Consider the following 72,089-nt stretch of genomic DNA (forward strand, 5'->3'; position numbering starts at 1 on the left):
CATTTGTCTAGGTAAAAAAAGATATTTTAGAGTAAAAAAAGATATATAATAGGCAAAAAAGAGATATAATAGGTAAAAAAAGAGTTTTAATAAAAATAAAAAGTGAAAAAGAAAGTTTTAAGGTAAAACTTTAAAAATCAGAAACGGTTACTCGGTAGCCGTGTAAAATGCTACGGCTACTCAGTACGTGTAAAGCGTAAATTTCCCTTCCCTACAGGCGTGATCAGAAGTGATCGGCCGAGTAGGGAAATGTGTTGATATCCCTACACGAGTAGGGATATGGGAAATCATAACACTTGCGATTTTTGAATTTTGAGGGATACATAGGGATAGGGAAAGGATAACTAGCACCATGGTGCTAGCTCTAAGATGGGTTGTTAGTTGTTGTTACGGCCTACGGGATGGCATAATAATTATACAATAGAGACTCATCAGGCTACTAGCTAACTGGAGTCCTAGTGTCAGATGACTTGATTTTTGTAGTTGTTTCAAGAAAATGGATAAAATTTCTTGCGCACTCTTTCAGTATAAATGAGCATTTGAATGCGATGAAAACAACGTTTGGGATGAAGTGGGTAACCCCTATGCATGAGAGTAGTGCCCAAAATTGAATACGAAACTTGTACACTTGTATAATGTGTGTTTGCATTGAATATGGGATCGCAAGTCAATATATGTTGCTCATTGGAGCAAGTCTTTCGGTGGAATCCATCCTATTTCAAGTCTAGTTGCTTCCAAATTGGTATTTTTCATGAAAAATCCAAGTAATGTTTCATGATTTCGTGAAATGGTCCGTGAAATTCATGGTAGTGCTAATCAGATTACAGTAAAACCCTATTCAGAATAGTGCACTAGAAGACGAAAAACGATTATCAGAATAGCACACTAGAAGACGAAAAGCGTTAATCAGAATGACGCTCAACGCTATTCAGAATAACGCTTTTTTTTTATCCGTAAATTTAAAATGAGCCATCGAAAATCAAACGGCTGAGAAAAAGGCGCTAATCTTAATAGCATTGTTTTAGCGCTATTCTGATTAGCGCTCAACGCTATTAAGATTAGCGTTTTTGTTGTTCCACCATTACACTTGCGCTTCCATTCACAATTCTAAATGCTGAGGTGGCGTGGAAGATGGAACCCTTCCAACATAAGACTTGCTCTTAAAATACTTTTTTGGCTGCAGTTTATTTTCAAACTTTTGGCTAAGACAATAGTTTTAACCGTTAATTCTTGAAAAAAGAAATTTATTCGCGCAGTTGCGAATTATTTCGGATTCATTGTCATCGCAATCAACCATCCTAAACCAAGAAAATATGATAATCAAAGTTTTGCAATCAACTGATAAGATGAAAAAACTGTCTGCGAGTCTGTTTCAATGAGCTTCCTAGGAGTATTTCTCATTCCTTCATCACAACATTGGTAATCAATCTTGATTATTGGCATTTCGTATGATATTTCAAATATTGAGTAAATTTTGGTATAACGGGGGGCAAATGCCCGACCATCGCATCGCAGTACATACTACATAGACAATATAGAAGTTATCAATCAATTTATTGATTAGATGGAACCAATAATTATGTTTTTCTAATACGATATTCTGGTAGTATATGCATTGACAGACAGATTTTGTCAAACACAAATCCTAATAGGGAGAGGTAGATGGATGGATCTATGTTCCAACATGCATATTCAATTCAATTAATGAAATCACATGTACAGCCATATCATATTGTACATTGGATGGAAAATAAAGCTCCAATTTAAGGCTCTCTAGTACTGAGATTTGTGGTTCATCTTCTTCTTTAAAAGTAAAAGAAAAGATGTTTAATCATGTGACCCTCTATGCTATGCCCCTTTTGTTTTTAGCTTTATTATTATTTATAAATAATCTTTTCTCCTTTCTATAATCAACTTTTTATTATTTTATTTTTCAGTCAAATGAATCTCTCTACATGCATTATCGTTTTTATATTCATATCAAGGTTTTGTCGGGTTACAACTTACAGAATATAAAGGTTATCTGTTTTTCAAGGAAAGAGCATAGTCACAGGGCTTGAGCATGAGCTTACAAAGTGGCTCGTCACACCTTTTAAGTCCAAAAAAGGATATTGGTTCTTTCCCTATCTAAGTAAATTCAGAAGAAGCAGGAAAAATACTCTGATGGTGCATCAGAGCACTGGGCACGGTTTTTGTGTGTTCTAAGAATTTTAACTCAGATCTCTATGAAGGGATTTAAACAAGAATGATTTTTTAGGTACCATGCTTTTTTGAGGGACCATGATTTTATTAGGCCACCTTCCCTATAGTGACGAGGGATGTCCTAAAACGTTAAAATGACTAACCTACCCTTAACCTAATTTAATTTAAAACCAACCTAATAACCACCTATATATATAACCACCACCTCCTCCCACCACCACCGCCCACCACCGCCGATTAACACCACCACCAACAACCACCGATTACCACCACCATCACCACCGCCCACCACCGCCGATTACCACCACCACCTCCGATTATCACCACCACCAACCACAGATTACCACCACCACCTCCTCCTCCTCCCACCACCACCACCGCCTATTTAAGAAATGTAACAACATCAATGCAATCACAATTAAGTTCGGTTACATAATAATTTTATCGAGTATAAAAGACGCCAGCCGCAACATGATTCTGCCATGGGACCACTCCGGAGGTATTTTCCAACAAACCCTTCGCTTTAATTTGATTTTGATTGCTTCAATCGAATAGAAATCATCAAAATAGGGGTTTAATAGGAGTTACAGAGCTATCTTCGGTTAGGTCGATTTTCCAAAAAACCCTAGTTTACTAACCGAACTTCTCGAAAATGAAGAACACGAAGAACAATTCGGTTTTATTGGATTTAAAACTAAGTCACCGAACTCTCTGTTCGGTTGTTTCGCAAAAAAATTTAAAATTACAAAGTAACCGAACTCCACCCTTAGAACCGAAAAAAAACAAATCCAGTCTAACCGAACTGTGTTGTTGTGGCCACTATGTTGAGTTCCAAAATAACCGAACTTAGCCAATAGAGTTCGGTTTGTTCGCAAAAAATTTTAAAACTACAAAGTAACCGAACTTAGCCAATAGACGCTGGAACTTCACATTTTTTTTTGTTTGTTAAGTTCGGTAACTTCACAATTTTATCGCAGAAACCGAACTCAGAGTTCGGTTGGTTAGCTGTTAGGTTCAAGTTTGCGAAAGAACCGAACTTTGTAAACTTATATACTCTTATATTACGTAAAGCTCGGTTGGATCAAAAGTGCATGCAGTTTGCGGACTAACCGAACTTTGTACACCAAAGTTCGGTTAGTTGAAAACCAACCGAACATAACGCTGTAACTCCTAGATATTCTATTATTTGAGAATTCGGTAACCTGCGTGTTTGGAACAAGTAACCGAACTACACTTTCAGATGAGTTCGGTTACTTGTTCATCTCACGGGGCAACCGAACTACAGCTTCAGATGAGTTCGGTTACTTGTTCTTCATATAAGTAACCGAACTACAGGTTCAGATGAGTTCGGTTACTTGTTCTTCATATAAAGTAACCGAACTGTTCAAAATCTAGTTCAAATCCGGATCATTTTGAAGATTAATAAATATTCTAGGAGAGGATGGAGATGAAGAATCAGATGAGTTTTCATCATTTGAATACTCAAACTTAGTGAATTGGAAAAAAAAATATTTTCCATGTTTTTCTCCTTCATCTTCTCTAACTCTACTCTCTCAATAATTCTACTCAACTAATAATAAACCCATCTTTTAATTTAATCTCACTAATTATTTTTAACTAAATTATTCATTAATCATAACCTAAAATTAATTAAGAGGGTAGATTAGGTAGCAAATAAATAACTAGATATGGGGTGACCTAGAATTACTTCTTATGCCTTTACCCAAAATAAAATCATGGTCCTCCCAAAAAAACCATGGTCCCCAAAAAATCGTTCTTAAGCAAAACAAACCCAACTTTGTTTTGCATGACTATCTGAATCAGATCTCGCTCTGATATAAGTTTACTGTCCAGTACAATGGACTTCAATATCTTTATCTTTCTCCTTGTGAATAAGAGGGGAGAGTTCCATACATCCATTTCCACTAGGAGGATTACAGAAAATTTTAAATTCAGTCAGATTTATGCTCAACGAATTAAATAGAAAATTGCACATAAATTAAATATTCTGGATCAGAGGTTTGAGTCGAGTCAGTATTCGAGACGGACATCGTAAAAACGAAAAAGAAAAAAAAATCAGGTACATTGTATTGGTTAGTAGACTAGAGAGAAACAAATTTCATTAAGCAAAAGGATTGTAGAGATCGTCTTTATAAACAGACTCATGACAAGAAGAAAGAAAAGACAACACATGACAGGTTGTAAAACAATTGACAGATGACGTCTATAACAGACAACCGACACTCTCACGAGTTGTTCGCACGTACACTTTATGTGAAGGGAATCTTCACTATACTTTACTAGCTTCCCTTAAACTGAATGGGAGAAATCACCTCCAGTTTGTTTTTTAGAAATGCAAACCTAGGACTTACAAGTCCTTTTGTGAAGATATCGGTCAACTGTTGAATTATTGAGATGTAAGAAATCTTCAAAGAATTTGACTGCACTAATCCAGATAAAGTTGTAAGTCCTTTTTGAATAGAATGCCATCCCAAGAGTACCTTTGATATACCTAAAAATTCATTTAGATGCAGACAAATGTTCTATAGTAAGAGAATGCATAAACTGACATACCTGGTTTACTGCATACGTAATTTCAGGTCTTGACCATGTTAAATATTGTAGAGCTCCTACTGGAGATTTATATTCTGTTGGATTTGTTTGTAAATCACCATCTTTGGCACTTGGATTAGAACCAGGTGGACATGGAGAGTCGCAAGGCTTAGCATCAACCATATTTTTGAACCCAGTTTTTGAACAATAAAGATGTATCAGCTAAGGGATTGAAATCCAATTGAACTAGAACATCTAGTAACTTTTCATACTAGGCTCTAGGTGCTTGTTTAAGACCATATACATACGTATGTAATTTACATACATAGTCATGATGTTTTCTGTCTTAAAACTCAAGTGGCTGCATCATATATACTTCTTCTTGTAAATATCCATGCAAAAAGGCATATAACATCAATTTGTTTGATATCCCAATTAAAATTTACTGCTAAAGAGAACATAATTCCAATAGTTGTAGGCTTGACAACTGGACAAAATTTCTCAGTATAATCCAATCCCTGAATTTGATGAAATCCTTTAGCCACAAGTCTAGTTGTGTACTTGTCAATAGCACCATCTGGTTTGTACTTTAGTCTGAGAATCCATTTGCAGCCAACAACATTCTGAGATGGATGAGGAGCTACTTTTGTCCAAGTATTAGCATCTTTTACTGCCTTGTGTTTAACAACCATAAATTGCTTCCATTTGGGATATTTATTAGCTTGAGTAAAACAACTGGGTACTGATGGCGAAACTGCAGCAAGAAAAATAGTAGGAATGTGTGAAAGGATAATAGTCCCACATCGCTAGTTTCTGCATAATTAAATTAAATATAATATGGAAGGGTCGCTCCACTCATCGCCAATTGTTTTTGAGTTGGATGCCCGCAGACTTTAACATGGTATCATAGCTAGGTCCCTACGCGGGGTGTAGGCCCGATTTTGGCCACCGTGATCGAATGCCACTTATACGTCCATGACCGAATGACTGGTCACTCGTATGACCTGTACGTGGGGTGTACCGTGACCGAATGTCACCTGCACACCCGTGACCCACACGTACGTAGGTACACGTGTAAGGCAAGTCACCTGCACACCCGTGACCCACACGTACGTAGGTCCACGTGTTAGGACGATTGATTGTCCTTGCATGTGAGGGGGCGTGTGAAAGGATAATAGTCCCACATCGCTAGTTTCTGCATAATTAACTAAATATAATATTGAAGGGCCGCTCTACTCATCGCCAATTGGTTTTGAGTTGGATGCCCACAGACTTAACAGAATGACATATTTTGTCGCAAAAGAAGTCTTTGGCTTTAAATTCCATCTCTACCTTTTGTTGTCATAGAGCGAGTAAAAGTATTTGTAGTTGTTGTAGGAGCATCTGAGGAAGTAATATTAGATGAAGGAGGTATAAATGAAATAATTGATGAAGTACCAATACACTTATCAGTAGAAGATACACTTGTAAAATCTTCACTGAATATAGACTTTGAAGTCTGTGGAGACTCTCTTCACATCTAGTTTCTGTGGAGATGTTCTTCACAGTTGATGATGTTGAAGCACCCGTATAAGTATTAGAAGTAGTTGGCTTGTCTGATGAAGTAACTAAAATATCTGGAAAAGCTGGCAAGCAAGACTTGTATGGTGAATTCTCTGCTAAAGTATAACATTGTTCATTGAACAACACATGTATAAATACATAAACTCTTATAATACTGTAATTTAAGCATCTATAACCATTGTGATTGACACTATAACCCAGAAAGATGCAAGATATTCTTCTAAGTTGCAGTTTATTTGTAGCATGAGGTTTTAACCAAGGAAAACATAAGCAACCAAAACATTTTAAGAAGTGATAATCTGGTGACTTCTGAAATAAAACTTGATAGGAGAAGAAGATTGAAGTGATTTTGTTGGTAATCTATTGACTACATAATTTGTAGTTTGTAGTGCATCAACCCAATAATGATCAGACAAACCAGATTGAAGAAGAAAAGCTCTAGTAATATCTAGTAAATGTTTATGCTTAGATTCAGCAACTCCATTTTGTTCAGGAGTATGGGGACAAGTTAGCTCATAACTAATACCAGCAGTAGTAAGGAAAACACCTAACTCATTGTTAACAAATTCACCTTCACCATCTGTTAGAGCATTGCTCGGTCGAACTCACAAATGTTGTTATCTCAAGCTTGTTATCAAAATTATTTCTTGGTTTCAAGTCTACAATTAGTTAAGTTTCAGATTAGGATAGAAGTGTAGTTGGGAAACAGACATCACGACAATCATCATTGTGTTCTACCATTTGAAGGCGAAGATCAACCGAAGCTTTTGAAGAACTTCTTCAACAAAAGGTAAGTGAAGACTGAACCACCTATTTCTCAAGTTATATTCATCTTTTTATCTATGAGACGATGTCGCATAATAATTAGAGTATCTTAAGCATATCAAGAATTTCGAGTGAAGATTCGTCTTGTAATTAGTCCTGGAAATATGACTAAGCTTAATGAACATTTGTTCATACTTGATAAATTTTGGTTAAGGACAATTTATTGTTCGTAATCAAAATCATGATTCAAGAATTATCATTCGAAAATAGCCTGGAACAATGATTTGTGTCATTGATGTTATTCGGGAATGTTCCGAATCGATTTAGAGATAAATATAAAGCTATTATAAATTCAGATACAAGATAGTGTAAATACCAGTCTTACAAACTGGGAAAACTGTTATAATTATGAAGTCGTAATACATGTACTCAGTATACGTAACAAAGTAGCTATACGTCGACAAACATATTTTTGGTACGCATATTAGTATGCACACCTTTGAAAGTCTGTGAACTCGTAAATCAGGATCGGTACGCAAACCAGTACATGTACTAGAAAATAACGGTTGGTTACGAGACCGGTTTGGTATCCATACCGATACACATACCGTAAAAGTTATGTGGACTCCGGAACTCGTTATGTTTAAATGGTATCCATACCAGTACGCATACCTAAAAAGTTTTGTGAACTCTAGAACTCAGTTATGTCTTAAGGTTTACATACTAGTACACGTACCATGACATAACTATTCACGAACAGGTTAAGTATTTGTACCTTTTACGCCTACTTACCATGTCGACTAAATTCATATACACATAAAATTATTTCTCCGAGATAATTAGCATTTGAATAATCACTAAAAACACCATAGACACATTTGATCACATGGTTGTGTTTCAAGTTAAGTCTTAAGAGTTATATGAAAATGCTCAAGTTTATAGTTCAGTTGGGTAGCTTCGGCTAACCATTCATGAGCGTGGTCTATATACACAGATCGATTACGGTTCATCCTAACCATAGTGTATATGTTGATTATGTTAATCAAATTCAAAGATTCATCTAACAATGGGTATTGTTTGCTTGGTTCCAAAGCTATCTTAGCTTAAACCTAAAGCAACCTACGCTTTGAATGTCTATATAAGGAGAACCTCAAACAACCGGGATCTTTGAATCCGACACTATTTTTCTTGGTGTATCTTAGTTGTAAACTAGAGTTGTTCTCTTCCTAAAACCCTTTTAGGGTTTAGCGACTACAAAGACTTCATAGAGATTCGTGAAGCCAGGTCCATCTATTGTTTATCTGATAGCTCAAGTATCCTGATCTTGTTCGATTGTTGAGATGCTCATTTTAACAAGATAGATAGAAAACATCAAAGTTCTCTTCGTCTCAGACTTTGTTGATTCCACAAGTTTAACACTTGTGTGGTGAATAATAATCTAGGATGCTCTTCGGGAAGCATAAGTCCGAATTTTGATGTTAGCTAAACTTTTTCCATTGCTATCGATTTCCAGTCTCACCTTGATCTACAATCAAAAAGGAAATCACACATATATGCTTATCTGTAAGAGGCAGATTGGTTTAAAGTATTCAATTGAGTTGAAGCAACTCTTAGGATGTAAAGGACGCCATCTAAGGGAATCAATTGCGTGGAGTCATGTGGGGATTCAAGAGGCCTAAGGAGCGCGACTGTAACTGAATTGCTATGAGGGTTTAATTCTGTCTCAACTACATTCCAGTCAGAAGTTAATTGGTAGTAGGCTAGTATCTGTAGCGGCTTAATACTGTCCGGAGTTCAATCTGAACTAGGTCCCGGGGTTTTTCTGCATTTGCGGTTTCCTCATTAACAAAATTTCTCGTGTTTGTGTTATTTCTTTTTCCGGATTATATTGTTTATCTTCATAATTGAAATATCACAGGTTGTGCGCTAATCAATCAAAGTAGATACCCCCATCCTTGTTTATTGGATACTAATTGATTGATACTTGAAAATTGATCTGTGGAATCACCAATTACTCTCACGCGCAAATCAGGTTCACATACTTGTCTCTGTAAACTTCCTGATTGTGAGAGATAGAGATATAACTTTAAATATTATTCCTTGATTGAGATTCATTAAGTTGAACACTCAAAATTGTATTTAAGTTTGTCTATACAAGTTGCCTAAGAAAAAGTTGGTGGTGTATTTTGGTACCCCCCACGTTTTCAATTGGTATCATAAAAGGAAAAGATGTTTAAGACCTAACAAGTCTGTGCTTGAAGCAATGCGACCATATGGACAAGATTGCAATCTCGATAAATGTATCTCCAGCATTCGATGACACAAATTACTTTTGACGGAAAATCGCTATGGTTCTGAAAAAACGGGGGTCTAACAACCACACCCAATATTTCGATTAGCAATCTGTATGGATTAACTTCAATATACTTTCTAGAGAATCAACTAGACAGTCAGACTCAATTTAGAGAAAAGTATATTGAGGAGTTAATATCTCTCTCACTTGATTTGATCTTTACTCAAGAAAATAAGAATTTGCGAGTCTTTGTCAAATACAAGGATAATAAACTTGGATGGTACCAAAGACCAATATCCAAGGATCAATCAATTTCCAATCAACAACCAAAGGTTGGATTTCACAATTGATCGATACGATGCACAACCTGTGATATTTCAATTATATAAAAAAATATAATGCGGAACAGAAATAACACAGACACCAGAAATTTTGTTAACGAGGAAACCGCAAATGCAGAAAAACCCCGGGACCTAGTCCAGATTGAACACCACACTGTATTAAGCCGCTACAGACACTAGCCTACTACAAACTAACTTCGGTCTGGACTGTAGTTGAACCCTAATCAATGTCACACTGATTTAAGGTACAGTTGCGCTCCTTACGTCTCTGATCCCAGCAAGATACTACGCACTTGATTCCCTTAGCTGATCTCACCCACAACCAAGAGTTGCTACGACCCAAAGTCGAAGACTTTAATAAACAAATATGTATCACACAGAAAAGTCTATGATGATAGATAAATCTGTCTCCCACAGATAAACCTATGAGTTTTGTTCCGTCTTTTTATAAATCAAGGTGAACATGAACCAATTGATAAACCGGACTTATATTCCCGAAGAACAGCCTAGTATTATCAATCACCTCACAATAATCTAAATCGTATGGTAGCGAAACTAGATATTGTGGAATCACAAACGATGAGACGAAGATGTTTGTGATTTCTTTTTATCCTGCCCTATCGGAGATATAATCTCAAGTCAATTATTTCAATTTAACTCGTACGATAGAAAATGGCAAGATCAGATCGCTCAACTACAAGAGAAGTAGTTTCGTCTGGCTTCACAATCCCAATGAAGTCTTTAAGTCGTTAACCGACAGGGTCTCGAGAAGAAACCTACGGTTAAAGGAGAATCGACTCTAGTAAACCAACTAGTATCACACAGGAGGTGCGGGGATTAGTTTTTCCAGTTGTTAGACGTCTCCCTTACATAGTTTTCAAATCAGGGTTTGCAATCTTAGTTACCTTGGTAACAAAGCATTCAATATTCATCGTTAGATGAAAAACCTGACTTATCCAAGCTAATATCTTTCAACCTTTAGATCGAAACTTAGCTTGTCTCACACACAAATGAAATGTATTCATATAGGTTTGACTAACCGTACCTAAACGTGTACATTGGATTGGTTCACAAATAGTTAACCAATGGTTAGCCATATGAGCACTTTCATATTATCCGTATTCATCTTTCTCATAACTAGTTAAAATGATTCATAAGAACTAGTTCAAGAGTAGTTCAATTACTTAGGTCTTTATTCATAGACACAATTGAAACAAAATCGGTTTGATTCACTTGAATCAATTCATGAAAAATATAGCCACGGTTTGCAAAGATTTCATTCCTTATTGATTTATTGTTTAAGTTCATGAAACTACCGATTTGAGAATTAACCAGCTTGGGTACGCGTACGGGTATGCGTACCTTAGCTACCGGATTTGAGTTTACAAACTCAACAGAAATTTTCGGTTCGAAAACTTCCATGGGTACGCGTACGGGTATGCATACCTAAGGTGACTGGTTTTCAGTTTGCAAACTTCACAAACTACAGTAGAAATTTTAGGTATGAAAACTTCCGCCAGTACGCGCACGGGTACGCGTACCTAACCTGTCTCCTTCACCAATACCGCATGCACACATATGCACACACTTGGTTTCCGGCACATGGATTTATACACTAATGTGTGAACACACTATATATGCTTATATCCATAGTTGGTAATCTCAACTCTACATTTCAATCATTAAAACATTCTTCTATAATGTTATAATAGTCGTTAGACAAAAAGAATCGACTATCGTCATCAAAGCTATTTTCAAGATTGAAACGTCATCATGACTTTCGTCACGGGTAAAGATGAAAGTGGTTAAAGCAAAATCTTACCAACACATATTTCGAGAAAAAGATAGGCGAGTAAACTCGGCTTGAAATAACAAATGTGTATGTATGAAAACTATTATACTTATACGACTTTTGTCTCAAGAGGAGGAGATAGATTAGATAGACTTTTAAGTGACAAATGAGCTCAAGTCTCCACATATCTTTTGATAGGATGAAGTTCCACTGGTTCCTTGAGTAATTCTTCGTCTTCGTAAGATAATCGCCATGGAGTCTGGAGCTCAACTATACCTAACTATCCTAGACCGAGACTTAGTCATAAGTAAACTAGAAATCAAGACATATAGTTTTGATCACTAACATTGACAAACATGCTTGAGATAGCAACGCATGCGAGTTCGACCGAGCAATGCTCTAACACGTTCCTTTTTACATGCCCGTGTCTTTGAGATATGGAAACTTGTAGTTATTGGGTATGATGCGCCGACAGTTGTTGCAGACGGAACCACTATTGCGAAGCCATTATGAAAATATAGTGAAACCGAGATAAGTGTTGCAAAGCATAATTCTGACGGGTTAAACGCTATTATCCACGCCATAAGCCCAGATCTTTAACATCATTTGACTTCATGCACTAAGTCTAAATATGCTTGGGATATCTTAGAAATCATATTCGAAGGAGATAGCTCAGAGAAAGAAGCTAGGCTACAAAACCTAACTTTTGACTGGGAAAGATTTTGTATGGATGATGAATATTCGTTTGATGAGTTGAACCAAAAGGTGTTTGGAATTGTTAATGCATCTTACGCGTTAGGGAATACTATTCCCCAAAAGGACATTATGATGAAAATTCTCTGATCTTTACCAGCAAGATACAAGTCTAAGAAACATGTCATCATGGAGGGAAATAACCTTGTTATACTTTCCAGAAACACGTTAATTGGAAAGTTAAAGATCTTTGATCATGAACTGCAATCCAAAACCGGAAAGGATATTGCGTTCAAGGCACTGAAAAACACTAAAACTCTTAAAAGTGAAAGTGTTGACAACTTTATGGACAATCTTGTTGATCCTGATTTTTCAGATGAAGATCTTAATAACTCAGTTTCATTGATCATAAGACAGTTTAGAGAACTTCTTAGAAAGAGAAATAAGTGATTCACTAGAGATTACATCGAATTAAAAATAAAATAAATTTATTCCATCGTTCTTCATTAGTTTTTCATCCTTACAAATCAGGATAAATGACCTTTGCATAATAAGTTTGAGAGACCTTCACTCATTGAATGACTAGATTTAGTAGAAGTGCTAGGTTGTGGTGGTTGCACGCGATAAACTCAAGTATTGTGGGATAGATTGATTATGTTGTGGTGTTTGAGAGAAAATTTCTTACGGTTGTGTTGTTTGACACACTTGCACAATTCTTGGGTATATTGATATTAACTTCCACCAGCAGAGTCTATAGCTGGACTCATTTGGAACAACATGGAATCATCCTTCAATTTATTTGTGGTTTTCATGTGGATAACCTGCAGTCGTTGATTTAGATTGTTGCGACGGGCATGCCATTGGTTTTCAGTAGCATGCATTTTCCAATATGGATTAGTCTTATTGAGACCTTGAGAAATGATTGAGAAATGATTGAATTTAAAGCATGATCTTCTTATGAAGTTATACTTTGCAACTTGGGATACATTACGATGAATAACCATCATATATGGGGCACGTAAATAGTAAAGCTTGGATGTTTTCGAGGATGGGTAGGAATAAAACCTGTAGCAAGACTGATCCTACCAAATGTTGGTTGATTAATCGGAAAGTGGTTGTAGATCCATAGTTATTATCGACTTCGCAGTTTAATCTAACAAAGTCATATATTCATTTTCCGAAGCAACAATTAAGCCATTAACTTCATAGTACTCCCACCCTTCATGATCCCCTAACTATTGTAAGTTACTACTTTTCAAAATTTGACTTTGGACTAGCGGATTTATGGCTTCCATTCATCTCTTCATTATCTATAGTAGGAGTCTTTCACTTATCCAAATACCTTTTCCTAACACATGACTGAATAACACTACTCGACATAAGCTTTGGTTTAAAATTTTCTGGGCCTTATAAGTTGACGATAGATTATTTACCGCTCAATACAGTTTCCGTCGTTCGGCTAACTCTCTACCGCTGAGTGTATGTTTCTACCATGGAAAAGCCTATTTACCAATCCGTGTAGCTTCTCGAACTGACTACCTAAAGCTAGATCATGATCTAGCTATAATGCTATATATATAACCAATAATTCTACATAAACAACAGATTTTACCGGATTAATCCCTTGTGAGAATCCAAGGGCAGTCCTTCAAAGACTGTAATGTACAAAAAGCTTCAAAGTGAATTATTTATTTATTTATTTAAATAATCCGAAAAACTCTTTATTCCTCTCTTCACCTCCTTCATCGATAACAAACCCTAACGTCGCCTGAAATCTTTTCTTCCCAGATCGGCTCGTATGGAGCAAATGTGAGAAGACCAACAACTAATCATTTCTACTTTAACTTCTCTTACCTAAAATCTTTTTTAGATGTTTGGTCTTGCTTTTTTGAAGCGTTTCTTCCCTGCTTTTTAGGTCTTCATTCTCTTTTTCAGATTAGGTATCGTTCTTGGTTTTACTCAAGTTCTCTGGATTGTTTTAAGATGATAATCAATAGGTGGAAGTTGGGTTTCTCCAAAAATACCTCCTCATCAAGAACAACAAATCCAGCAACGTATCTTACTTCAACAGTACCTGCAACTCCAAAAGATTCTACAACATACACTACAACAACAACAACACGCAATACAAAGACTTCGTTCAAAATTCCGACCGATTCATGCCGACTCAGACCTTTTCAGAAATCATACTTTGTTTAGATAAGAAGTTACTTTAGTTTAAATATTTTAATCGTCCTCCAAAACCTTGATGAATGGTTAGATCACCTGATAATCCTAACATCTGATGTATGTTATATTATTACTTTGTTTGGTTTTGTTTAGAACGAAACAAACATGGCCATTTAAACTTATTTTGCAACTCTATTCTTGGCTTATCGTAAAAGTTGGTGTGAATACGGTTGATTTCGTAGAATTAGATAGTCCTTTTGAATAGCAAAATTATAGTAATGTTGCAATTATCTTTATCTATGTTGTTTATGTAACAGAAAATCCTTGTAATGACCCTGATTATAAATCAGAGCTATTAATGTAACCAAAATTGTTCCCTAATTATATTACAAAATTCCTACGCACATAATGTATGCCCAAGTAAAACAGTTAAAAATAAAAATAAATTTACACATCTTTCTCAAATTCAACAAGAAGAATAAAATCATAAGGACACTTTTGAGATCCCCAACAAGGATATCCCTTTGGCCATGCCATGCCTATGTCTGACATTGTCCCCTTCTTCTTCCATTTTCCATCAACAGTGAATACTACTTTTTATAACCCTTTTTGATAACTACCACATGATTGTTGTGAATTCCCATTTCCATGATTAATAAAAACCCTCATTTCTTACTCCTGAAAGACTCTTTTGTCCACTTCCGTAGAACAGTCACTACAAAGAGTTGCAATAAAGAGAGAAATTTAAAAAACAGAGAGAAATTGCTCTGTTTTCAAATAAAAAGATCCAAACTTTTTATTATGTCTCCATAGATTTTTCTCACTTGTGACTGTTTTCAAGTACAGTGAGATGAAGAAATTGATGGTTCTTCTTCTCTTATCCATTGGGTTGCTTTCTTTTTCTTTGTTCTGTGATGCCAGACCTGTATCTTCCTCTGCTTCTAGACCTGTTTTGGCACCTCAAATTCACCCAGTTGTTGTTTCTTCTCCTGTTTTGCCCCCTCAAAATCAACCAGCGGTTACATCTCCTCCTGTTTTTTCATCAACAATGGCAGCAGCAGCAGCAGTCTCTCCAGGTAAAATCACTCAGACCTATTCACTGACTCTATCCTTTTCAACATTTTCCTGATTTCCCAAATTCTACAGGGAGTGGAGTTACAAAAACAGTACATGACCATCCATTGAACAAGAAAATGCTAATAGCACTGATTATTGTGTCCACTGCACTTTGTGCAATTGTCTCATTCTTATTCTGTTTGTGGATTTACCGGCAGAAGAAATCTCATTGCTCTGATCCTAAAAAACCCAGAAGGGGGTCTACAGGTATTCTCATTTTTTCATTCTGACCTTGAAAAGAAGACATTTTTACTAATGATTCTGATTACATTTTTGCATTTTGCTAATTTTTATGTGAAGATGGTGTAAAAGGGTTGTCATTAGGTCCACTTTTGGGTAAGTTTGGTTCAATGAAGATGGGTAACAAAAAGGGATCTGTTACCATGATTGAGTATCAGTTATTAGAAGCAGCAACTGACAAGTTTAATGAGAGTAATATTTTGGGTGAGGGTGGATTTGGATGTGTTTATAGAGCTCATTTTGATGATGACAATCTCATTGCTGCTGTTAAGAGATTGAATTGCGAAAGACAGGATGCAGAAACTGAATTTGAGGTATAATTTCATCTTCATTTATAGAGATCATTACAAGTTTTTCTTTTTCCTTTTTTTGGTTATTCTGATGTGAGACTGTATTCGAATTGCAGAATGAAGTGGATTTGTTGAGTAAGATTCGACATTCAAATATAATTTCCCTTCTGGGTTATTGTATTTATGGTGAGACGAGGTTCATAGTTTACGAATTGATGCATAATGGATCTCTAGAAACGCAATTGCACGGTATAACTAGTATCTTTTCTACGTCTTACGTCATGGCATTACAGGACCTTGTAGATACTAAGGTTGGCTGTATTTCGGTTGACATTGCAGGACCTTCTCATGGATCGGCTCTCACGTGGCACCTGCGAATGAAAATTGCGCTTGATACTGCAAGGTTAGTCCAGGACGCCTCAATTTATATTTCGTTTCCTATTCTTTGTTTGCCCGGAAATGTTGAATCTTTAACTAGTAACTTCACCTCAGAAATCAGTGGTTTGAACATTATACACTTGGTGTTAATCATGCTTATGTTTTTGCCTTTATTGATTTGGTCAGGGGATTGGAATATCTTCATGAGAATTGCAACCCTCCTGTGATCCACAGGGATCTGAAGTCGTCCAATATTCTTTTAGATTCTAATTTTAACGCCAAGGTAATACATGATAAAAGAAATTTTCCCCTTCTTTGGAAATTTGATATATTTCAGTATCAAATGTTTATTGGCCAGAGGTCTGTTGACCTATTCACGATTGAGCTCTCTGAAATTTTTGTCTCCCAAATGATTACAGCTTTCAGACTTTGGACTGGCTGTTGCTTCTGGACTCCAAAAGAGCAATATTAAGCTGTCGGGCACTTTGGGTTATGTTGCTCCGGAGTACATTTTAGATGGTATGCTTTCTGTTTGCTTAGCACATCTTATACGTTTCCTCTACTCAGAGTTTCAAACTAAAGTACTAAACTGAGTTCAGAACTTGTCGGCACCGTGATACTTACTGACTGGCCATAAAAAATAGAAGTTTTTTCCTTCTTTGGTCTTCAGACTGCCAGTTGGGTTAAAGAATAGTATGTCAACATGTTACAGACTGAGCCTCACCTGTAACTCCCCTCCCCACAAATGTAATATAAAAAGGGCCAAAAAGAATATTGGGTGCATCTTACAAGTTACAATCCATTCTATCCGTTCCAAACGCCAATAGGTTGTTCTCACATATGAAGCAAATTTTGTTATGAGAATCGTTTATTGTAACAGAAATTTGTGCTGACAATAACAATAATCTGCTTTTTTTTTCAGGTAAGCTGACAGAGAAAAGTGACGTCTACGCTTTTGGGGTTGTTTTGTTGGAGCTTCTGATGGGAAGAAGGCCGGTGGAGAAAATGACTCCAGCACAATGTCAATCTATTGTTACATGGGTATAAGATCTTAAGTCCCAGCGACCACAAATGGGTCTACAGTATCTAGAATTTTCTCACTTTAAAAGTTTGTAAAATCTGGCAATTTCATGTGCAGGCCATGCCTCAACTCACTGACAGAACGAAGCTTCCCAACATTGTTGACCCCGTGATCAGGGACACAATGGATCTTAAACACTTATATCAAGTCTGTCATTGATCTCTATCATCCAAATTTGTTCTTCTTTCAAGCAATTTATGTGGTTTGTTTTTCCTAACTTGTTTAGAACATGATTCGTCTGTAGGTAGCTGCAGTAGCCGTTCTATGTGTACAGCCAGAACCAAGTTATCGACCATTGATCACAGATGTTCTTCACTCTCTAGTCCCTCTTGTACCTGCAGAACTTGGAGGAACACTAAGAGTTTCTGACCCAGCTTCTACAAGAAATATTAAGTCTTCGGCTTGATGAGACCTGCGTTATTGGCAGACATACTTTTGCACGCCTACATTGAATATGACATGTATGTACAAGGATCTTCATTAAGCAATGCAGGTCAGTAGTTAAAATCCCGGTAGTTCATCCATGTTCTTCATGGTAACAAATCTTATATGGTAATTAGTTTTCCTCGATATTAAGCAATGAAGGAAAATTAATCATCTTACATGGTAACAATCTTGTGTTCCTCGACGCGCAGTTGTAAATAAAAGCAAAATAGATGTGAATGTATACTCTTTCTTCTTTGGACTATGAAATTACTTTTGTTCAGATCCCTTCTGAGTTACTGAGATATATTTTTGAGCTCATTCGTGTATGTTTTAATTGCATTTTCTTCGGATGCGTCTTGTTATTTTTGATGTTTCTGTAATGAATTCTGGAGATTGTGGTTATGGACCACATGGATGTTTTACTTACTGTGAGGTAGGGCATTCGTTTCACATTGTTGTGTGTGAGAACTGCAGCATTTGAAATGTGCCAAAGCATTCCAACTAAAGACTGCATTGCCATAAACCGAAGATCTTGCTCGCAAAAACTAGGCGCAGCATGTAAATGTTTTGTGGCGACAAACTTCCATCATGGGTGCTAAATTTCGAGAAATTAAAAGATTTTGAAACCTTTTCTTTTACTCAAACCTATGCGGAGATGCAGTATGTTGACCAAAAATTTCTAAGAAAATGATAGTATTATGGTGGGAGACTGGCCATAACTATTTCAAGGACACACACATGATGTAGCTAGTCATAAACGTGAAGAGACGTGGGCTTGCACACAAGGAATTTCTAGACAACGAAGTTAATGTATGGTTGGAACTAACATTTAGTTGCGGAAAAGGCCCCATATTATGCATTATGAGCCACCTTTTTTTTCATGATCCTAGAGACATTGAAAGACGACATTCAATGCAGATGACTGGAGATTAAGATTGACGCAGACCGAGAGAACTTCATTGCAGGTGACTTGAAAATAGTTATAAATTTCTGTTTACTACAGGGTGCTAGCAGTGGTTCAAAAACTAAAATTAGCTGGGAATGGGATGAATTTAAGATAGAGCTTGGTATCAAGATTCCATGAGCTGGGGATTCATATAATAATAATATACATCATGATCCATTTAATACGAGACTGAACACCGAATGACGCTTTGGCCGAGTGGTTAAGGCGTGTGCCTGCTAAGTACATGGGGTCTCCCCGCGAGAGTTCGAATCTCTCAGGCGTCGTTTTCTTTTTTGTGTTTTTTTCCTTGTTTTTGTTTCTCTCTTTCTCCAGGCTGGACAGCTACTAGTCAGTGGATCCTCTTGGTTTAAATACAAGTATAATAGACAAAGATATGATATACGGCACTGCCCTCCCCCATACGGCACATACCATATAGTGCCACTTTTTACTTTTGAGCTATATTCCAGATTCTACTGATGTTGTCGGTTTTGGATTTTCTTTGATCAACTTGTTCAGTTGTTCTTACCTGGGGGAGCATGGGAGGCTCACTAATCTTTCTCAAAGATTTGCAGAAAAGACTAAAAGAGTCAGGATAAGAACATTGCTTTTAACATGTTGATATAATGAGCCTATATAACTTCTGTTGGTCTAAACCTAGTTCATTTGAATGATAAAATGGGAAAAAAAACTATACCGAAAGAAATCCATAATTTTCTGACCCAATTCACACCTGAATTTCCAGAAACTTGTTAGTGGAGTTGCAAAAGATGAACAGATCCTGGGCATGCCAGAAATATTGATTTTCCTTGCTGCTTGGCGACTAGAACAAAGGGGCACATGGACCGACAACATGTAGAGGATTATAAGAGCACTACCTTTGAGAGGCAGCAGGATGATGTCTAGCAAGAAGACCATGGAGATTAATCTTGATAAACGACAAGACAGAGAAAGACTTGGTATTTGGTTCAGTTCATGGCTGTTGACATGTGAGTCTAGTTTATGCTTAATCAAGTCTACTAGTTAGTACTAAGAAAAAGAGAAAACTGTATTATTTCAGTGCTCATAGGATGACATTATTTCAAAACTTCACAAAAATATAACAAAATATATATGAATGACAAAATAATTTAACCAGAACTTTTATGTAGGGATTCGAGTTATGCAATTTTCAAACTAAAAAACCAATAGGTTCTCAAACAAGAATAGAACACAAGAAATGAAAAGCGTGAATTATGTTTTACCGTAAGGACACATTCTCATGTTTTTCTTTTTATGCTTCTTTTGCTTCAATTGATTCCTCTATTTCTCCTTTCCTCGCATAAGTACCAGAGTTAACTGAAACCAAGCTTTCAAAATAATTCTCTTCTGAACTAAAACGCAAAACACTGCCCATTTCTCGTCCAATAGCAGTTCCATGTTTTGGGTCATACAAAACCAGCTTACCCTGCCCCGCTAATAGAATCTGACCATTCTTAGAAGAGAATATAAACTTCAAAAGGGACAACGCTTGGCGATATTTCTAGTAACAATTTCATGGGTAATGACATAGCGTTTAGTCCAAGATTCTGGAACACCATAGTTTTGCATTACCCATACTTCAATATGAGCAGGATCATTGTCAGCACGATGTTCATTAACTGTGAATACACGGAGTACACATAGGCACTCTTCCAAGACTGCTTCAGTAATAAAAAAAGTGGATTATTCTTGGGTTCTTTGAGTTTCGTTGACAGTTGTATTTCTTTGAATCTCTCCTCGCTAATATCGAACGAAACTATGAGACTGGCTTTCTACGCTAACCAATGAAAACTTTCATTCACGAGTACCCCAGATTTCCTATAAGAAAAAAAAGAATAAGGGACAGAAACAACGCCTTTCCAGGAGTTGCATCATAATGTATATATTTGCACTTCAGAACTACTGCCTGTAGATTTTGCAGCACCGAACACCAATTTGTAATCATTGGTCTTGCGATCATAGCCGAAAGCATACATCATCGTCTCGTTGAAATCAACTTTTTTGGTTGGCTGCAATATCTTCTTATATTCGTGGGTGGCTGGATTCCAAAGACAAAAAAAGTATTTTTCACGGCCAACACTAGCACAGTCTTGGTTATCTTTAGGGTCAAGAATGTCGAAGAACATAAGGCAAACCAGGCCATTAGAACAACCTACAAATTGAACTGCATAACCTGACCTACCTAAGGATAAATAAGGGTAACACATTTCAGATACAGTGAATTCATTCTTCTCCCACACAGATGGTTCTAACGAATCGCAACTTATAGAATAGATAGAGTGTCTGCTGCGGTTATCATAACCTCCAAGGATGAGATTGTTAGAGATGTTTCTATGAGGAGTAAAATCAAGATGCAGTTTAACAAAAACAGGATCAGAAATTAGTGAAAGCCAAGTCTTGCAAACACATTTACAAACACAAGTTGATTTCACCGGTAATCTTAACAAGATTTGGATGTAAATATCTTCTGGAACGCTTGACATCGTTCTTTCTCTATATCGCTTTCTCAATTGACACCCGATTTTCAGATGAGTAGGACAGAAGCATACGAGGGTTTGAGGAAAGAACGATTTTTCGGGGACCATAGTTTTTTTGGGGGAAAGATATTAGAAGTAATTTTAGGTCACTCCATATCTAGTTATTTATTTAATACCTAATTTACCCTCTTAATTAATTTTAGGTTATGATTAGTGAATGATTTAGTTAAAAATAATTAGTGAGATTAAATTAAAAGATGGGTTTATTATTAGTTGAGTAGAATTATTGAGAGAGTAGAGTTAGAGAAGATGAAGGAGAAAAACATGAAAAATAATTTTTTTTTCCAATTCACTAAGTTTGAGTATTCAAATGATGAAAACTCATCTGATTTTTCATCTCCATCCTCTCCTAGAATATTTGTTAATCTTCAAAATGATCCGGATCTGAACTGGATTTTGAACAGTTCGGTTACTTTATATGAAGAACAAGTAACCGAACTCATCTGAAGCTGTAGTTCGGTTGCCCCGTGAGATGAACAAGTAACCGAACTCATCTGAAAGTGTAGTTCGGTTACTTGTTCCAAACACGCAACACACGCAGGTTACCGAACTCTCAAATAATAGAATTTCTAGGAGTTACAGCGTTATGTTCGGTTGGTTTTCAACGAACCGAACTTTGGTGTACAAAGTTCGGTTGGTTCGCAAACTGCATGCACTTTTGATCTAACCGAACTTTACGTAATATAAGAGTATATAAGTTTACAAAGTTCGGTTCTTTCGCAAACTTGAACCTAACAGCTAACCAACCGAACTCTGAGTTCGGTTTCTGCGATAAAATTGTGAAGTTACCGAACTTAATAAAAAAAAAATGTGAAGTTCCAGCGTCTATTGGCTAAGTTCGGTTACTTCGTAGTTTTAAAAGTTTTTGCGAACAAACCGAACTCTATTGGCTAAATTCGGTTATTTTGGAACTCAACATAGTGGCCACAACAACACAGTTCAGTTAAATTGGATTTGTTTTTTTCGGTTCTAAGGGTGGAGTTCGGTCACTTTGTAGTTTTAAATTTTTTTGCGAAACAACCGAACAGAGAGTTCGGTGACTTAGTTTTAAATCCAATAGAACCGAACTGTTCTTCGTATTCTTCATTTTCAAGAAGTTCGGTTTGTAAATTAGGGTTTTTTGGAAAATCGGCCTAACCGAATATGACTCTGTAACTCCTATTAAAACCCTATTTTGATGATTTTCTATTGGATTGAAGTAATCAAAATCAAATTAAAGTGAATGATTTGTTGGAAAAATACCTCCGGAGTGGTCCCATGACAGAATCAGGTTGCGACTGGCGTCTTTTATACTCGATAAAATTATTATGTTACACTTCTTAAATAGGCGGTGGCGGTGGGAGGAGGGGGTGGTAATCGGTGGTGGTGGTGGGCGACAGTGGTGGGAGGAGGTGGTTATATATACACGGGTATTAGGTTGGTTTTAAATTAAACTAGGTTAAGAGTAGGTTAGTCATTTCAACGTTTTAGGACACCCCTTATCACTATAGGAAGGTGACCTAATAAAATCATAGTCCTCTCAAAAAAATCATGGTCCCTATAAAATCATTTTGTAGGTACGGGAGAAGATGAATTGATCGGATACGCATGAATACGCATGAATAGGTCTTTTTGTAAGAGACCCTAAATCCACCGAGAATTGGGCCGACCGACCAGAAGGCCCGTAGAGAATCCCTTTTATGACCATTTTTTTTTTTTTTGTCAAAATGAAGAGTAACGGAAATCTTCAATTTCACAAAAAGATTTGAAAATTTGAAAATTTGAAAATTCCGTAGCTTTTTTGGTGGACGAACATAACCCTGCTTCTTTTCACTATTTCCTCTTCACTTTAGAGATAATCCATCGTCACCATCAATTCAAACCACCTAAAGCTCCGCCACCATCTTTACCGACAGCTCCTCCACCTCCTCCGATTTCAATTCTACTAACAGCTCCACCACCCCTTCTTCTCCTCCTCTGCTAGCACCACAATCAACAGAAAATTGCAATTGGAATTTCAATTATCAAATCTTATTTGAAGCCGCCACCGCCACCCTCCTCCACCTCCTCCAATTTCACTTCCACTGAAAGATCCACCACCCTTCTTCTCCTTCTCCGCCAGCAACGCCAGCAACACCAGCACCACAATCGACCGAAAATTGCAATTTCAATTATCAAATTTTATTTCTCCTTCTCCGCCAGCAACACCACAATCACATTTCTTCACCTACAGCCACCACCTCCGACAAAATCAACATCACATCAACAACCCACAGATCCGCCACCATCCCTCCCGACAGCTCCTCCACCACCAGCAGCGCCTCCACCTCCACCAGAAGCTCCGCCATTAAATTCCAGAAAAACACCATCACCACTGCCAAAATCATTACCACTGCTGCTACTACAATCAGCAGCACCTCCTCCGATACTACCAGCACCACAGAAGCGCCTCCGCCACTCCTACCGCTATTACTTTAACAACACCACCACCATAGTTCTGAATCTGGGAATTCGTTTTCTGCATCTGCGGGCGATTTAAAATTAAACATTTGATGAGCTTAATCAACTAAAAATAAAATCAAAATTTGATAAACAAAATCCACATATCATTACAGGAAAAAATGGGGAAAGTAATGAAGATATACTTCTCAATCTTATAACAAATCAACACCCAAATTCAAAAAGGAGTTTATATGTAAACTAAGAACTTAGGAATCTAAGTAAACATGATTTTGTGTAACACCCCCAAAATCTAATTTCACTGAGACTAACAATTTGGACAGTAATCTATAAAATTCAGCAAAAATACGACTATGATTTCAAGTTTCAACAAGAAAGAATCAAAGAACAAGGGGGTAAAAATGATTATACGCACCTTTGTTATCCTAGTAAAAAGAATCAAGAAGTGAATACTCATGCATAACCCACCTTTCTGATGCTGAAGAATCAGTCTTTCTCCTTTTCGCATTAGTAACCGGTGCCGGGAGAGAAAATGTTAGCAGGAGATTCCAACTAGGGTTTTACCAAATAACAAAAAATGCCGGGTCTTTTTACTGGGTTCTCAACACGTGGTAAACTATACCACTAATCAATCCGGGGTTAACGCGTCAACACACTATCCTTGACTAAATTTTTGAAAAATCTGCCACCTGGTTTCAAGAAAACAAAAAATTGCCACCAACCATTTCACATTTTGAAGCATTTTGAATGTTCGTTATTTCTACTATTTGCCAGGGTCTTCTTCCGACCGAGTGAAACATAACTCATACATGTAACATGCTCCAAACATTTAAAAAATGGATAACGTAAAAATTTGTTCCGGGCCATTATGGCACTGATTATCTGCTGCAACTTATTTCTACAGAGAAAAAAACAATTTTATTTTGATTTTTGGGATCACAAACATCTTTTTACGGTCCCATTGCAGTGATGTTTCGTTTTTGTTCAGTGGGTGGCCGACTTAACAAACGGATGGTTTGTTTTTATTGAATAAGGCATTTCGTTTTTGTTTGGTCGGCCCACCCTATCGTGGCAATGGTATTCTAGTATACGGTTATTCGGAGGTTTTTGCATACCAAGGCCTAAGCGTTATGGTAGTGCATTTTGCTTGGCTATTCCTATAACAGGGAAGGCCAACCACTACGGGTCATCGTTTAGCTATAAGTGAAAACTACTACCACACCCATTTTCCAGTTTTTTTCTACTCTCAAACCCACGGACGTGAAAACTCACGTGCGCACCCATTATTGTCGCCTAAATTATTCACAAACCCATATTTTCTAATATTCTATTTTTTTCTCTTCTTTCTCTCATTTTCTACTGTTCTTCTTCTTGTCTCTTTATCGACCTCAGTTCAAGGGAATCGAGCTTGATTTGGTGTGAATAATCTCTAGGAAGTTTAGTAGCTTGATGAATCGAGAGAAGGTGATGGTGTTCAAGTCGATTGAGCACTGAAAGAAGAAGAAAAATGTAAGCTAATTTAGGGTTTCGTAATTGATTGATATTTTGTGTGAAATCGATTTTAATCGATCAATTGTCAATGGGTTTGTTGTTAATTGAAGTAGAAATGGTTGTGAGAGGTTTAATTTGTGGTGTGAATTTGAAATGAATTTGAGTCTGTTATGATGCTCGATGTGATGAATTGAAGACTTTTAGAAGCTCAGATTACAGTGGAAGAACAAGGAATAATAGGTTGTTGTTGAGATTGATTGATTGATTGGTTTCGAGATATCAAAGCAAGGGTGTTAGGTTGGGAAACCTACAATAAAATACTGCAAGTGCACAACGTCTAACTAGTAGACAATGACAAGTACAGGTCGTTCCCACGAGGAGTGTGAAATACTCTGCTAACTAATACCAAAACTAAATAATCAAATAAGTAATGTTTTAACGATTTTCAAAAGGTCGGAACAAAATGAAATAATAATAATTTTAACAATAAACAAAATGAAAACGGGTTATCAGGGTTTTCGGTTTCCACCAATTAAATCGTGTGAACTCTACTAATTTTTATATATTACTCAAGACAAATATTGAAATTAATTTCATGTCTCGGAAGATAGTATGTTAAATTCCAAAATATTGTTTCTCCGCTGTAAATTCCTTCGCTTCATCGGTAGTGATTTTATAAAGCATTATTTATCAATCCTAAAGCATATCACGTCAAAGAATTTAACCCAAGCACGCCATATCAATTGAAAAGCATAAATAATCAAAATAATCACATGAACAATTATACACCAAGCTATATGAAATGAAAATACTAATCAATCAAATCATTATTAAAAATATCATCGTAGAAAGTACACAATTGAATTGGTTTCTACCTAAACGCTAATATGGATCTAGTTAGCCATGGCTTTCTCAAAAGCCATAAACAAATATCAAATAAAATCAATAGCTAATCGAAAAACAGAATTGAAACAAAACTTCAAACCGTAAACGGCTGTGAAGCCGCAAAATCAGCAGCCTCCCTTCCTTCCTTCTTCTCTGTCTACGGCTCTCGCCTCCTCCCCCTGTTCGCATTTTTTTTTCTTTTTTTATAGTGCTGCGAAAGAATACAACATAAGACCTAGCAACATTTTCCAAGGCCCAGTCCATTCGGGTCCATTACCAGCTTCCAAATTCAGACCCATTACCAAGATCCGACCACGACTTCCTATACCTGACCACCTGACATCACCACAAAACCACCGGATATACGAGTACTCTTTGCTGTTTTCTCGGCTTAAAATTCCAGCTGAATCTTCGCCGAAATCTTCACAGATTCACATTCATGCTCAACCTCCTTGGTAAACTCTATCTCTTTGCTTTCCTGACACTTTACACGAGCCTATAACACTCGAGCCAACACCACTTCTCCATGTTGCCGGGTGTTCTCAATTAACTCCAGTTTCAGACTACATAAAACACCAATCTTCAGGCCATTACCAGATACTGATTTCGAAACCAGTTCTTTCCCGAGCATGGCCACAACTCTATTTTCACGCTGTCTCGAACGATAGCCATCATCACCGATATCATAGACTTCCTGTTTTGTCACGAAAACTCAACTGCCAAACTTGCTCAACTGTCACACAGACTCGAGCTCTTTATTTCTCCTTTATTATCGATTACTACAGCCAACTCCGGTCTCGTGCACCGAGGTATATTCTGCTTCAACAGTTCTCGACCACATCTCCTTCTTGTTAACCGGCAGGCGGCAGCAACATCTCTTTCCATTCCCTGATCTTCTACATCTTGTCAGTTGCAACTTGCAACCAGTTCCACCATTGGTTCATCGACTTCCCATAGCTCAGCCATCAACAACAGCTCCATCAGCACTAACAACAATCCGTTCAATCCGAAAAGAGCAACACCAAGTTGAGGTGTTTGACAGAAGGTCATTAAATGCCATGCAATCGTTATCTGCATCCCCACCTTGGACACGGGATCCTCCATGTCGAACTCAAATCAGTTGGCAGACAGTCCATCTCCAGTACGTCTGCAGACTTGTTTAACCACCACTGCCACCAGTTGTTTCTATTCTCTGAGCTGCATCTCGTTCCTGACTGGTTGCACAAGCTCATATCAAAATGACCCACTGAGAACTCCGCATTAGCTGCCAACATCAACGGCAGTGAACTCTTCATCTCCTTACTGCTTTCACCCATGAAAACTATTAAAGCCAACAGCTTTCTCCATCACTTCATTATCGAACACAACTGATCATAGCAGCTTAATCTCAGCCAACCCATCTTCTCAGCGTAAATACCTTATTCATTCACTGCCTTCAACAGCTGAATCACAGTTTCATCGTTGTTGCTGTATTTCAGTTCACAACCATGAGCATGGCAACACCACCAACTCGACTCCATCTCCATGGCAGCTGACATGATGAGAAAGATTTGGGTGCGAGTGAATAATGGCAGCTGCTTCGAATTCTTTCCAAGAAAATGCTCGAAACTCCTTTCTTTTAGAGAACCACCAGCTCGAACGTTGATGAGTAATAAGAATTTCTTTCTCCTTCACAGATGACGAAATGTTGCTTGTATGTTCTGGTATATGGTGGGGAGTTAGCCACATCCACCTTTCTCTTAATGATGAAACACCACCTGCTTGCTTAAGAAATGAAGCTCTTGACGTCTTTGTTCACCTTTTGACCGTGCCAACCAGTGTCAGTGAAATTTAGCCTTTTCAGTTCACGACAACATTTCGACTCCTTTATATTGTCATGGTAACTAGACTGGTTGCTGATACATGGAAGTACCAGGCCAACCCATTTCATCATTCTCGTTGCAAATACTTATTTCTCCAAAAACACCTACAAGACATAAAATATCAAAATAAACAAAATCGAGTACTAATATTACAGAGAATTGAGACTAATATAGACACATAAATGCGTCTATCAAATACCCCCAAACTTATTATTTGCTAGTCCCGAGCAAATCAAAACTACAAAAAAAATCCTAACTCACTTTCGCAGGCATCGTCGATTGCATTTAGCGTATGCAATAAGCCTTTAAACCCCTAGGTGACCCTAGTGGCCGAGTTATAGTCTCGGGAGGGCTTACCAGAGATATACCCACAAAATCTTTACTCCAGACCCTAGCTATCTACGCAGAACCTTGGAAAGCACTAAAGAACCTCCTTGGTTGGCATACTTATTGATTATGGGAGGAAGTACCCTGACGCGAAATTCCAATTGATGTACACGAGTTTGCACTCAAGCATACTAAAATTCATATAAGTGACAGAGCTCTACTAAGATAGTTTCACTATGGACATCATATTCGGAGTCAACAAATCACATGGATAGATTAAGAGATGGATATAGAAAACATAGATGGTTTTGATGTTGACTAAGTGAACAATGTTTCTCATATCTGTCTGAAGGCCACTTCCAAGATGAACCTATCCTAAATGACTGAGTTACCGGTCTGACTAATATCAACACACTGGCATATACAAGGGAACCAGTGGTCAATAGTCCTAATTCTAGGTCAACACAACTGGCATATACAAGGGTACCAGTGGTCGACTTTATTGAATTTTATTCCGTTTGGTCTAATGGTCTGGTCTCAATTTTTTTTTTCATAACATTTTTTTTTCTTTTTTTTTTTTCTCTTTTTTTTCTTTTTTTTTCATAACTTTTTTTTTTCATAACTTTTTTTCATAACTTTTTTTCATGGGTATCTCAATCACTCTATTTCACCCTAGCAATGGTAACAACTTGAATCGTGAGCCCCACCTAATCACTTAGAGAAACATAGTTTAAAATGAAAAAAAAATAAAAACAGAAGTGAAAAGGACTCAACGAAATATGGTGAAACTATCATGTTATTTCTAACACCTGAGCTCTGTGCTTTAATGAATAGACTCTTTAGATGTTTCCATCTAGTCAGATTGGTTCCTCAACTCCTAAAACCAACATGCTTCCATCCACTTAGATTGGTTAGTGCAAACCTTAATAGGCATAAATTTCTAGGTTCTGGAGTTTATTTATAATGCAACTAAAAAGTTTCTCCCATACCCCCAAACTTAAATCTAACATTTTCCTCAATGTTCTAAAGATAAAATTAAAAGCATGAACAAGGAGAAACTGTTACCATTCGAAGCAAAAGAGTTAAGGAAAGATATTACCCTGTTGCATGAGCATGGGATACCTCCCAAGAAGTAAAATGTATTTTTTTTTTCGCTGTCAGTAGAATGTCCTCAAACAAGGTGGGGATGGTACCCAAAAGTAGACATCCAATCATATATATAGAGTCTGAAAAGTTGAGGATCATCCCAACTAGTCCGGTCGGCTGAAAATATGAACCTGCAAACACTATAAAGCTCCAAATGGATGCGTAAGTTCATTCCCAATAGAAATCTGTAAGTAATATTCAAGTCATGCATGGACAGGATAAGTAAATCACTCCCGTAAGAAATAAGTTCAGATTGTTTGACAGTTTCTATTCGCGGGGCACGCTCTAAATCAGGTTCCAAATCAGCGGAAATAACTTCCACGGCTGAAAGTTCAGTCGTGGAACAAGGGCTCAATAGAGCAATAATATCATGACTCATAGACCCACTATCATCTACAACGGTTTCATTATGAATATTATCAAGATGAGAAAAACCATAACTTGATAGGTCAGACAATGGTTTAAAGGTCAAGGTCGGACGTTTCTCGGCTGATGAAACTAGTCGAGACTCGGCCAATACTAGAGATTCTATTATGGGCTTCCATTTATTAGTGTCTAGCAGTGGTGTGGAGTCTAATAAGGCATTGACTTCACAAATAACACTATCATCATCAAAATCATACCCAAAATGAGTTAAGCAAACCTCTAGTGGATCTTCCAATTGGTCCTTGAAAAAGCTTTGTGAATCCATACTTTCTTTTCACCCGCAACACTTTTTAAGGTACCTAAAAAAATCAAATAAACTGCGTAAAAAGGAACTAAAAAAAAAATCTAAAAAAAAAAAAAAATTAGATACAAAAATAAAAATAAAATAAAATAATTATGTACAAGAAAATTGATATCAATCAGAGAGTACTATACAGCCACTCCCCGGCAGGCGCCAAAAACTTGTTAGGTTGGGAAACCTACAATAAAATACTGCAAGTGCACAACGTCTAACTAGTAGACAATGACAAGTACAGGTCGTTCCCACGAGGAGTGTGAAATACTCTGTTAACTAATACCAAAACTAAATAATCAAATAAGTAATGTTTTAACGATTTTCAAAAGGTCGGAACAAAATGAAATAATAATAATTTTAACAATAAACAAAATGAAAACGGGTTATCAGGGTTTTCGGTTTCCACCAATTAAATCGTGTGAACTCTACTAATTTTTATATATTACTCAAGACAAATATTGAAATTAATTTCATGTCTCGGAAGATAGTATGTTAAATTCCAAAATATTGTTTCTCCGCTGTAAATTCCTTCGCTTCATCGGTAGTGATTCTATAAAGCATTATTTATCAATCCTAAAGCATATCACGTCAAAGAATTTAACCCAAGCACGCCATATCAATTGAAAAACATAAATAATCAAAATAATCACATGAACAATTATACACCAAGCTATATGAAGTGAAAATACTAATCAATCAAATCATTATTAAAAATATCATCGTAGAAAGTACACAATTGAATTGGTTTCTACCTAAACGCTAATATGGATCTAGTTAGCCATGGCTTTCTCAAAAGCCATAAACAAATATCAAATAAAATCAATAGCTAATCGAAAAACAGAATTGAAACAAAACTTCAAACCGTAAACGGCTGTGAAGCCGCAAAATCAGCAGCCTCCCTTCCTTCCTTCTTCTCTGTCTACGGCTCTCGCCTCCTCCCCCTGTTCGCATTTTTTTTTCTTTTTTTTTATAGTGCTGCGAAAGAATACAACATAAGACCTAGCAACATTTTCCAAGGCCCAGTCCATTCGGGTCCATTACCAGCTTCCAAATTCAGACCCATTACCAAGATCCGACCACGACTTCCTATACCTGACCACCTGACATCACCACAAAACCACCGGATATACGAGTACTCTTTGCTGTTTTCTCGGCTTAAAATTCCAGCTGAATCTTCGCCGAAATCTTCACAGATTCACATTCATGCTCAACCTCCTTGGTAAACTCTATCTCTTTGCTTTCCTGACACTTTACACGAGCCTATAACACTCGAGCCAACACCACTTCTCCATGTTGCCGGGTGTTCTCAATTAACTCCAGTTTCAGACTACATAAAACACCAATCTTCAGGCCATTACCAGATACTGATTTCGAAACCAGTTCTTTCCCGAGCATGGCCGCAACTCTATTTTCACGCTGTCTCGAACGATAGCCATCATCACCGATATCATAGACTTCCTGTTTTGTCACGAAAACTCAACTGCCAAACTTGCTCAACTGTCACACAGACTCGAGCTCTTTATTTCTCCTTTATTATCGATTACTACAGCCAACTCCGGTCTCGTGCACCGAGGTATATTCTGCTTCAACAGTTCTCGACCACATCTCCTTCTTGTTAACCGGCAGGCGGCAGCAACATCTCTTTCCATTCCCTGATCTTCTACATCTTGTCAGTTGCAACTTGCAACCAGTTCCACCATTGGTTCATCGACTTCCCATAGCTCAGCCATCAACAACAGCTCCATCAGCACTAACAACAATCCGTTCAATCCGAAAAGAGCAACACCAAGTTGAGGTGTTTGACAGAAGGCCATTAAATGCCATGCAATCGTTATCTGCATCCCCACCTTGGACACGGGATCCTCCATGTCGAACTCAAATCAGTTGGCAGACAGTCCATCTCCAGTACGTCTGCAGACTTGTTTAACCACCACTGCCACCAGTTGTTTCTATTCTCTGAGCTGCATCTCGTTCCTGACTGGTTGCACAAGCTCATATCAAAATGACCCACTGAGAACTCCGCATTAGCTGCCAACATCAACGGCAGTGAACTCTTCATCTCCTTACTGCTTTCACCCATGAAAACTATTAAAGCCAACAGCTTTCTCCATCGCTTCATTATCGAACACAACTGATCATAGCAGCTTAATCTCAGCCAACCCATCTTCTCAGCGTAAATACCTTATTCATTCACTGCCTTCAACAGCTGAATCACAGTTTCATCGTTGTTGCTGTATTTCAGTTCACAACCATGAGCATGGCAACACCACCAACTCGACTCCATCTCCATGGCAGCTGACATGATGAGAAAGATTTGGGTGCGAGTGAATAATGGCAGCTGCTTCGAATTCTTTCCAGGAAAATGCTCGAAACTCCTTTCTTTTAGAGAACCACCAGCTCGAACGTTGATGAGTAATAAGAATTTCTTTCTCCTTCACAGATGACGAAATGTGGCTTGTATGTTCTGGCATATGGTGGGGAGTTAGCCACATCCACCTTTCTCTTAATGATGAAACACCACCTGCTTGCTTAAGAAATGAAGCTCTTGACGTATTTGTTCACCTTTTGACCGTGCCAACCAGTGTCAGTGAAATTTAGCCTTTTCAGTTCACGACAACATTTCGACTCCTTTATATTGTCATGGTAACTAGACTGGTTGCTGATACATGGAAGTACCAGGCCAACCCCATTTCATCATTCTCGTCGTAAATACTTATTTCTCCAAAAAACACCTACAAGACATAAAATATCAAAATAAACAAAATCGAGTACTAATATTACAGAAAATTGAGACTAATATAGACACATAAATGCGTCTATCAAAGGGTCTCTGAGCTCGAGTTCTGGTGGATGTAAAGTTGAGTTTGAAAGAACTAGATGCTAAGAAGGATGGGTTTGCTGATTCCGAGAGGAACAAGAAGTTGTTGTTGCTGGTTGCTGTGATTACAGAGATGCAAGCTGCAAGAAATGAGCTTTGTTGGTGAATGAATGTCATGTGGTGTTGATGCTTTTCAATGGCTCAGGTAATGTGCGTTGTGTGGGTATGAATTGAACTCAGTTGCAGGGAAGTGACTGGTGGAGCACCAACAACATGTAATGAATGTATGTGATTGAGAGGTTATGAATGCTAAGTTGCAGACTTTTCTCTTATGGTTTGAATTTGTTTTCTCTGTATTCTTTTTATCGAAAAGTTACTGACAGATTATGTTGTGGAATGCAAAACTTCATTTGCTGAAAAAATGGTAAGCTGTGTGGGTTAACATGTAGTTGTAAAGACGGTGCCTGCACCAACAACAAACAACAGAGGAATTGAGGATAATTTGTTTTCTTTTATGAGTTGATTAGATGTATGTTTAGGACAGGTGAAGCTCTAGAATATGATGATGTTGATGCTGCAATGGCAGTGTCTGATGAGTTGCAGCTGATTGCAGTGATGGGTCGGGTGTTGTTCGAGAAGAATTGAAGCTAAAATGAAATTGCAGGCACGAATTATATTGTTTGTGCAACTGAAATGGCTTCGTTGGTTGATGATACTCGGTGCTGAGCTGTTGACTCTTGAGAAATGCAGCTGAATTGAAGGAAGTGTTGCTGGTGAGTTAACTGTGGTTGAGAGAAAATAGTGGTGTTGTATGGCTGGTGTGTGCGCTTCAGCAATGATGTTGTGATATCACAGAAGAAGAGAAATTGGTGATGAATTGGTTACAGGGTGGCAGTAAAGATGCAAGTAATGCAGTTGCAAGTGAAGGAATGTGCCAATGCTATTACAGGGAATGTGAGCTGTGGTTGTGTGGTTGAACCAAAGAAGCGGAGACGGGAAAGAAAAGAAGTGGAAGAAGGTTTTGCTGGTATTGAGATTCAATTGCAATTTAGGATTTTTCAGTCACGCTTTTGATCAAATTGCAATTTACTTGGATAGAACTTGAACTCAATTGCAAATAGTGGAATTTGTTTTACATTAGGAAAGTATTTTGTATTCGTATAGTTGAATAATTTGTTATGCAGCTATGGAATTGGTTGCATAACCTGTTATGCATGTACAAAATTCGTTGCATAACACGTTATGCATCAACTTTTTCGTCACTATTGAAACCAACAAAAACAAAGACTGCATAACTTGTCATGCACCTAGAATAATATCTGCATAACATGGTATGCAGTCGTGAAAATTGATGCATAACCTGTTAAGCATCCGAAAATATGGCTGCATAATGCATTATGCATCGAGAAAATTGTTGCACAATCTTTTATGCATCCGAAAATATGGTTGCATAATGCATTATGCATCCATTTTTTATGTACGCACTAAAATCAACCAAAACAATGGCTACATAACTTGTTATAGATGCATAATTCGTTATGCAGTCGAGAAAATGGTTGCATAATTCGTTATGCGTCTGCAGAATGTGTTATGCATCTTTTTTGGTGGCTGCATAATGGTTATGTATCAAGTTTTCGAAAATTTTGCCTAAAATGATGATCACCTCCGATTTTTTCGTGAAAAATAAAAATTTGATATTCTTGTTTGTACTCGTTGCGTAGCTCTCTTAAAAAGATTTCCAACGATATAAAATTTGTAAAATTCCAAGGCGTGGATTTTTAGATATGTTATATCCAAGTTGCATTGCCAAATATACCCCTGATACATAACCCGTCATGCGGATGCATAATCTGTCATGCAGACATTTTTAATAATTTCATATAATTATGGGTGTCACGGAAATAATTATGGGCTTCACGGTACCCAAAATTAATTGTGGGCCTGACAATGAGAATATTATTTATTTTGGGTCTCCCCCTAATTTCCCCTAGCTATAATCGGGCGAAATCTCTTAGTGAAAACTACAGGGAGACCCATTTTTCAGTTTTTCTCCACTGTGAAACCCACGCCCAAAAAACCTCAGGCTCCCACCCATTTTTTGTGAGAAAATTTCTCACGAACCCAAAATTTATAAAATTATGTTCCCGTCTGTTTTTTTCTTCTACTACTCCCGACAAACTATCTTTCTTCTTCTCCGATTCCTTTTCTTCTTCCTCCCAACAGTAATACCGATCTAGACGGTATAGGAAAATAGATAGATTGTCTAAGAATTTGTTTTTCTAAAGTTTCTGCCAGATTTACGAGGATGGACAAGGTTTTTGGGTTTAGTTAGAACCCGAGAATACACAGAAGACAACCGGCATGTTTCCATTGATATGAAATGGATGATAAACCGAGAGATAGAAGAGATTCTAGTCTGTTACTGGGTTAGCATGAATGGGTTCTACTAATTTCGAACTCTCAATCGAATCCTGAGTTGGTGTTGTACAGGTTCATTCTGTGAAATCAGTTGGACAATGGCTTGTTGGTTTTGTGATGAATGTCTCAGAGTTTGTGAACCTGTATCTGCCATGGTTCAGGGGTTATGTTTGAATTGCAGGGAAGGAGATAATTGGCAGGAGACCACATACAGTCAACAACTAACCATCATCAGATTGCCAGACACACACCAGTTGTTCGATAAAATGACTTCTTCAGAAATTAGTCAGGCTAATGGAACATTAAAAGGTTGCACCACGTCTTCAAATAATTTGGAATTGGATGTGACATCAAGACATAACGTAGGCAATCTACCCGCAAAGCATGACGAAGAGAAGTTGGTAGGAGAGATTGATTTTCAGAGTGGTGGTGTCAGTTTGTGTGGTGATGATTGTGAATTTATAGCTGAGACACAATCGGTCGATAAACTCTTAGGAAAAGTTTTTGGCCAAGTGAGCTCGGGTACTACTAAACGCAGGAATATCGTTACCCAAAAATAACTCTTTGAACATTATCCACAAGCAGGTGAAGTATGGGCAGTTTATGAAGAGTGGAAACCATTTGGTTGGTGCTCGAATCCTAAAACCAGAAGAGAATGCAAGTTCCTCACTGATTACTGCTTGTTGGTTTTGTGATGAATGTCTCAGAGTTTGTGAACCTGTATCTGCCATGGTTCAGGGGTTATGTTTGAATTGCAGGGAAGGAGATAATTGGCAGGAGACCACATACAATCAACGTCTAACCATCATCATATTTCCAGACACACACCAGTTGTTCGATAAAATGACTTCTTCAGAAATTAGTCAATGGTGGTGTTGATGTTGGTTTCAATGGGTTACGCACTTAAAAGAAAATGGAGCTAAAAGGATGCTGCAGTGGCAAGGCAAAGGAGATGGAAGTGCAAATGGGTTTGGTGTGCGTGTGACGTGCATTTAAAAGAAAATGAAGGTGTGAATAGTGATGCATAACTTTTTATGCATTCTCGAAATTGGTTGCATAACACGTTCTTCAGCTTTTTTTTTTTGCATAACTTGTTATGCAGTCCAGAAAACGATTGCATAACAGGTTACGCAACTACTTTTTTCTTAGTATTGAAACCAACAAAAAATAAGGCTGCATAACTTGTCATGCACCTACAATAATATCTACATAACATGCTATGAAGTCGTGAAAATGGATGCATAACCTGTTGTGCATCCGAAAATATGACTGTATAATGCATTATGCATCGAGAAAATTGTTGCACAATCTTTTACGCATCGAGAAAATAGACGCATAACCTGATATGCATCCGTAAATATGGATGCATACAACATTATGCATCAATTTTTTTATGTACACACTAAACTCAACCAAAACAATGGTTACATAACTTGTTATAGATGCACAACTTTGTTATCCAAATGCATAATTTGTTATGCAGTGGAGAAAATGGTTGCATAATTCGTTATGCGTCTGCAGAATGTGTTATGCATCTTTTTTGGTGGATGCATAATGGTTATGTATCAAGTTTTCGAAAATTTTGCCTAAAATGATGACCACCTCTGATTGTTTCGTGAAAAACAAAAATTTGATATTCTTGTTTGTACTCGCTGCGCAGCTGGATATGGAGTCCTAGTCTGGACATAAGTTGGAGAGGTCTTAAAAAGATTTCCAACGATATAAAATTTGTAAAATTCCAAGGCGCGGATTTTTGGATATGTTATATCCAAGTTGTGTTACCAATTATACCCCTGATGCATAACCCGTCATGCGGATCCATGATCCGTCATGCAGACATTTTTAATAATTTCATATAATTATGGGTGTCACGGAACTAAAAATTAATTGTGGTCCTGACAATGAGAATATTATTTTTTTTGGACCGGCGCCTAATCTTCCCAATCTCTTACTCTACTTAAGCCTCGTTTGGGATTGTTTTTTTCCTACAAAAGCACTTTGTAACCAACTTGTAATGAACTTTTTAGGGAAATAACGTTTGGTAAACTTTTTTCAAAGCGCTTTTCTCCAAAAGCACTTGTGTTTTAGGACAACTTTTAAAAGCTACCCAGGAATAGCTTTTAAAAGCAGTAAAAGCAGTAAAAGCAGAAGTTGTGAACCCACCCAATTTTAATTAATTGATTCTCTATTTTAACCTTGTTATTATATTATAAAGATGAAATCTACCATTAAATATTTATTTATGTACAATTATTTCACTAATCAAATTTTGTTAAATTTTTGTTATAAAATAATAATTACAACAACAATAATAATAATAGAATTTAAAGGTAAAAATTTAAAATTAGAATAAAAATAAAATATTAAATAATTAAAATTATATGAATAAGATTTTTTTTTTATCTTTATTTAAATATAATTCAAAAAAAAATCTATTATTAATAATGTAATTTAAAAAGAATTTTTAAACCATGTCTATTTTCGTCATTAGCCACATCATAAGCACTTCAACATGATAATTTACCAAACAGAATTTAAAGTTTGTTGGTTCCACAACACTTTACATATTATAGTTTACCAAACGTCTGACTACTTTATTTTTAAAGCACATCACAACAGAAAAGCACTTTTGTTAAACTCACAACAATACCAAACTAGGCTTTAAGAGGGGAATACATTTGTTCCTTTCACTAGTTAAGAAATGCCTTATGGAACCTGAGTAAAGTAAATTTTGGGGCCACATTATATCTAAGGCCGACCAGTTGGCAATAACCAAACAGGAGGCACAAACCAATACATAGAGGCACTGTTTATTTTTTTCCCACTGAGCTACAGAATTACAAACACGCGGTTGGAAATTAAAAATACAAGCCACTAATTTAGAAGAAAAGAACTATGAATGTCTTTGAAAATTGCATCTGCACGCGAGTCTCCATCAAACATGCTAGCTGAAAATTGATCAATGAGAGTCTTCGCATCACTTTCGAAAATGATATGAGTTAACTGCTGCTCCAAGCCTTTCTTCAGGACTGTCCAAATGGCTCTGGCTTCAGCTTCTTCATCAGACTTTACTTCAAAAACCAGGGATGCACAAAAAGAGGCTTTGCTTGAGAAATTCCTCATCACATAACCTGCACCATTAACTCTAGAAATGTCATCATAGGCACCATAAGTATTACACTTTATCCATCCAACAGAGGGGGCATCCATTTATCACATAGGTTAACAGGAGTAGTAGGAGAAATGGTAAGACATCTTTTCCTAGTTAGAAGCATGGCTCTAGCTCTAGCTAAGACAGTTATATGAGTTTCTTTCAGGTTTTGGAAGATGAAATTATTCCTACTAGTCCAGAGAGACCACAAGATAGTAACAAAGAGACATTGAGCTTCATCAGGGAGTCTAGACAAAGGGTCATTTAACCAAAACAATAACCAGTCAATGGAAGACTTGTTTTGAAAGAATTGAGTATTGATGTAAAAATCCGAGAGAAACCAGACTCGGCTAGCAAAAGGACAGAGAACCAAAACATGCATTGTGGATTCTTGAGGATCACTGCACCTAGCACAATCAACCCTATGCATAAGCATTCTGGTATGCAAAATAGTTCTAGCAGAAAGGGCATTTCTAGCAGCTTTCCATGTAAAGACTTGGATTCTGTAAGGAACCCTAATTTTTCAAATGCGCATCCAAAGATTTTTACATGGGGAGGGCCTAAGACCTATGAGCCCCATGTAGGCATATTTTTAAGAAAAATTGCCATTCTTTGAAAGATCCTAAGCCCTCCTGTCAGGAGTGTATAGATGGCTTAAGGGAATGATGATAATCTTCTTAACAGAAGCATTATCAAAATGAGTGTTAAGTTTAGACAAATTCCAAGTTCTGGTATGAGAATCAATGAAAATAAGAGACTTTAATACTAGGATCAGGTGAGACTAAAGGGTTAGGAGTGACTGTACCCAAGGTTGGGATCCATTTGTCACACCAGGGTTCAATGAAATGACCATCCCCAACAATCCAGGAGATGAAAGGCTTAATAAGTTCTTTTATATCATGCAAACACATCCAAGTCCAAGAGCACTTACTGGTGCACTTGGCATTCAAGAAATCAGTTCTAGGAAAGTATTTGGCTTTAAGAACAGTAGCTAGCATACAAGTAGGATTTTATAGAATTTTACAGGCATTCCTAGCCAGCATAGCCAGGTTATTTAACTTAGCCTTTCTAAAGCCTAGTTCACCTTCAGTCTTAGGGGAACATAGAATGTCCCATCCTAAAAGATGCAGTTTCATATCTTTGGGATCTAAAGTCTCTCCCCACCAGAATTTACAAAGATGGGAATCCATTTGTTTACAAATATTTTTTGGAATAAGGAAAGCTCCCATTTGGAAAAGGGGGGATAGCTTGACCAATATGTTTAATCAAAGTAGTTATAACAGCTTGAGACAGGAGCTTATGTAGCCAGATAGAGATTCTGGCATCCACAGCTTGGACAATACCCATATGGGTTTGAATTTTGGAGGCTTGAAACACAGTAGGAGTGCCAAGATATTTTTCTCTTAAATCTCTGCTCTTAATCTCCAGAATGTTAGCCAGAAGAGCTTTCCTATGTTCAGGAATTTTCCTACTAAATAAAATACAAGATTTATCAAAGTTTATTTCTTGCCCAAAGGCCATTTTGAAGATAATCTTTAATAACTTGAAAGTTTTGAACAGTAGCTTTAGAAAACAAAAGAGAGTCATCAGCAAACAACAAATGTGTCATTTCTGGAGCATCTTTACAAACTTTGATGCCTTCTAAAATTCCTTTCTTTTGAAAGCTGACAATGTAAAAAGATAAAGCTTTAGAGCAGATGATATAAAGATAGGGGGATAGTGGGTCCCCATGTCTCAGACCTCTTTCAGGTTGAAAAAACCCTGTAGGGCTACCACTAAGAATGACAGAGTATGAAACTGTAAAAACATATTGGTTAATGGGTTTGATCTAGTGGTTTGAAAGACCCATTATAATCAAGACACTCTCAATAAAATATCATTCTAGCTTATCATAAGCTTTGGACACATCAAGTTTAATGGCAGCTATGCCTTCAATTTTGTCATAATGATTGACAACAATTATAACTCATTAGCTAGCAGAATATTATCAGAAATGCTCATCTTAGGAATGAATGCACTTTGATTTTGGGAAATTATGTTGTTCATGAAAGGTTTAAGTCTATTAGCAAGAGTTTTTGATAGAATTTTGTAAATGAAATTGCAAAGCCCTATTGGTCTATACTGGGATACAAGCTCAGCAAGATGAACTTTAGAAATGAGTTATACCCTGTCCTGAAGCAGGTTTAAGTCATGTCAATGACAGCCTCACCTACTATATCCCAATTTTTTTAATAAAATATACCTGTAAAACCATCAGGGCCTGGAGCCTTTTTTACCCCCATTTGAAAAACAACATTCTTGATTTCCTCAGCAGTAAGAGGCAAATTTAGAAGAGAATTGTCTTCAGTAGAAAACTTAATCGGGAGATCAACAAGGATTTCATCTTGAAATTGTTGAGGATGAGAGGAATACAGGTTTTTGAAGTAATTTATAAAGGAAGTTCCAATACTATCAGTTACAATAGTATTTGAGGAATACCTTATCCAACTAATAACATTTCTTTTTCTCCTAAAGAGGGTGACTCTATGAAAATAGGTTGAATTTTCGTCATCTTCCATGAGCCAAACCTCCCTAGACTTGTCCTTCCAATATATTTCCTCTAGATTATAGAGATATTCCAGCCTAGCCTTAAGTCTGGAAGTGGTACTAGTATCAGTTGGATTAGAAATACCTCTGCCAAATCTTTCCTAATGGTAGATATATTAGTTTGAATATTACCAAAAGAAGTTTTATTCCAGTCCCTAATACCTTTTTTCGTGTTTAAAAGCTTAGCTTTCAGCTTATATGTAGGAAAACCTACCACATTAACATACCAAGAGTTGGCAATGATATCTCTACAGGTAGGATCTTCAATCCACATAGCCATAAAGTGGAAAGGCCTAGGCATACAAACATCCTCATAATTGAAACCAATATGCATGGGGCAGTGATCAGAAGAGTCTCTGAGTAGATTGTTAACACAAAGTTTAGGGCATAACTCCTTAGCAGGTTGGTTTATAAGGCATCTATCTAATCTTTCAAGAATTAAATCAGGACCCTGCTGCATATTGGACCAAGTAAATCTAGGACCACAGAAACCAGGATCATGCAAATTGAAAACAGAACAAAAATTTCTAAGGTTTGAGAAATCAGAATCATCAACCTCTAACCCACCATTTTTATCTTCAGTTCCTAAAAGAGCATTAAAATCATCTATAAAGAAAACTGGCTCATCTAAGGGAGGGTTAGACTGTTGGCGTTGTTGTTCCCAAAAAGCATGTCTCAAACTACTGTTAGGTTCACCATACATAAAATGGATATGACAAGTTTAGAATGAATAATCTAGGAATTACTAGTTAATCCACTCTTTCTTGACCCGGTTACTGTGTAGTCCAGTCCCCAAAAAAAATTATCCGCTGGTCCAAAAACATGTTTTTGGACCAGATTCTTTTATTCTCTAGTCCAACACACGTGCGACTCAAACAAAAGCGTATTTTAAATATACCAAATATGACCTTATACAACTGTATATAACGAAGAAATACGATTCCAGCTATGTTTCTTTCCTTTTTTTTCTTCATCTCAGATCCAGTCTCTCGATTCTCTGCTGCTGCGTTTCTCGCTCTCTGCTGCTGGTAGTGTCTTTCAATTAGGTTCATCTCAGATTCAAATAAGGTATTTTACTATAATCATCTTGCTCTGCAGCTGTTCTTTTTTTTTCCTTGAAATCATGATGAATAATTAGGTTTATTCTGATCCGACTTGTATCAGAATAATTGTATATGATGTACATTGTTATCTTTCTTTTATGATTTCAGTTTTATGATGATTCACATTGTTCAATTTAGTTTCCGTTCGATTTTTTAAGTTTTGTTTTGTGATTTTGTGTCTTTCAATTAGGTATCTCAGATTCGAATTAGGTTTATCTCAGATTCGAACAAGGTATGTTACTATAATCATCTTTTCTCTGCTGCTGCTCTGTTTAGGTTTTTGTACTCTGATTTTTGTATTTTTTGAGATATGTTTGTTTCATTAGAAAGATCGTGTAGTAATTTTGTTTTTTCTTTTGATATAGCTGCAGTTCATTAGCATGCTTTTTGTTGATATGATCATGTGTCTCAAAATATATGGAACATATTAATTCATAGGCATGGTACATATTGATATGTAGTAAAATGTATGTTATTTATCCTATATTACATATCAATACGTACTGCATATAACATGATCTCTTTTCATCCTACAGTAGATGGCAATACATGTCAAAATGTATAACACATATCCATTCAGAGACTCAGTACATGTCAATATGTAATGCACAGAACATGTCAATACATATCGAAATGATACAACACATATCCATTCAGAGACTCTTTTTTAGACTCAGTACATATCAATACGTATCATATCAATATTATATTACCAATAGTTAATTTTTGGATCATTTTTTATAGGGTTAACATGTCTGACGTTGCTCACGATTCACATATTGCTTGCTATTCTCATGTACACCATAAGCAATACCACTTTGGATATTTGGTTACATCGTCTCCAACTTTAGAGGATTTAAAATTTGCCATCTGTAATACGTGGAGCTGGTTGACTCCATCGACTATTGTCGTTAACTATGTCCAGAATGAAGTGATAGTTCCTATTCTTGCCGACGTAACGCTCCATAGCCTCGCTGCATTACATTGTGCAAACAAATCGGCTTTCTTTGAGTTGCAGGTGGATGTTATTTCAGCTGGCGCATCTAGTTATTCTAGGTGTATGGAAGTTGACATTAACGCAGACTTAGTTATTAGTGCAAAAAACAGTTATTTGGAAGATGGTAAAGAGGTTCCAAATGTGCTTTTTTCAGATGGTTGGGAGGACATTTTTGAGGATACAAAACAATTATTCTATGGTGGTGTTGATGTTGTACGTATAGCTTGCTAAAATATTGCATGAGAACTGGATATACAGTAAATAATTTGAAGAATGACCGTAAGAGATTCACCGCCATATGCAGCGTGAAAGGTTGTTCATGGAGGCTTCATGCAACTGTCATTGGTAGTTCTATTGATGTTTTTAAGATAAAGGAATACGTGGGGAGGCACACCTGCGGTGGTGGTTACATGTTGAAGAATCCAAAAGTTTCGAGAAAGCTTATGAACAATTTAATTCATGAGCGTTTCAGGCACAACCCTTTCATAAAGCCAACAGAGATTGTAGATTATGTTAAAGTTGGTGGCGGGATCGACATCAAGTATCACCACGCATATCATGCACTTGAGTTATCGCATCAACAATTTTTTGGTAATGTTGTCAAGTCTTACACTGATCTTTCTTGGTGGGTTAATGCAGTTAGGGAAACAAACCCAGGTCATATATTGATTTCGACTTCAATTATGCTACAAAGAGATTCAATAGACTTTTTATTTGCTTTGGAGCTTGTAGAGGGCTATAAATTCTGTTGTCTGATGATTTTCTGTGATTGTACATTTCTTACTGGGACCTTTAGAGGAGGTCTCATGGTGACAACATGCCTTAACGACAATCAAGGTAATTGGTTTGTTTATTTTTCATATGACTTTTTTTTTTCATTAACAATACAAGGACATATAACTAGTACAACTAGTACTGTCTATACAAGGACATATAACTAGTACAACATGTCTTGGCAAGCTAATAATTCCTACAATACTAGTATAAAACAAGGACTACATGTTGATAAGTAGTGTCTGGTAGTTAGATTACTCATTTACTACAATACTAACAATGAGTATACTTATACATATTGACCCTGCTGAGTATGAGGTAAACCATACTGCATGTCAATATGTAGTGTTAGATTTCCACTTAGTCAAGCAGTTGGTTATTATTTTCCTTTTAGCAGAAAAAAGACTACATATCGACACGTTGATATGTACTGGTTGTTTTCCTTTTAGCAGTTGCTTAACATAACTAATAATTCCTTTTGCAGGTTTTTATCCCCTCGCATATGCATTAGTTTCACCAATTGGGAATGGTTTTTCAAGAATCTGAAGGAAGCTTTGGATGATGATCACCCAATAACTTTTATGACTGACCGAGGTGAAGGGTTGGTTAATATATTCCCAAAGTGTTCCCTAATTCTCATCAAAGCTATTGCTACTTCCACTTGGACAAAAACTTACCTATCGCAAAGTCTGAGGAAAAGTATACAAAAGTGACTGATTCTTTCCGAAAGGCAACATATGCGCTTTCTCCTGCAAGATGTGAGGAAGCTCTTCAAGAAATGGTGAATTTGGGAAGGCCTTGGGTTGCTGACTACTGCCGCAATATTCCAAGGGAAAAATGGTCCAGTGCATTCTTCAAGGGTTGGAGGTATGGTTAGAGTTCTTCAAGCGTTGCCGAATCGTTCAATAATTGGATTAACCGCGAGAAGAAGTTACCCGCGTGTGTGTTCGTTGACAAGATCAGATTTGCATCAGTTCCCTTAGTCACAATACAAGCTTATATGTAGTGTTAAGATTTTATTAGTTTCTTTTGTAACAGTACAAACATGTATGTTCTGTTAATCTACGTGTTATGTAGTATAATAAACTTGTTGTTTCCTTGTCGTGTAGGCTATGTATTATGGGGTTGATTTCAGAACGTCACGAAGAGAGTGTCTTGATGAACCCAAAACTGCTAACCCCTGTGTATCAATCCTTGCTTGAACTACATATTCAAATTGGTTGTTCCTGGAAAGTTAGCCAGTCATATGCTAACCTCTTTGAGGTACATTCTCCAAGGTTAGCATTTACCCCTAATCTCTATCATCTGAATATTAGTTATTTTTTTTTTCTTTTTAAGCAGCATGCTTTGTGATGTGATATCCACCAAACTAGTATCTTAGGTGTACTGCAGATAACATATGAATATGTACTGTGTAGATATTCGGTAGATAATATGGTGTGTTTTTTGTGTACAGGTCTCATATGGTAGATCTAGAGAAAAAAACTTGTACTTGCCAACGATGGCGCGTGTATGGTTTTCCATGCTCGCACGCTACTGCAGCTATTACTAGATCTGGAGGAAGGATACTTGGTTACGTCGAAGATTAATTCAAAGTTACATGTTATCATGAGTTATATTCAATAGCTATTAGACTTGTTCCTAACCACGACAGGTATGTGTCTTTAAATAATACATTTTGATATTGTCTTTAAACAATACACACTATTGTGTAGTTAAGATTCTGTATTTTTCTCACAGGCCTGATGATATCACGTAGATGATACCGTTCTCCCACCAGCTGTAATTAGGGCTCCACCAGGCAGGAAAAAAGGAAAGCGTATTAAAAGTTCATGGGAGAATAGTATAAAATCTGTTAAGTGTTCAAACTGTAATTTGAAAACTCATCACAACAAGGAAACATGCACTCTTATCCGTCAGTATGAAAGTTCTGAAGAATGATTTGTCATAGGTATGTGTTTCAAGCAGTACATATTACAGATATGTCTTGGGGTAGGATGATTCAGTACAATGTATTTTTGAGAAAGTAGTGTTTTGATTTCTCTTTTGTTTTATCACAGGCTTGAAAGTGCAGTATCCGTCAGTATGAAATGCAGTATACCAGAATGTGAAAATCTCACCACCAGCTATCAACATGTAGTCCTTGTTCTACTATACTGTTTTTGATTCGTCGGTACCAACTGAATTTGGTTAATAACTGTTTCTTTACAGTACAAACATTATAATTATTTACTCTTTTATTGATATTTCGAATATGTCCTTGTTCTGAGAACTTCTTTTGGTCATATTGATCCCACTACATACTAACATGTAATGATTGTAGCTAACCATCTTCCACTGTATACTGACATTTCCATCACTAAAAGCAAATTTAAACCATGTAGTAGTATATTGACAGTATTGGTTATATCACCACATTGTAGTAGTAGATATTGATATTACATGTCAATATACTGATATGTAGTGGTATATTGATAACCATCTTCCACTACATACTGACATTTCCATTACTAAAAGCAAATTTAAACCATTACATAAGATTAAGTTTAACTACGTGGTTTTCCAGCTGATTCACCATCTACGGGGGTCGAGGGGGTAGCTCCCCCTCGTATCACTAAGACAAAAATCTTTCTTTCTTACCTTTTCATATAGTTCATAACAAAGTAACACAATTCAAATATCACTACATATTTACTATCTTGTTGAATCAGGATAAACTTAACCCAAGTTCAAATTAAAAATCACTAATAAGTTAGACAACTATTTTTGAACGTTCCAAAAGATATGATTAACCAGCATAAAAGGAAAAGTAATATTTAAACTCATGAAATGTAACCAACACTGAAATCAAATGTAATCCTGAAAAAAAAGATAAATATCAATATGTATTGTCAGACTACTTTTAGCAATTAGGACTCTATTGTGTCGGTTTCCAACTGATTTCTGGTGGAGTTGCTGATCGCTGTCGTATGCGTCAAAAATAATTTCACTTTCTCAATCTACTAAATACAAATATAGTATGTGGTAAGAAAGAGTTCGTTCCCACAGAGAGGTTTTTGTTGTTATAAAATTTCAGTTTCTTAGTAACCAAGGGGGGATTTTGTTTTAGCAAAGCAATAAAAGTAATTGAAAGCAATAAAATAATTTGAATAATCAATAAGGAGAAGATATTGGTCACGGGATAGTATCATTCACAAACATGTATTTTCATCAATGACTAGAATTGGAATTTTAATCTCTCATTTACTAAAAGTCCTAGGATATCTTGATCGCAAGAGTATCCCGTTTATTTCCCGATTTTATCACAAATAACATTAAAAGATGCTAATGTGAAATCTACCTAGAAAGCAACCTAAAGTGTAAAAGCACAATTAAGTTTAACTCCCTAAGAGCAATAAGTTCTATGAAATAAGACTAATCAAAGCAAACAAACGCGTAAAAGCACTAATTCGTTTTAACAAAGGTTATGATTCATATGTGACTAGTAGGATATATCACTACAAGCACTACTCACACTATGCTACTTAGAATCAGGGATAGACAACTATTTCGTATTGAAAACCCTAATCTAGCAATAGAGATGAAGACTAAATCGGATTGATTCCGGACTCAACCAAAGTAGCATTCAAGTCATAGACAATATTAATAATGAATCATAAACAATAAAGTTTTGAGACAAAACTAATTCATTGAATCAAATAACATGCTTGAGAAATCAAGTTTATCCCATAACCAATAATTGAGTTTAATTACTCATAATAATGGAGTTCATCATAATCATAATCAATAATAAATTAAGAAGATGAAAAATAAACGAAAAGCAAACCCTAGTTGTATAGCAGCTCTCCAAAGTTCCAAGAAAAAATACGTCCTCCTTAAGAAAGTAGAAATTTTTTCTTTTTGTAGCTCTTCTTAGGTCAAGTCTTTAAAACCCATCACCAAGAAGTCCACCAAGCCCATGTGTGTGGAGAACCCATGTAGAAAATATGTCCAAAAATTGTCGCCGGAAATTGGTCGGAAATCGGCCGAAAAAATGACCGAAAAACAGCTCAGATGACCGGCAAAGTCCACCCGGTCACAGGTCAACGAGTCAACTCGGTCAAGTCAACCGAGTCAAGGTGAATCAGATGGATGAGTTAGATGACAAGTCAGACTCAGCTGGGCTGAATGGGATGAGTGGCCAAGGCCAAAGCCATTGAAATCTTGCACATGCCATAAACTGTGTTGCACAATGATTGTGCATCACAGCTCCTTGGCCAGCCATCTTGTGGTGCACCATCATTGTGCTTCATTATCATTGCTTCACTTCCTCCTCAACAATGCAAGTCCACCACTGCACAACACCAGCATCTACTACAAAACCTACATAGCTGCAAACTCATTACCCCCATCTAAGACTCCATCTTCCAGTGCATCTGTGACAACACTTCAAGCACCACCACAACACCAGGCTGCATCAGTTCATTTCTCCCAGCACCTGTAGCTTCATTGCAAGCTCATGCCATTTAATTCGAGCCATTCCTGCAAAGTTAAAGCCATCTTGATCATCACTTCCACTTCCAATATCATCAATGCAACCAACAATCTCAGCTCAGTAGCACCTACCACTAGAGACACATTTCCTCCATTCGAACCCTAACATCAAACTCCACATTAGTAACAGCCTCAGATCCATTTCGAACTCATATTCCGATTCAATCAACCCCTTTTCTTCCAATTTCATCTGATTTCAGAACCCTAACCTGAGCTTTTCTTCATCTCAGATTCACTAATCCACCACAAATTCATCATCTCTGCTGCTTAAATATGATAACCCCAATCTGAATCTTCTCGATCTCTGTTCTTTCTCGATCCAGATTCAACTGCTGCTCGTTCTTCAATTTCAGAACAAATCGAAACCCTAACTGCTAATTGCATCAGGTTATTCTTCACTGCTCAAATTCAGTTAACAATTTCTTCTCATTTGTAATCAACAACAACACAAATCCATCCTTGTTCTTCCCTACAACAGCTGAATCTCCCCATGGATCTCCTCTCAATTTCTGAGTCTCTCGATTTTTCAGTGAGAGTAGAGAAATAAAAAAAAACAAGGATAAGAAGAAATGATTTCTTCTCTGAATTCCAGGTCTTGTGTAAGAGTTAAAGTGGAGTGGATATAACCACCCAAATAAGCTAGATAAGGGCTAGCTAAAATCATATATGATTTGTCAGTTTTAGAAAACTGACAACATATTTTCTTCCTTGCTCGACTGTCAGTTGTGGGAAACTAACAACTCATTTTTTTCCTTTTTTCGCCGCATAACCTCAGCTAGTTCTAGCTACACTCTCCCGTGAGTTGACGATTCTGCCCTTTATGCTCCAAAAGAGTGTTTTCTTCCTTCTTTTGCTCCATATGACTCCAAGACACCTAATAACTCAAAAGCAAACATAAGATACATATTTCACAAGAAAAATAGCAAAGAAAGCATAAACATTGTTAATAAATCAAGGTGTTTGAGACACTTATCAAATTCCACCACACTTAGACTTTGCTACTCCTCGAGCAAATCAAACAAAACTTATTCTAAAGGATACAGACAACTCCATCTCATGAGGGTTTACTAGAGATATACCCACAAAACCTACATTTCCAACTTACTAGCATCCAACGCGCTAAGAAGACATAGAGGTTCTGCATACTAGTCATAAGAAGTTGGACACATAAATGAAGACAATCTCATCCTTAAAAGTTGAGAGAGAAATAACCATCCCTTCTCGAAAGAAATTCGGGTTCGGAGTGATCAAAAGTCTCGACTCTTCCTCACAAGAAAGGGTTTTATGAAGTTGCTCTCAATAATAAATAGCTCTTTATGGGTCACACATGTGTCCAGGTTGGAGTGAAGAGAGAATCCTGCGACACGTTGAAAACTAGGAAGGAAAAAACCCTCCGAATTGTTTTGAAAACCCACATCTTTTGTTCATTTTGAAAACCCTTTTTCTGACGATCTCCAAGAAAGGAAATCAACCACTTAACGAAGGTGAGAATATGCTTACTTACCTCGTTATCCGTTCGACGTGCAGCTAGCACCACTCTCACAGCATCCATAGAAACATCTTCGGTCTTCAATCCTTGTCTTCATCTTCGTCTTCGGTCTTCAACTCTTGATGATAACTCTTGAACTTCGTAGAATCTTGACAATGTGATTCTTTCCTCTAATTCCTTGTTGCTTGAAACTTCATTACGGATATTTCTTCTTCTATTGGCTTTATTGAATAAATACAAAACCAAAAACGAACTAAACAAACCAAAATATGATGCAATGATTATTTTTTTTTTGATTTAATGCAAGATAAAGTAAATACAAAATAAAAATAAAAATAAACAAAATACGAAAACTAATGATGAACCTAATAAAAAATTTCTCTTGTCTTTTTTTTGTTTGAGACAAGAGAAAATAATACAAATACAAAATAAAGATAAAAATAAAAATGCAAGTACAAAGGACATGGTGTAAGTACTTTCCCGCTCGATTCTTCACAACTTGTATGTTTCGATATCACAAACTTCTTGAATTCTCATTTTAATAATCTTCATTCTTGTACAAGGTCTTCAACTTGTAAAAATTATGCTCCTTGTCTTGTTGCTATACTTAAATCTGAAATCTGCTCATTTCTGTACCGTTGCTTGTAAACCTTAAACGTCTTCAACTTTCCTTCGAATTTGTGATGCTCCTCTTGTTGATGATGATGGTTTTTCTATGGACCTGTTGGTGTAAAGAGAAATAGAGTGGATGGTGCTAACTGCGAACAAGACTACAAGTGGTATGTAAGTTAGCAATTCGATGTCACCATTCATGATTGATAAAATAACACTCAAGAGATCAAAATAGTTCTTCTATTAGTGGGAGGTTGGGTAGCTCACTATTCTACCCGGAGTTTACGTACGATGACACACACTCTAAAAGCACAAATTTAGACAAGTACAAAGAATTGAAGGTTGGATCACAAATCTAATACCGAATTCAGTCTACGCCTCATTTGCCACTGGGATGGTTAAATCCAACTTTAACTCTCATACAAGTAAGAAACCCGATCATGTTCTCTGTCATCTCTAAGTTCAGTCACTCTTATGAGAATCTCGATGTAATCTTAGCGACATGTATACTATGTGACTCTAAACTAACTACAAGTTGGAGTTTTCTTATTCATTATTTTACAAAAAGTTGAAAAAAATTGAAAATTTTACAATGCAAATGCTTAACCACTCCCCCACACTTAAACTTTACATTGTCCTCAATGTAAATTGAGTCATCCAAAGTAAGTCAAGGTGGGAAATTCTAACATGATAATGACAAGAAATCAGAACAAATAAATGCAAAACAAGACTAGAAAAACTAAAAACAAGACAAGAAAATAAAAATAAGACAAGAAATACTCATCCTATGGGTTGCCTCCCATTTAGCGCTTGGTTTAAAGTCGTCAGCCCGACTATCTCCTTGCTTTCTATGCCTCCTCCAGAGGTAGTGCATCCACAAAGTTAGCTCCTTCCACCACTTCGGAAGTGAAATTCTCATAATATGGTTTCAACCGGTGCCCATTAACTTTAAGTTCTTTTCTTGTATCTATGCTACGAATTTCCACTGCACCATGAGAAAACACATAAGTAACAATGAAAGGTCCAATCCATCGTGACCTTAATTTACCCGGAAATAAATGCAAGCGAGAATTAAACAAAAGCACTTTCTGCCAAATAAAAAATTGTTTCCTAGAAATCATGTTATCATGAAATGCTTTCGTCTTTTCCTTATAAATGCGCGAGCTTTCAAATGCAGCATTGCGGAGCTCCTCTAGATCTTGTAGTTGTAATTTCCTTTGCTTTCCAGCCCCATCCATCTCCATATTACATTTCTTAATATCCCAAAACGCCTTATGCTCAATTTCAACGGGTAAATGACAAGGTTTACCATACACAAGCCTAAAGGGAGAAACCCCGATAGGTGTCTTGTATGCGGTTCTATAAGCCCACAAAGCATCATTAAGTCGCATGCTCCAATATTTCCTTGTTGGGTTCACCGTCTTCTCTATAATGGATTTCACCTCCCGGTTGGAAACCTCGGCTTGTCCATTTGTTTGGGGATGATAAGGTGTTGCAATCTTGTGCGACACATTGTAATTCTTCAACAAGGTTTGTAAGATCTTGTTTTTGAAGTGAGAACCCCCATCGCTAATTATGGTTGTTGGAATTCCAAACCTTGCAAAGATATTAGCTTGCACAAAATCTGAAACCACTTTAGAATCATTAGTCGGGGTGGCCTTAGCTTCCACCCATTTGGATACATAATCAACAACAAGTAAGATATAAAAATTCCCATGAGAGTTGACAAAAGGACCCATAAAATCAATACCACATACATCGAAAACCTCAATAAATTGAAAAAAAGTTTGTGGAATTTGATTTCGGGCACCTAGATTGCCTGTTCTTTGGCACCTATCACAAGTTGTACAAAATACATATGCATCCTTGAACAAGGTTGGCCAATATAAACCGCTTTCAAGTACCTTGTGAGCGGTTCTCTTACTCCCAAAATGTCCTCCGCAAGCATAAGAATGACAAAAAGACAAGATAGAATTAAATTCAGATTCGGGAACGCACCTTCGTAATACTTGGTCACTACCTTGTTTCCATAAGTATGGATCATCCCATATGTATTGGTTCCCTAACCTCTTAAGTTTGTCCCTCTCAACACGAGACAAGTTCTTTGGGATTTGTTTAGACACCAAGTAGTTCACAATGTCAGCATACCATGGTTCTCCAATGGCAATTGAGAATAGTTTATCATCCGGAAAACTTTCACGCAATGGGATAGCTTCCTTGTCCACAGCAAGACGGTTCAAGTGATCCGCAACGGTGTTCTCAATTCCTTTCTTGTCTTTGATTTCAATATAAAACTCTTGCAAGAGTAAGATTCATCGTATGAGCCTCGGTTTCGCTTCTTTCTTCATTAGCAAGTACCTAAGTGCTGCATGATCAGAAAAGACAACAACTTTTGTACCAATTAGATAAGAGCGAAACTTTTTCAAAGCAAAAACAATAGCTAATAACTCTTTTTCAGTGGTTGTGTAGTTTTGTTGGGCCTCATTTAACGTTCTAGAAGCATAATAAATAGCATGAGGTATCTTCCCCACACGTTTCCCAAGCACCGCACCAACCGCATAGTCACTTGCATCACACATGAGCTCAAAAGGCTTTCTCCAATCCGGTGTTTTAATGATAGGGGTTGAAATCAAAAGTTCTTTCAAACGATTGAATGTCGCCATACACTTTTCATCAAAGTTAAAAACCACATCTTTTTGCAATAAGTTGCAAAGTGGTGATGCTATCTTAGAAAAATCCTTGATAAATCTACGATAAAAACCTGCATGACCAAGAAAAGAACGTATCTCCCTCACCGTAGTGGGAGGGGTTAAAGCACGAATAAGGTATATTTTAGATTTATCGACTTCCAATCCTTCAGAAGATATTATATGGCCTAAAACTATGCCATGAGTTACCATGAAATGGCACTTCTCCCAATTTAGCACAAGATTTGTTTCAACACATCGTTCAAGGATTAATGACAAGTTGTGCAAGCAAAGGTCAAATGAATCACCAAAGACACTAAAGTCATCCATAAACACTTCGATTATGTTTTCAACATATTTTGAGAAAATACTTACCATACACCTTTGAAAGGTAGCTGGAGCATTGCACAAGACAAACGTACCAAAAGGACAAGTGAAAGTGGTTTTCTCTTGATCCTCCGGTGCTATCATAATCTGATTGTAACCTGAATAAGCATCAAGGAAGCAATAATAAGAATGTCCAGCTAGACGTTCAAGCATTTGATCAACAAAAGGCAATGGAAAATGATCCTTCCTACTGGTGGCATTCAATTTCATGTAATCAATACAAACCCTCCAACCAGTTTGCACACGAGTTGGGAAAAGTTCGTTCTTATCATTCTCCACCACCGTCACACCTGATGTTTTTGGTACTACTTGTACCGGGCTCACCCACTTACTATCGGATATGGGTTGGATAACACCCACGTCCAAAAGCTTTAGTATCTCCTTTTTCACAACTTCCATCATGGGAGGGTTCAAACGACGTTGTGCTTCCCTTGTAGGCTTTGCATCGTCCTCCAAGTGGATTTTGTGCATACATACGGCAGGGCTTATACCCTTGATATCGGCAATTGTCCATCCTATGGCCGTCTTGTACTTCCTTAGCACCCTTAGAAGTTTTTGCTCCTGTAATTCACTAAGCTTGTTAGAAACAATCACAGGTAAATCTTCCTTGTCACCCAAGTATAAGTACTTTAGGTGATCGGGAAGAGGTTTCAATTCTAACTTTGGAGATTTAACAATAGAAGGTACAAGTTTTTCATCACTGCATGGTAAAGAAATAAAAGAGATATTATGAGTTTCCGGGAATCCTTGTAGTGAATTAGGATCACCAAGGGCTTCCTTGACTTCATTACCACACTTTACACCATTATCCATGGATGTAGTCAAAACGGTTTCCAAAGCATCATCACCATTCAATTCAAATACTTGTTGTGCCAATGTATCCATAACATCAATGGATAAACAAGAGTGGACATCAATAGGATATCTCATCGTCTCGAAAATGTTGAAACGTATTTTTTCTCCATCAAACTCCATAGTTAGCGTTCCCTTGTCCACATCAATAATGGTTTTCGCCGTTTTCATGAAGGGACGCCCAATTAACAATGGAAGAGACGAGTCCGGTGACCCTTCATTCATCTCTAACACACAAAAGTCAGCTGGAAATACAAGTTGATTAACCTGCACAAAAACATCCTCAACAATACCCATTGGGTAGACATTAGAACGATCGGCTAATTGCAATACAATTCCAGATTTTTTAAGAGGACCTAACTCAAGTGAATTGTACATAGATGCAGGCATGACATTGGCGGATGCACCTAAATCCAACATAGCTTTGTTAAATGTGGTGTTACCAATTGTGACTGGAATGTCAAAGCTACCGGGATCCTTACATTTCAGTGGGAGTTTGTGTTGTAAGATTGCCTAAGCATTCTCCCCCACACTTAGCACTTCATTATCTTTGAGCCTTCGCTTATTGGTACACAAGTCTTTCAACACTTTCGCATACTTGGGAACTTTCTTGATAGCATCAATGAGTGGTATGTTCACATGAATCTTCTTTAGAATGTCTAAAATCTCCTTTTCTAGTTCCGCCTTCTTGGAACTTGCAAATTTGCGAGGGAAAGGTAAAGGAGGACCATAAGTAGAAACCGGAGTTTTAGAGTTAGGAATAGGTACCTCGGGTGTTTGGAGAATTTCATCCCTCTTTTCCTCCAAAACCGGCTCCTTTGGTGTTTCCACCTTGCCCGAATCAGTAACTTCAGGTTGCACAAGTTGTGTACCACTTCTCAACGTAATAGCATTGACACCCTCTTTTGGGTTGATAGGTTGAGAAGGGAGTTTCCCACTATTTTGTGCGTTCAATTTGTTTATATCAACCGCCACAGAGCCCATTTGTGTCTGCAACTCCTTGATAACACTCTTAGTTTCTTGTTGACTTTCCTTAAACATGGTAGAAATGCCTTGCATAAAAGTTTGAAGCTTTGCATCGATATCGGAACCCTGATTTTGCATCAATTGTTGTGGTTGCTGAAATTGTTGATGTTGCGACTGGAATTGTTGTTGTTGTGGTTGGAATCCACCCGGACGGTTGAAAGTAGGTTGTTGAACCGCGCCTTGCTTGTTTGCATAGCTAAAGTTGGGGTGATCTCTCCATCCCGGATTGTAAGTGTTGGAGTAGGGATTATACCGTCTTTGTTGATTTGGAAAGACCGCACTAGCTTGCTCCAACTCTTCACCATATGAAGGTAAAATAACCACAACCATCTTTTGCATCATTTGCTCCATGTTATCCATCCTTTAATCACGGTGTGATGATGACTCTGTAACTTCATGCACTCGCCTAACCATTGGTTCACCTCTTGTGTAGAATTGTTGCGAGTTCGCAGCCATGCTTTCAATCAACTCGGTAGCTTGGGCCACCGTCTTGTTCACTAGATCTCCACCACCCGCTGCATCAAGAAGATATCTATCACTTGGTTGAAGACCTTCGTAGAAGTATTGTATTATCATAGCGTCAATGAATTGGTGGTGTGGACAGCTTGCCACCAATCTCTTGTATCGCTCCCAACATTCATATAAAGATTTTCCTACGTGTTGCTTTATCCCACAAATGTCTTTGCGAATTTGAGTAGCCTTTGACGCAGGAAAATACCTCCTTAGAAAGAGTTTCTTCAACCCGTTCCATGTAGTGACACTTCCGGATGGTAAATAATATAACCACTCTTTAGCATTGTCCGCCAAAGAAAACGGAAAAGCTTTCAACATTGCTCCATCCGCATTAGTCTCCGGTGGAAGCATAACCATGATAACGTTGTGGAAATCCAGGAGATGCTTGTTTGGATCTTCATTCTCCATGCCATGAAACTTCGGTGACTCTCTAATCAACCCCGACTTGATCTCGAAGGTTGAGTTTGTCTCAATACACCACCGTTGTGCATCAAGCCTATGAGAAGCCAAGTCCTTGAGTGTACGATTTGCATCATTCATTGCTTCTTCTTCTTCTTCTTCTTCTTCTTCAACTAGTGGTTCTTCTACGAATGAAACCTCTTGCTCTTCTTCTAGTTGTAACTCTTCTTCCACTTCTAACTCTTGTTCTTCCTTCGTGTCTTGACTTGGTTGGAGTATTGTGCCTCTTCGAGTAGCTATCCCGCACCTTGGATAGTTCCAATCTTTAGAAGCCAGGGATTAGGTACCTGAAAACAATTCTCGAAAACAAGTGAGAAACAAGACAAGAAAACAAAAAACAAATATGAAAGCATAAATGATGATAAGAAACTAAAAACTTAATAACAAGCCGGCAAAGTGACCAAGCCCATGTGTGTGGAGAACGCATGTAGAAAATATGTCCAAAAATTGTCGTCGGAAATTGGTCGGAAATCGGCCGAAAAAGTGACTGGAAAACAGCTCAGGTGACCGGCAAAGTCCACCCGGTCACCGGTCAACGAGTCAACTCGGTCAGGTCAACGAGTCAACTCGTTCAAGTCAACCGAGTCAAGGTGAATCAGATGGATGAGTTAGATGACAAGTCAGACTCAGCTGGGATGAATGGGCTGAGTGGCCAAGGCCAAAGCCATTGCAATCTTGCACATGCCATAAACTGTGTTGCACAATGATTGTGCATCACAGCTCCTTGGCCAGCCATCTTGTGGTGCACCATCATTGTGCTTCATTATCATTGTTGCACTTCCTCTTCAACAATGCAAGTCCACCACTGCACAGCACCAGCATCTACTGCAAAACCTACATAACTGCAAATTCATTACCCCCATCTAAGACTCCATCTTCCAGTGCATCTGTGACAACACTTCAAGCACCACCACAACACCAGGCTGCATCAGTTCATTTCTCCCAGCACCTGTAGCTTCATTGCAAGCTCATGTCATTTTATTCGAGCCATTCCTGCAAAGTTAAAGCCATCTTGATCATCACTTCCACTTCCAATATCATCACTGCAACCAACAATCTCATCTCTGTAGCAGCTACCACTAGAGACATTTTCTCCATTCGAACCCTAACATCAAACTCCACAGACCCATTAGTAACAGCCTCAGATCCATTTTGAACTCATATTCCGATTCAATCAACCCCTTTTCTGCCAATTTCATCTGATTTCAGAACCCTAACCTGAGCTTTTCTTCATCTCAGATTCACTAATCCACCACAAATTCATCATCTCTGCTGCTTAAATATGATAACCCCAATCTGAATCTTCTCGATCTCTGTTCTTTCTCGATCCAGATTCAACTGTTGCTCGTTCTTCAATTTCAGAACAAATCGAAACCCTAACTGCTAATTGCATCAGGTTCTTTTTCACTGCTCAAATTCAGTTCACAATTTCTTCTCCTCTGTAATCAACAACAACACAAATCCATCCTTGTTCTTCCATACAACAGCTGAATCTCCCCATCGATCTCCTCTCAATTTCTAAGTCTCTCGATTTTTCAGTGAGAGTAGAGAAATAAAAAAAACAATGATAAGAAGAAATGATTTCTTCTCTGAATTTCAGGTCTTGTGTAAGAGTTAAAGTGGAGTGGATATAACCACCCAAATGATCTAGATAAGGGCTAGCCAAAATCATATATGACTTGTCAGTTTTAGAAAACTGACAACATATTTCCTTCCTTGCTCGACTGTTAGTTGTGGGAAACTAACAGCTCATTCTTTGACTTTTTTCGCCGCATAACCTCAGCTAGTTCTAGCTACACTCGCCTGTGAATTGACGATTCTGCCCTTTATGCTCCAAAAGAGTGCTTTCTTCCTTCTTTTGCTCCATATGACTTCAAGACACCTAATAACTCAAAAGCAAACATAAGATACATATTTCACAAGAAAAATAGCAAAGAAAGCATAAACATTGATAATAATTCAAGGTGTTTTAGACACTTATCAGTTGCCGTCAGCAATTTGCATGCTAAAGCGACCCTTTTGTTCTGAATCTTCAATTGCACTTCATCATCATCATCTCCCAAAGGTACTCCCACATATTTTCTTTTCGACTTCATCTTCATAAAATGCATCACAAACAGTAGGCAATCTGGTGATTTTCCTTGTTGAGGTGCTTCACATTCATTGACTAGAAGAATTGTAGTTGTTTCTTTACTGTTCTCCAGCAAATACATGTTGCGTTTGGATAACATATTCCTCTTATTGTTTCTTAGAAGAATTGTAGTGGTTGAACACCATTTTTTCGCAGTCATACTCAAGTAGCGTCCAGTGAAGATTGCAATGGCACATTGGTACAAGAATCTTCTTGATACTTTTATCCATATCCAATATTGGTTTTTAAACAGAATCTTCTACTCCTCCTTTGAGTTTATCCGGGAACTCGACATTGTACTGAAAACATGGATGTACTTGAATAGTTATATCTAATTATGTTTATGCAATATAGCTATGTAGTGTACCTATTCCTACATAAAACACAACAACATTGCAAGTACCTATTCCTACATATGTTAATATGAATATGTGGTGTGTTAAATATGCACTGTAAGATAACAACTTACTCAAGCGGACAGATCCAGATGCAAGACATGCAAGTATTTTCTATATATTTCGTGCATCGGATAGTCTTTCTGAAACTTGTTGTTAAGCTTGTATTGTCCGTAGTTGAGAAGATCTTGCTCTAAAGAATCATTATGTACCAAGTCCTCAATTGTAGATCCACCAACACAAAGACCACCTTCTCCTGTTTTCCAAGCAATTGAGCTGGAAAATAACGACGTAAAGGTTAGTATTCTTGTGTAACAGAACATATTGATATGTTCCCAAGCATAATATACCAATAAGTATAGATATCAAAAGTACATATCAATATATAGTAGATATGGATATCAATTATTTTTTTGATGTCAATATGTATTGTTTACTACGAATATAACAATATACGAAAATTACTACTCTATGGATCAATTTTTGTTTATGCAGATGTTCCAAATAATAATGCCAATTAAGAAATCACCTAATCAAGTCTGCATTATCGAAGAATGTGGAAAGGATAGTCTTTTGATCATCCTTCAAGTCATTATAGAATGGCGATTTATTCAGTTTCAGGAACACCTTGCGGTGAAATTTATGCTTTTTGTTCTTCTTTAGTAGTATTGCTTCTGTTGCTCCAGCTTTCGGCTTCTTAGGTTATTTATATGATGCAGAGAACTTACTTCCACTTCGTAAATATCATCTTTCTTTTTTGCAGGATGGGCACGAGTAACGGGGCTGGTAGGTGTGCGCTGCTGCTTTGCGGGCTTTGTAACGGGCTTTTTGTACACTGCTACCTTTTTTTGTTTTTGGCTTGGGGTAATTGGTTCCTGCATTTTTTATCAACATAAAAAAATATGTAATGTAAAAACACAACATAGCTGCTGATTAACATTCAGTACACGAAATATGCACAAATTAACATTCAGTATTTCTGAAACTAAGTATGCACAAATAAACATTCAATACATATCGTTCACCTTTGATGGAAACTCCAAAAAATCTTGTGATGGAACCTCCAAAGAACCTTTCAATGGGATGTTTTCTTGTTGCTTAGCTGTAACTTCACCTGCATCTTCCGATTCACTAGGTTCTTGTTTCTCAGTTATGTGTTGTGTAAATTCTATGTTTTGAAAATCTCTTCCAATTAAATTATCAAAATGTTGTCGTAAGTCAATACCAAAAAGATCAAGGTTTTGATCAGTACCACTATCTGGAATGAGGTATTCATACTCTTCGACATAAACCCCAATGCTAGAGTTGGCCATGTAATCTCCAATAAAGAGTTGCTCGATGTGTTCCAAACTCGACATCTCACTAAACAAAGGTACATCCATGAGCAGAAAACTTTCTGCCGCCGATCCAACGTTATAGTCTGCAGATTTCTGGGAATTAACTTCAACTGAAGCCTTTGTTTGTCGCGTAGTTGTAAGCAACTCCTTTGCTTCTACCTGCTGTTGATGGTGTAACCAAATTAATGCGCTGACATCCTGCAAAGGGTAAAGCCGTTTGATAAGTGATGAGTACCTCTTCACTTTATTTATTAGAAGCAATTCAATAAATACACGAAATTCACCCAGGTGCATGCAACAACAATCCCAAATATTCTGTGAATTTTAGCATTATTAATTAATGCATGATTTGCCTAGTCTTTCCCGTGCTGTTTCTAGCCGAACTCTCATTATTTGCATGGCATGATGACTGAGTGTTCACTCTCAGTAGAGTAACATGAATCTCCAAGTACCAATTTTGGGACATGCACGAAATACCCGTACAGGCTGCATCACTCTCTGACAAAGAGAATTTCGAATTGACGCGAAACAACTCGATCAAATGTATTTAATTTCCTTAAAGGAAATCTGGGCTGTCCGTATAAGTCACAGAAACAATCACGACCGCGCAAGTTGGCCAAATGATTTAACCAGCCTAGACGAACCCTAACAGGAGCAGGCGATCACCGTGATGACCACCGGCGGGCCCGCTTATGCCTTAGCCGGTCGAACACACGCTATACTCCCAAACACCCACCGAACGCCAACCCTAAAATAGGGTGGCCGTGTTGTTTTCGGAAAGGCTCGAACGAGCGAGACTGATCAGGTCAGTCTTAAAATCCATCACGACTGTCCAACTTCGCCAGTCTAGTTGGACGGCTTGGATCGTCCCGCGATTGATCAGTGAAGCGCTAATGCACACATTGGCGGATCCGCTCCTCACCTACCGGATCGAATTTCTCACGGAAATCCATGCAGCAATGAACGTTTGATCGAAACATGGCTGGTGTGATGCTTTAAAAGATCGCGGAAATTCCACTAGTGTCTTAAAACGATCACAACCATCCAACTTAGCCAGCATATTTAGATGGCTTAGATCATGCCTAGGACCATCAGGAAGGTGCACATATGTTCACCGTCAGCCCAACGTGGGCCCCACACGATCGGTCCTCCCAAAGGGGAAGCGTGGCTTGCCAAACCGTTTGGCCAAAGTCACGCGTGCGTGACTGTTTAAAAACCCTAATTAGGGTTTGCAGCGATGCATATCTATCGTAGTTTGATCGCGCCCATCCATCTTCGCCAGCCTAAACGGAGGGTGTAGATGTAGACTCAAGCGGTCCCAAGGATGTCGACGTGATCACCGTGGGCCCAACTGTGCGTGTGACCGTCCGGCCTAGGCGAACCATGGCCGAGCGCCTCGAAACGCACGTCCGAAAGTGGCATGTCACGCGGCTTCCAAATACTTTGCGGCAATGGATTTCTGTCGCAAATCGATCACGACCACTCATCTTTGCCAGTCAATTTGAGTGGCCTAGATCAAGCCTTCATGGGACTGAGAGGTATAGACGTGCACAACAACGAACCGCCTCCATGCGTGACCGATCGGTCCCACCAAAAATAACGCCCATGCTTGAATTCGATCAAGCCAAAGAGGGATGCTTGCGCACCTCTTAAAAACCCTAAAATTCCATCAACGGTCGTAGATATATGCCGTAAACCATCTCGTCCGTCCAACTTTTCCAGCTTGGTCGGAGAGCATAGGTTAAAGATTAGGCAACCAATGAAGCATCTCGATGATCACTGTCCTCCACTCTGTCACAGGGAGTGATCGACCGGGGGATGGCTCACCCGTGTGGCCCCCAAACGATCGCTCGAAGATGGTTGGACGTGATGCTGTTTTAAGATGTTTAATCCGCGACTTATTCGGTTAAGATTTAAAACAATGATGTTTCATACATATTGATTGTTTTCGACGCATTACATGCATCGAGCATACACGATATTTCATAAATATTGATTTCTTAATAACTTAGTTATTTAACTTAATAGCACCGTATGCTATTTCCTGCGGTGGGTCCCACGATCCGCTTATTCGAGACATCAAGCATGTCACAAAATGGGGGATACTTACTGCGGTATTGGTCTGGAGGTTTACAGCGTGCAGCGTGCAACACGCCATTACAAGAACGTGTCAGGAAAAGGTGGATGATTAACAGTGATGAGGGAAGTGGGCAAAGGTGTGATCGTGTGACAATCACCACTCCTACACGACCCCACTACTCCATCACTTCAACTCCTCCACTTCCTACGAGATGAGGATTGCGCTCAATGACTTGTATAAATAGGTCCTTCACCTATTTTCAAACAACACAGACAGAAAGAACCAAGTGTTGTCACAGTATCCAGAAAAAACCCAGAACTGATAGCTTTCATTGAGCAAGCCAGTTCATCATTCTAATACAAGTCATAAACAGCCAACACCTTCATAATCTCAACACCTTCTTTTCTTCCTCTCTAAGATCAACCCCATCTCCTTCACTTTGTGACCGAAGCAAGTCTGGAACGACAATTTCTTGGTTTAGGCCAGAATTGTATAGATTGATCTCTCGAATCAAACGCACTCCCGTGTAGTGCATTTGTTTAAGGTTGAGATTCATTTCTCATCCATACACACCCAAAATTACCAAAACCAGCAGAAATATATAGTTTTCACCCATAAACACCTGCTTAACTTCAACTGGATCAGTCTACAAAAAGCAATTCAAACTGTCAACATAAACCTACTTACATATGTATTGCTATGTAACATGTTATGTAACAATACATAGCAATATATAATGGTATATACCACTACAAGAATGTAAATATCTACCACTACATATTGATATATAGTGGAAGGAGGAGCATTTTGAACCAAGGAGGAGCATTTTGAACCATTGAATTGATACAATACAAGATAGATAACTGCTTTATGATAATGAATTATGAAAAAGCCTTTGGACATATTCAAGAAATATAAATCCGCACACAAAATTTAAAATGTGAATTGATGTGTTAGTATAAGACTCAAAGTCCCCTTGTCCTCCATGCTATCCAACTTCCTAAAACTGCCATAGAGAAATTTTCCGTGGGACTAAAGATTCTTAGAGAATGATCCCAATTCCCAACTAAAAGGGATTAATATAGCCATAAGGTTTCTATTAGAGTCTCTTGAAGTTATAGGGTATGTGTACCCTAATAAAATGGCACACGCGTGATTTATGAATCACCAAGAATTGTACTTGTTAGAGCATGGCTCGGTTGAATCCATCAAGCGTTGGTATGTCAAGTTTGGTTGTCATATTTTAGTGAATCAAAACTCATGTTAATAGTCGCTTGATTTTGTACTAGAGTCAACTTCGTATAGGTTAGCTTGAAAGTATTAGGATATGAGACATTACAAGTATTGTGAAGTCTTGAAGATGTGAAGAAACAAGGAGCTACAACGACAACAATTATCCTTCCACTTGAGGTTAGTGATATTTGACTTGAACTGTTTCATTCCCTAACGTATTTTTCAAGTCGTGCATATTGAAAACATAACTACGAAGCATATTTGAACTATAGATAGACATAGTATTAAGGAATACAATACGAGGTTTACTGCTTAACCATTAAACTTTGTAGATAAGACATCGTCATAATCATTTGAATGCTATTGTGATTATGTATGGGTATGAGGTGAGGATTTCATCCTAGCGAACAATGTTTACATGTGTTCTAAGAAATTAAGTTCATAAACTTGTTTTTGAACCGAAAAGAAAATTGCCAGGTGTTATTGATTTTGCTATTTATTGCATATCTTATGAACAACCAATATGTGTGATTGAGTATAACCGCTCACAACTTGTTTGTGTTCTTGGTAGAACTATTCACAAAGGCCTGACTTATGTATTGGTATGACTTTTATTAGTGAAACCGATCTTAAGTAATCACCTGAGATGGTATGATCGGGTTTGTGTTTTGTCTGACCAAATATGGGAAAGGGGAACCGATCCTAGTAAGAGGTTTAGTGCATCACAAAGGGGAACCGATCCTTGTATGGGGTGCAGCGAGGTTTATAGAAGAAAGGGGAACCAATCCTATGGACATGTGCAACACGTTTTTAGGCAAAGGGGAATGGACATGTGCAACACATATAAGTTAGATACCATATATATGTGGGGAACCGATCTTAGTACCTAGTCAACCGAATTTTGGAAAGCTAGCGTGACTATGCACAATACTCACACGGAGGTAGAACCGAAACTTGTTTTGGTGGAAAAGTTAAACCCATGATTGTGATTGAATGTTGGTTTGATTAATCACATAGTTCTTGAAAGTCAGATGAACCAATTCTAAACTTGTTTGGAAGTGTGGCAAATCGGTTTCAAGGTTGTAAGTGTGAAAGAGAACTTACAAAGTAAGGATGTCAACATACTTTGAACATGCGATGTGAATGTTTATTTCTTTAATTGTACAAAGATATTCTTTAACGGCTAAGGGAAGAGAATCCCAGGATCGAAACATAAGTAAGTTAAGAATCTTTTAATTAAGGTTATTAATTTCATTTTGTCTGGAAATTACAGAATTAGTAATGTGCATTTACTAATTAGATTTTCCGAGAGATTTCGATCATTATTTTTGGACAGAGCATTTTCAGGAATTATGGAAACCGAATTTGTGCTTTAATGAATATCTTGAGAATATTTTCGGTTTTGGAAATTCCTTGGTGTCCAAACTTCCTTGTCTATAAATACTTAAAGTTTTCCTTTCTAGCAAACAAATCCTTCGTAACAACAGACTTCCTCTTTTGGTGTTGTTAATGGTGTAGCCACCTATTCGGAGAGGAGAGTAACCTAATTAGGCGAAATCTCTTACGACCGCTCAGTTTAAAGTCTTCTTTGGGATTGAGAAGCTCTAGCGTGTACCGTTGCTTGGAAACTAGATAATTGTGGTTTATCTTTTGTTTTCGATTGATTTGATTGAATAACGGTGGTTGAAATCTGATTGCACCTAGTTTGTTTATTCTTGAGAATCTTCTCTTCTGATATAAGATTCACTCAAACTAGTTCAGAGTTTCGACAGGGATCTTTAGACTGTTGTGAGTTCTAAAGACGGTCTTGTGATAATCCATTGTTAACAAACTTCGTTCTGTGCGTGATTAATCACAAGAGATTGATCAAGTGATTGTGTGCAGGTTTTTATTGAAGATTTAAGAAGATTTGAAGACAAAGAAGATATTGAAGATCTGACTTGGGTTTATAATCTTTGGTGTGCACAATACTTGTTTTGGTAAAAGAGGATCCGATTAATAATCGGTTTATCCTTGTGGTAGATTGGATTGATTAATTGAGTAGATCGGCATCAACACAATTCTTTCGATTAAGAGTGTTCTTGGCTTAATCTTAAACGATTACTTAGGTAATTGAACATAAGATAGATCTAAGGACCTAACGAAGGAGTTTATGTTAAGATAAACGGAAGAGCCTTTGTCCGACTCATATCACTTGGTTGAATAGAGTTGATACCAAAATGATTTGTTGTTCCTTTACTGTTTGAAATACGAACCAAAGGAATTGTTCCAAGTACGTGACTTATTTATAAGTTGGAGGCGTGGGAATACAAACGGAACTAGGTGAACTATAGATTTAGTTGCTTGGTCTCAACTATACGAAGTTAAGTGTAATTTTGTGTAGCGGCTTAATCCTGAGAGTACTCCATTCTGGACAAGGTCCCGGGGTTTTTCTGCATTTGCGGTTTCCTCGTTAACAAAATCTTGCTGTGCCATTTATTTTATATTTCTGTATTATAATTTTTTTATTATAATTAAAGTAAATCGCACAAACATTAATTCCTATTTACTATAAGAAATCCTATTGTGTTTGGTTATGTCTGAGCCTTTTTATCAAGTAACATACTTAGACTATATACTGGTATGCTACTTACTTGTGTGTTTTCTTTCTTTCTTTCTTTCTTTCTTTCTTTCTTTCTTTTTGTTGCTTGTATCTCTTTGACTTTTTGCTCCAAATTAGATCTAGCTCAGCTTCCAACCTCAGAACGCTGAACTTCAACATCACGGAACTTCAATACTGCAGGTGTTGTTGACAAACCAACTTCAGAGGTGGCATTAACATTTGTTTGATCTTTCGGAGAAACTTGCATTTTGACTTCAACTGTTGGGTCCACATCCAAATCTTCATTGGGGTTGCTTTGAGTAGGTGTACATCCCAAGATAACATAATATTCATGGATGGATTCTCTCTGCAAAGGGAAAGTTTTCAAGTAAATTTCATGCATCATCAGCACAAGCTTTGAAGCGTCAACCGTTGCTCCCTCTTGCTGCATTGTGTTCACTTCGCTCTATTTAGAAGATACTATACTCCTCAAATCATTGTATTTTATTTTCCAATCATCTCCCCCAAATACTGAGTCATCTTCTTCTTTCTCTTCTTCCGTTGGACTTCCATTTTTTTCTTCTTTATCTTCTTCCGATTCAGATTATTCATCTTCTTCAACGGAAGTTTCAGTATTTTCTTTCTCTTTAATCCTTCTTGAGATACGATTAATATTTTTTTTTTCATGGTTTGTATACTCGTCTTTGAATTCATCATGAAACTGTACAAATCAAGAATGTAAAAAGCAACTACATATTAGATATTACCAGAAATATATTTCTTCTCTATCACAACTACATAGTAGATATCCGTCTTTCTTTTACGTATCTATCACTACATATTGATATGTATCACCACATATTCAATGCTAATAACTACATATTGGCACGACAAAGTAACACGATGCAAATATCACTACATATGAATATATATAACTACAATGTTATTTTTATGTACTTATCAATATGTATTTTTTTTCGAGAAAATATGCATTACAAGTTTACCTCATACTCAGAAAGATCAATATCCTTTAGGAACTCAGTACATATCTTTGTATGATTCCATCTATCCACTCTTGGCACATAATTCCTTCAGGTTCTGTCACTATAGGCTTTGGCTCCAGCAAATGGGTATGCTCCGCAAACCAAGGCTGTAAGTATTGATATGCAGTGTTAGATATACTATCAAAATGTAGAAAACACACAAAACAAAAGAGTTTAAAGTATATACAATCATACCAACAAATAAACAGCACAACCATTAGTGTGTTCTACGGTTTCCTCGTTTTCATTCAGCTCTCGCTCTAAGTAAGAATGAATAAGGTCAGGCCATGAAATATTCTTGGTCTTCTCAAGATCAAGAACAAAAAACCAATATATTTTTCAGTCAAAGCGTTTGCATCCTTTATTGTGAAAAATAATAAAGTGCACATAAATAGGCAGATAAGCCTAACAAGATCTTCAGCATCTTCCTCGTATTCCTCAGATTCTTGAGAATATTCATGTGATTGATCATCCATGCTTTGCAGAGAATCTTTATCAGAGTTTACATTAATTGGTGTTCTTTTAAGGATTTTAAAGATTGCCTTCACAATCATTGGCCTAGTCACTTTATCACCAGCTTTCATCCCAGCAGGAAAAGTCCTTCTGAAGAATGCAATTTCACGCCATCCACTTTTAAATGTAAGCCTTAAATCTTGATATTCCCTATTTGGCGTTCTTGGCATCCCATAAACGAGTGCCATTTCTTCTGGTGTGGATACCATCTCATACGGTGTGTCATGCCTTACAAAGTAAAATGTAAGCTTGTTTGGCTCTTGACCTCTCTTGTAACAGCGTAACATTTTGATGATTGCATCTTCAAGCTTCAACCAATGTTCTAAATCAAAACTTGTGTGCCAGAACATTAGGAACAAATTCCCATATGATGCTTCAGCGATCAGCTGCAGCTGCAAGTTACTCAACTTAAGTTTTTATGTGGTCTTAATATTCTTCACAAGCCCATACAAGCCCCTGAAACCGTCTCGATATAAACTTCGTGGTTTTCCAGCTGCTTTCTTACGCTTATTACCATCTACATAATAACAAGAATCTATAAACATTACATAACATATCGATATACCATATTGATATGTAGTTATAACACTACATATTATTATTAAGAATTACTTTGGTTTTAGCGCTACATATTATTATTAAGAATTATTACTTTGGTTTTAACACTACAAACACTACATATTATTATTTCCCTTTGGTAATATGTAGTTGTACTACATACCTTCTTTCATGGGTACATTTGCTTTCTTCCCCTTTATTTTTGGTGAAGGAGTAGCAGCTCTCAGGACAAGTGCTTTTTCCCCTTTGCTTTTGGTGAAAGATTATCAGCCTTTATCGCCTTTTTTGCTTTTGCTGTAGTAGTAGCCGCTGCTGCTTTTTTTTTGTTTTTTTGTTGTTGTTGTAAACCAAAAATAGTATCAAAACAAATATCCAAAAACAGTATCAAAACATCACTACATATTCATAAGCAAACACAACATTGACATATGTATCAAAATTACTAACTATTGGTGAAGCAGGAATAACTTTTCTTATCCTTTCTAACTGTTGGTGATTTAGCTGTTGTTGATTTCTGTTTTGGTTTTAACACTACAAACACTACATATTATTATTGGTGCTTATTCAATCTCAAAGCAGGTTTCACACAGTACATGGCAATATGTAGTTGATATGTAAGTATTTTTTAACGCTAAAAACACTACATATTGATAGTGGTGCTTATTCAATAGTGTCTTACATATACTTATTCTAAAATGTAGTGTTAGATGATAGACGCATTTATGTGTCTACTTTGTCTCAATTTTCTATATTATTAATGCTCATTTTTGTACTTATTTTACTATTTTTTATATTTGTAGGTGTTTTTGGGAAATTAAGCTCAATGGACCGCTCGTAAAATGGAGAAAATGAAGTGATTTATAATTTAATGGGCTAGGCCCAAAAGGAAGAAGATGTAGAATTATTTCATTATTTATTTATAAGTAGGAGTAGTTTACATAAATAACCTTTGAATATTTTTTTTAATTTATTGCAAATTAAAAATTACATAGCAGGCAAGCGGGCAACAAACTGCGCTGCAAGCCCTTTTTGAATTGCAAAACCTATCCTTTTAAAAACAATATGGGAGTGTGGAAAATGTGGATCCCATTATGTCGACATCATTTACAAGATATTAAAAAGATATATGGAGATATTTCATTACTACAAAACAAAGCTAGGATAAGTTAGCCTGTGTTAGTGGTGGCCAGGATTTGTCCAGACAAAGATAAATCAAGGGATGTGGTTCTCCTGACCACCCCTACAACTCGCACGCGTGGCATTAATTCCAATATTATGAATGAAAAATGAATATTCAAGTCAAGATATGGATTTTCAAAAATTATAACGGGGAGGTTCGAACTCATGACCTATTGTGTCGTAAGAGTGGCCTCTAACCAGTGTTCCACCTTGGTTGGAATTAATAGAAAAGATAAATCAACGGTGGTGGTTTGTTCAACTTAAATATCATAATTGTTTTATTAATTAGTGTTTCAATAATTGTACATAATAAATAATCTATTCATTATAAAGTGTTTTATTAATATGTGTTTCACTAATTGCTCATAATAAATGACTAATCATTTTTTAATTATAAATGTTTTCTTAATTAATTATAATATGTATTTCTATTAATAAGTAATTTTGATAAGTAATATCAATAGACATTTTTGGCGACAATGAGTAGTAGAAGAGGTGGGGGCCGAAAGATTAGTGGTGGTTAAGGGCGGCGCCAAGCAAAATTATATTTATTTTTGTTCTTTTATCATAAAATGGGATACGAAGTCCATTTTTCACATGTATCCAACTTGCCAAGAGTTTTTTCTCCCTATTTCCTCAAAATCCTGGCTTCGCCCTGGTTTGTGGTGGAAGAAGTAGTGACGGTGAGTGCTGGTGAGTAGTGATGGACAATATTAATTTTATGTTGTCGTTACAACATCGATAACATCGTAGTGTGGAAGATGTGGTTGGTTGTTTTTAACACTTTTGATAATATAAGGTACCATATATTTCCGAAATGATATCATACAAGATAATATTTTCATGATCGTAGTTGGATCACCCAAATGGTACCCCTGTTATCTTTGGTACTATATCGTATAAATCATGATTTTTTAATGTTAAAATAAAATTGATTGCAATACAAAAAAGAATATATACACGGAAAAAATAATAATGAAACCAATCAATTGACGACATTTTGTTCAATCTAAACCTCATACATGGCATTTGTGATTGAAAATTAGAATTGCGTCCAACAACCTATATGGGGTGGGCGGCAGTGATGGTGGCAGTGGTGGAGTCAAAAAATTGACATTGAGGAGGCCTACTTTTTTTAAAAAAAAAAACATGTAAACTTTGGTGGACAAAACCATAAATATATATGGACAAAGTACTATTTATAAAATAAACTAAAAAATTCATGTAGTTATTAAAAATTGAAGGGGCTAGAGCCAGGTTAGTCAACCCTTGGCTCTGCCACTAGGTGGTGGTGGATAAAAAAAAATGGATTCATATGGTTTTATGGTGGTGGCGGGTATTGGTGAAAAAAAACATATTATGCTAATTTTGTAATGGCACAAAATATGTAACGTTATATTATAAAGTATAAAACGTGGTTGATCATTCAAATATTAAAATAAACTCGATAAAACACATGTCCATTTTAAAAAATTTGTGCAATCAATTGTCATGTTATGTAATAATTAAAAGAACGACACGAATCAAGATCAAAACATATGAAATTATTTATTATCGATTTGTCTATGTAAAGAGTGGTCAGGATTTTCCTTGGCAAAGATAAATTTATCGCTGGGGTTTGTTTAACTTTATTAATTAGTGTCTCATTGATTGTTCATAATGATTAATTAAATTTCTATTATAAATGTCCCTTTAATAATCTAACATAAATACATAATTTTATTAATAAATAATTGTACTAAAAGCTATATTAATTCTAATGGTGGTAGTGGAAGTAGTGTTAGTATAAACGGTGGCGGGTTTTTGTGAATGGTGGAGGCGGTAACATTACTATTGGTGGAAGAAATAGTGGCAGTGGATGGTTTTTATGGTGGTGGGTGTTGGTAATAGTAGTGGATAATAATAGTTTTTGCTTTTTAGTGAGTTTTATTGACCGAGTAAAAAACAATCTTCACGAAACATGCAACATTGTATTGTGAAAGATGTAATTGGTTGTTTTAGCACCATTGATAAGGACAAAAATCAAATATTTCGAGGATGATACCGAAACGTATAAGACAATATGATCATGACTGTTGGATCACCGAAACGGTATCCGTATTATATAAAGGCAATTGGTATGCCCGCGTAAGAGAACATTATCGCTCTCTCAAGTACTATTACATTTTTTTCCCTAAAAGACCATCAATGTCGAGTTGTTTCACGACAACTACCTACAAAGACAACAATTGTTTGAAAATATTTGTTTGTTCATCAAAATCATCATAAAAAACTCTAAATCATAAATCTAAATTTCGCCTCCGATGTTTATAGAATATTTTTTATATTTTACATTCTCAAATCATGCGACATCTTGA

The 72,089-nt window shown here is 37.0% G+C and overlaps 3 protein-coding genes and 1 non-coding gene across 4 annotated transcripts; 3 read left to right on the forward strand and 1 right to left on the reverse strand.

The window, feature by feature from the left end:
* Nucleotides 1-14,932: 14,932 nt before the first annotated feature.
* Nucleotides 14,933-18,228, forward strand: LOC113282686 (probable receptor-like protein kinase At1g80640). The gene is made up of 10 exons (XM_026531731.1): nucleotides 14,933-15,447; nucleotides 15,518-15,694; nucleotides 15,788-16,041; nucleotides 16,134-16,266; nucleotides 16,357-16,420; nucleotides 16,582-16,678; nucleotides 16,815-16,914; nucleotides 17,318-17,436; nucleotides 17,534-17,623; nucleotides 17,721-18,228. Exons 1-10 carry the CDS (start codon nucleotides 15,222-15,224, stop codon nucleotides 17,880-17,882), a joined length of 1,422 nt encoding a protein of 473 aa, XP_026387516.1. The 5' UTR covers nucleotides 14,933-15,221; the 3' UTR covers nucleotides 17,883-18,228.
* An 822-nt stretch (nucleotides 18,229-19,050) lies between these two features.
* TRNAS-GCU lies at nucleotides 19,051-19,132 on the forward strand. The gene has a single exon. It is a non-coding gene; the product is annotated as a tRNA-Ser (tRNA).
* A 989-nt stretch (nucleotides 19,133-20,121) lies between these two features.
* Nucleotides 20,122-21,352, reverse strand: LOC113279591 (F-box/kelch-repeat protein At3g06240-like). Its single transcript, XM_026528270.1, has 3 exons — nucleotides 20,773-21,352; nucleotides 20,442-20,527; nucleotides 20,122-20,370 (listed from the first exon to the last, which is right to left on the reverse strand). The coding sequence occupies exons 1-3, from the start codon at nucleotides 21,350-21,352 to the stop codon at nucleotides 20,122-20,124; spliced, it is 915 nt and encodes a 304-aa protein (XP_026384055.1).
* Nucleotides 21,353-43,589: 22,237 nt separating this feature from the next.
* LOC113279592 lies at nucleotides 43,590-44,670 on the forward strand. The gene is made up of 2 exons (XM_026528272.1): nucleotides 43,590-44,187; nucleotides 44,609-44,670. The coding sequence occupies exons 1-2, from the start codon at nucleotides 43,590-43,592 to the stop codon at nucleotides 44,668-44,670; spliced, it is 660 nt and encodes a 219-aa protein (XP_026384057.1).
* The last annotated feature ends 27,419 nt before the right edge of the window (nucleotides 44,671-72,089 follow it).

Source organism: Papaver somniferum, chromosome 5 (genome assembly GCF_003573695.1).
Source record: "Papaver somniferum cultivar HN1 chromosome 5, ASM357369v1, whole genome shotgun sequence".
NCBI lineage: Eukaryota > Viridiplantae > Streptophyta > Magnoliopsida > Ranunculales > Papaveraceae > Papaver > Papaver somniferum.

What these genes read in the sequence shown, in the direction of transcription:
- LOC113279592 (XM_026528272.1), top strand. Translation starts at nt 43,590, where the DNA reads ATGAGAACTGGATATACAGTAAATAATTTGAAGAATGACCGTAAGAGA. An exon ending in ATGCCTTAACGACAATCAAG is followed by an intron (nt 44,188 to 44,608) that starts GTAATTGGTTTG and finishes TTCCTTTTGCAG; the next exon opens with GTTTTTATCCCCTCGCATAT.
- LOC113282686 (XM_026531731.1), top strand. Translation starts at nt 15,222, where the DNA reads ATGAAGAAATTGATGGTTCTTCTTCTCTTATCCATTGGGTTGCTTTCT. An exon ending in TCTAGAAACGCAATTGCACG is followed by an intron (nt 16,267 to 16,356) that starts GTATAACTAGTA and finishes TTGACATTGCAG; the next exon opens with GACCTTCTCATGGATCGGCT. An exon ending in ATCTTAAACACTTATATCAA is followed by an intron (nt 17,624 to 17,720) that starts GTCTGTCATTGA and finishes ATTCGTCTGTAG; the next exon opens with GTAGCTGCAGTAGCCGTTCT.
- LOC113279591 (XM_026528270.1), bottom strand. Translation starts at nt 21,352, where the DNA reads ATGTCAAGCGTTCCAGAAGATATTTACATCCAAATCTTGTTAAGATTA. An exon ending in TGCTGCAAAATCTACAGGCA is followed by an intron (nt 20,528 to 20,772) that starts GTAGTTCTGAAG and finishes TTACTGAAGCAG; the next exon opens with TCTTGGAAGAGTGCCTATGT. An exon ending in CTGCTCATATTGAAGTATGG is followed by an intron (nt 20,371 to 20,441) that starts GTAATGCAAAAC and finishes AATTGTTACTAG; the next exon opens with AAATATCGCCAAGCGTTGTC.